At 43.6% G+C, this 72,089-nt stretch overlaps 1 protein-coding gene across 2 annotated transcripts; it reads left to right on the top strand.

Annotated features, from left to right (window-relative positions):
* Window positions 1-42,821: 42,821 nt before the first annotated feature.
* On the top strand, window positions 42,822-58,477 carry ppp1r3b (protein phosphatase 1, regulatory subunit 3B). 2 transcript variants are annotated; one of them, XM_063069078.1, is made up of 2 exons: window positions 42,822-42,955; window positions 53,233-58,477. In XM_063069078.1, the coding sequence occupies exons 1-2, from the start codon at window positions 42,942-42,944 to the stop codon at window positions 54,128-54,130; spliced, it is 912 nt and encodes a 303-aa protein (XP_062925148.1). In that variant the 5' UTR covers window positions 42,822-42,941; the 3' UTR covers window positions 54,131-58,477. The 2 variants fall into 2 exon arrangements, with proteins under 2 accessions (XP_062925148.1, XP_062925149.1); XM_063069079.1 differs by lacking the exon at window positions 42,822-42,955 and adding an exon at window positions 48,555-50,285.
* Window positions 58,478-72,089: the final 13,612 nt, after the last annotated feature.

Raw genomic sequence — 72,089 nt, 5'->3', positions numbered from 1 at the left:
ACTCTGAAATTTGTATTCTCCAGATAGCCATGAAACAAAGAACATGAAAGTCATTCAGAGAGAAACATCAAACTCCCTCCCATACAAAAAAAGAACAGCACCCCAATCATCAACACCCCCCAAACCCCCTTCCCCTCCCCAACGCCCCACACAAAATAGAACAGGAACATCAAACCCCCCCTAATAAACAACCCCTTTCCCACACAATAAACTAACAGAACATCAACCCCCAAACAGCCCCCCCACAAAACAAAAAGGACAAAGAACAGGTAATTAAAAAAACACAATATAAAAACCATGTCTAAAAAAGTCCACAAACACACTGGTCCAATCTATAAATGCAGAACCACGATTACATCCCACAATATCACCAACATTCATTGAAAGACAGGGACACCACATGAGGCAGAGGCCAAGTCACCAGCTACACAGCGATGGCCCATTGACAGACTCCTTCTCTGGCAGAGATCTAAAGGCAGGCAGTCAGCACTGAAACTCTCACTCACCTTCTGCATTTGCCTCGATAGCTCAGTTTTCCTCGAGACTTTAATTGGTGATTAAAGGACACTTTAAACAGTGAAACAGAGTTGAACATTGGCTCCCACCCCATCTCAAAGATTCTTCGCATCAAGACCATCTGAGTACACGTTCACTTCCTGGAACCTTCTCAGAGCCAGCCAAGTTCTGGATCAGTCAAGAGATCTCCAAGCTGTAAGTCACTGGCTCTAACAGTTCCAGAAACACCTATAAGGTGAAAAACAGCCATTAAAGGAGTAAAAAAGCTGTTTTCATTTGCTACCTGGAGGATATCAATTGAGGGGGCATTGTGTGCTGGTGCCATCTTGACCTGGATTCAGCCACGTATGCTGAAATGGTCTCCCCTTCTGTTAAATTCCACTTATGAAACCTAAAGTGTTCTGCAATCAACAATGGTTTTGGTTCTAAATATCCCTGCAATACTTTGACAATATCAGCAAAGCTCATTTCTGCTGGTTTGGTTGGAGCAAACTGTGTGTCTTTAAACCTAATGCACACATACATGAACCAATTACCCACTGTGTAAACAAATTCATCAATCTTTCCAATGTAGCCATCCATTTCTGATTTTTTGGGATTATTATTACTGGGTATTCACTCTTCATGAACCCGTGAATCCTTCTGTTTGCTGACTTGTTCAGTGCTCTCCACGTGCTGGGCTGCGAATTTTACTCAAAGCTCCTTGCTGCATTTTTCATATTTCAAGTATCTCACTGAGCTTTCTTGAGTTTGTTTTAAAAATACCTTGTTGCCAATGTTGTGGTTTGTAACTTCAAAACATGTAGATAACTCAAAAAAAGACACAGATGTCCGAAATGTGGGTCTGACTTCAAGTTTAATTTAAGCAAGGTGCGCACATATCATGTGTTAGTGTGATGACGTATGGAACTGTCTTATTTATACATATAAGATATAGGAGCAGAATTAGGCCATTTGGCCCATTGAGTCTGCTCCTTAAAATCCATAATGAATTATTTAAACAAACCAAAAAGCTTAATCAATCAAATATATCTACACGATTACTCAAATATTATTCAAATTTAATTCACAACAGTACATATCAACCTTTGCTTATATATGCCCTATGAGTTGGCCCCCACAGCCATCTGTGGCAATGAATTCCATAGATTCACCACCCTCTAGTTAAAATATGGAATGAAGATATTAGGATCATGTCTGGGAAATGCAAGGAAGCAGAGTAGGGAGACGAGAACGGATATAACTCAGAAGAGACCCTCAAGAGCAAATGACCAGAGGCAGCAGGTACTGATTGCTATTCAGATCAGTACTAATGATCAGATTGCAATGCCAAAAAACATGAAATGCTTTTGCAGGAGGAGGCACGATCAGTGAACGCATCTTCAAGTTCATATCGTACAAGTTGCACTATCAACCTCAGTAGTGTTCGAGGCAGCACCCCCCTCATCGGTCACTTTAATTTGCTAGCACCTATGACAGCACAGCACAGCACTTACAACCATACCAAAATGTCAGCCAAGTATTCGGAATGAGAATGCAATTTACACCTTGTTAACTCAATAGAACCACAAGTAGTGCCCTAGGGCCCATTCAGAGGATATCTTACAAAATCATTGAGACAGATTCATCGACATAAACAAAATTCCTGACAACACACATAAAAGTTGCTGGTGAACGCAGCAGGCCAGGCAGCATCCTATAGGAAGAGGGACAGTCGACGTTTTGGTCTGAGACCCTTAAGGTAACAGCAATTTTTATTGCTTGAAATTCCAGCATTTGCAGATCTCCTCGTGTTTGCGTTTTTAAACAAAATTCCTGAGCTGTCTCCTGGTGCTTTACTGTAACATATCCTCATCGAGTAAATTGTATTGCAAGGCTTAGTGACAGAGCTGATTGAAAACCTGACACGTGCTTCCCATCACTGTCCCTTCAAACTGATAAATAGTGCATTGTATCACCGAATTTCAGTGGTTTCTTTCTTCTGCCAGCTCAAACACAGTCAAGGTGGAATGCATGATGGATGTTAAGGCCACAGAAAATCGAGGTGGCTTTCAGAATGTGCTCACATCAATATAATTCAGCAAAATATACAGCCCTTTAGCAAACCTCAATGTATTTTCCATATGTCATTATGAGTCAGACACCACAACGTCCTATTTAAAGACTGAGATTCTAGAAATATCAATTCAGATGAATGCTATGGAATATAAATTCTTTCCAGGCATGATGCAAAACCACAGTGGATGTATATTTGTCCTTGCAGCAGAACTGATACATTAGTTACAGAAAACCATGAGAAATGAAAACGGAGAAGGGAACAGCAAACGTCTGGCAGCTTGTGGTGAGAAGGGAAGAATCAGCATGAGAAACAGATTCAGGTCTATTATCATCGACGGGTGTCACAAAATGTGTTTTTTTGCGGCAGCAGTGCTGTGCAATACATGAAAAATAATTACTGTAGGTAACAATATGAAATATCAAAATAAATAAGGCAAAAAGAGAGCAAATTGGTGAGGTAGTGCTCGTGCTTTCATGGACCATGCAGAAGTCTGATGGTGGAGCAGGACAAGTTGTTGCTGATCGCAGTAATAACATGAGGGTGATGAGTGCCCGTAATAATGTATGTCATCTTCTTGAGCCAACGCCTTTTTAAATTGAATCCGACAAGGCTTGTATGTTGAAATGTGCGCGAGTTACTTCACACCATGGATGATGGCCAAGTAGGTGCAGCTGCAGTTGTGTCAAATACATGGGCAAAAAATGAAATGGATCACGCTTGCACTGAGAACATGGCTACATTAAAGAATCAAAACTTCACATGTCGTGGTTTGCTAGAAAAATTACCTCAACTGTGACAACTCTCAATGTCGTAACTCACAGCCATTCAACTATGGCAGTACATTATCTGAGTATTTATATATGGTTCACTGGAACACTTTCCTTTTTCTTGTAGAAAATATATACGTGATAGGAATGATAATAGGCACCACAATTACTGGCACTTGCCTGGTGTGTCCAGCTGCACGTAATGAAGAATTCCAATCAATCCATAGATGTTGTTCAGTCCAAGTAAATTCTTATTTCTCTCCATCCATGTCTCTCTGGCAAAACAGAGTGAGAGGAAAGTGCTTCTCTGTACCAAGCAAGCCTCAGTACTATGCTGCAAACCACAAGCTGTCACTTACATTAAAGGTAGGAATCTACAAGGAAATAGCCACATACAAGAACCACAATCACATTGTAAATTGGCAGTGCTAGACCTTTCTAAGGTTGCATTTGTGGCTGCAGCAGCTGGAAAAGCCCCCAAAGATTTCAGATCAAGACCATGAAAGAACCGATCTTAAATAAGGTTGTGAGGAGAGGATTATCTTAGCGCCCCTTGATGTATATGGCTTCTGGTAGGAACTCTTGCACCTTCCTCCCATCTTCTGTCAGCTTGTCCTATTCTACGTGCTCTCTCTTCATTCACCAGGTTAAGCTCATTTCCCAAAGGAAGCCTCAAAATTTCATCCCCTCTCAGGAGTCAAGCATCACAAGCTAAATCTGCAGGACATACCTAGGGATAATTACAAATATCGACATTTTCCTAAAACTCATTAAATTACATCAGCAGGCAGAGCAAATACAACAACTGAGCGCTGAACCATCCCCACTACCTTTCATTACCACAGCTGGAGGCTCTTCCGCTCCATTTAAACAACTGGAAATATGTTTCACAACCCATTTCTCATTTTTGATCTTTATGTGCCAATCAGGTTCCTAAAAAAAAGCTGCACCATTTTCTTTGACCTAGATTAGGAAAAATAGAGATGAATTTGGTAAAGTGGTGAAGCCCAATGATTAATAAAATAGAATGGCTGCTGCTTAAATGTAAACTATGTTGATTTTGGCCAACAGTATCTCCTATCTATCTCCTTTACCATAGCATTGGAGAGGGAGAGGAACAGACAAGTTAGGAAAGCATTTAATTGGAGTAAGGGAAAATATGAGGCTATCAGGCAGGAACTTGGAAGCATAAATTGAGAACAGATGTTCTCAGGGAAATGTACGGAACAAATGTGGCAAATGTTCAGGGGATATTTGTGGGCAGTTCTGCATAGGTATGTTCCAATGATACAGGAACCGTGATACCGTATACAAAGGCTGTTGTAAATCTAGTCAAGAAGAAAAGAAGAACTTATGAAATGTTCAAAAAACTAGGTAATGATAGAGATCTAAAAGATTAAAAGGCTAGCAGGAAGGAGTTTAAGGAAGAAATTAGGTGAGTCAGAAGAGGCCATGAGAGGGCCTTGGCGGACAGGATTAAGGAAAACTCCAAGGCATTCTACAAGTATGTGAAGAGCAAGAGGATAAGACATAAGAGAATAGGACCAATCAAGTGTGACAATGGAAAAGTGTACATGGAACCAGAGGAGATAGCAGAGGTATTTAATGAGTAGTTTGCTTCAGTATTCACTACGGAAAAGGATCTTGGCGATTGTAGGGATGACTTACAGTGGACTGAAAAGCTTGAGCATACAGATATTAAGAAAGAGGATGTGCTGGAGCTTTTAGAAAGCATCAAGTTGGATAAGTCACTGAGACCAGATGAGATGTTTCCCAGGCTACTGTGGGAGTAGAGGGAGGAGATTGCTGAGCCTCTGGCGATGATCTTTGCATCATCAATGGAGACAGGAGAGGTTCCGGAGGATTGGAGGGTTGCGGATGTTTTTCCTTTATTCAAGAAAGGGAGTAGAGATAGCCCGGGAAATTATAGACCAGTGAGTCTTACTTCAGTAGTTGGTATGTTGATGGAGAAGATCCTGAGAGGCAGGATTTATGAACATTTGGAGAGGTATAATATGATTAGGAATAGTCAGCATGGCTTTGTCATGGGCCGGTCGTGCCTTATGAGCCTGATTGAATTTATTGAGGATGTGACTGAACACATTGATGAAGGTAGAGCCGTAGATGTAGTGTATGTGGATTTCAGCAAGGCATTTGACAAGGTACCCCATGCAAGGCTTATTGAGAAAGTAAGGAGGCATGGGATCCAAGGAGATATTGCTCTGTGGATTCAGAACTGGCTTGCCCACAGAAGGAAAAGAGTAGTTGTAGACGGGTCATATTCTGCATGGAGGTCGGTCACCAGTGGTGTGCCTCAGGGATCTGTTCTGGGACCCCTGCTCTTTGTGATTTTTATAAGTGACCTGGATGAGGAAGTGGAGAGATGGGTTGGCAAATTTGCTGATGACACAAAGGTTGGGGGTGTTGTGGATAGTGTGGAGGGCTGTCAGAGGTTACAACAGGCATTGATAGGATGCAAAACTGGGCTGAGAAGTGGCAGATGGAGTTCAACCCAGATAAGTGTGAGGTGGTTCATTTTGGTCGGTCAAATATGATGGCAGAATATAGTATTAATGGTAAAACTCTTGGCAGTGTGGAGGATCTTGGGGTCCGAGTCCATAGGACACTCAAAGCTGCTGCGCAGGTTGACTCTGTGGTTAAGAAAGCATATGGTGCATCAGCCTTCATCAGCCATGGGATTGAGTTTAGGAGCCAAGAGGTAACGTTACAGCTATATAGGACCCTGGCCAGACCCCACTTGGAGTACTGTGCTCAGTTCTGGTTGCCCCACTACAGAAAGGATGTGGAAACCATAGAAAGGGTGCAGAGGAGATTTCCAAGGATGTTGCCTGGATTGGGGAGTATGCCTTATGAGAAAAGGTTGAGTGAACTTGGCCTTTTTTCCTTGGAGCAATGGAGGATGAGAGGCAACCTGATAGAGGTGTATAAGATGATGAGAGGCATTGATCGTGTGGATAGTCAGAGGCTTTTCCCCAGGGCTGAAATGGCTAACACGAGAGGGCACAGTTTTAAGGTGCTTGGAAATAGGTACAGAGGAGATGTCAGGGGTATGTTTTTTACGCGGAGAGTGGTGAGTGCGTGGAATGGGCTGCCGGTGGCAGTGGTGGAGGCGGATATGATAAGGTCTTTTAAGAGACTCTTGGATGGGGCTTAGAAAAATAGAGAGCTATGGGTAACCCGAGGTAATTTCTATGGTAAGCACATGCTCTGCATAGCTTTATGGGCTGAAAGGCCCGTATTGTGCTGTAGGTTTTCTATGTTTCTATGTTTCTAGCAGTATATAATGGACAATATTATACCAGCTGCCAGATAAACGGATCTCCTATTTCACTTCTATCAGTCAATGGGGAGGTTGATAAAGAGAAACCAAACCAAACCAAACACATGCCTGTTATACTACTCCCAAAGACACAACAATTGCCAGCAGTCACAATGCTTACAGTATGACACTTTGGGACTTTGAAAGTCTGCGACTGAAATGTGTAGTAAATATAAACATTTTGCAGTCTACTTTAAAGAGGTCAACTATTCATTATGAATTACTGACGGACCTTTGAAAGGCAAGGTTTAGGTGACTGCCACATCTTACTCTCAACCATTAGCACCTGATCAATATTTTGTTTAAGAATAACATAGTTTCTCCTGTCAAACAAGCAAACAAATACAAACATAAAGAAAACTTACAGTACTGTGCAAAAGTCTTAAGCATGTACAAAAGTTTGGACACCCCGGTCAAAATTTCTGTTACTGTGAATAGCTAAGCAAGTAAAAAACGAACTGATTTCCAAAAGGCATAAAGTTAAAGATGACACACTTCTTTAATATTTTAAGCAAGAAAACTTTTTTATTTCCATCTTTTACAGTTTCAAAATAACAAAAATGGAAAAGGGCCCAAAGCAAAAGTTTGGGCACCCTTATGATCAGTACGTAGTAACACCCCCTCTGGCAAGTATCACAGCTTGTAAACACTTTCTGTAGCCATCTAAGAGCCTTTCAATTCTTGTTTGGGGGATTTTCGCCTATTCTTCCTGGCAAAAGCCTTCTAGTTCTGTGAGATTCTTGGGTCGTCTTGCACGCACTGCTCTTTTGAGGTCTATCTACAGATTTTTGATGATGTTTAGGTCAGAGGACTGTGAGGGCCATGGCAAAACCTTCAGCTTGTGCCTCTTGAGGTAGTCCATTGTGGATTTTGAGGTGTGCTTAGGATCATTATCCTGTTGTAGAAGCCATCCTCTTTTCATCTTTGGCTTTTTTACAGACGGTGTGATGTTTGCTTCCAGAATTTGCTGGTATTTAATTGAATTCATTCTTCCCTCTACCAGTAAATGTTCCCTGTGCCACTGGCTGCAACACAAGCCCAAAGCATGATCGATCCACCCCTGTGCTTAACAGTTGGAGAGGGATTCTTTTCATGAAATTCTGCACCCTTTTTTCTCCAAACATACCTTTGCTCATTCAGGCCAAAATGTTCTATTTTAACTTCATCAGTCCACAGGACTTGTTTCCAAAATGCATCAGGCTTGTTTAGATGTTCCTTTGAACCTTTTGAATAGAACTTTTTGGCCGCATCTGTGAATGAATTAATGGTTCTTACATGGCCCTCATCACTCATCTCAAAACCCACAGAACTGGAGTAGAAGCATTCCATCCTCAATCCACTGAGACTGCTTAAAAAGAAGTGATGGAAAGCTTTGAAAAGTTTTCACGTTGCCGTAGATTAGGAAAAAAATATCTGTAGATTGAGATCACAGACCCGGAATATAACTCGGGGTCTTAAGTGGTAACCCCAAAAAATGTTATCCACTGAAATAAATCTGTCTAATTATGTGATTTGGATTTGAGTGGTTTGAAATTGGATCACCTCATGCCATGGTGTCATATGTGGCATGATTTTAGTGAGAAATGAATGTAATGAAAACTTGGGAGCACGTGAGAAACAGGAAGTCGATGGTATTTGCTCTGGGTTTCTGTATTTACAGCATGCTAAGGTACAGAGGTAAGAGGTACAGTGGTCTCCAATGGCATGACACGCACATCTAGCTACCACTTATGTAATTTTCAGCACTGCATTTGTTTCCCATGCCGTCCATAAGGCAATAACACATAAGACATAGCATCCGTAAGGAAATAATGCTGGAGCAGGTCCTAGAGATGGTGCAAGGAATCCAGTTCATTCATCTGAAGGCAGGTACTGTTCCACCTTCCTGTCGGGCCCCATATTTAATCCCTGCCTCAAACTCATGACTGTTCCCAGACCCACTTCCCCACCTACAGATCATCACGGAACCCTAACCTTGATCACATGCCGGGCACCAACCACTCACAACCATTCACTGCATGTCTAACCTCTCCATCTGGCCACAATCACACCCCCTAATTTCAATGCCCACCACTACTACAAGTTCCCCTTCACAATCCTTTCACAGGATTCCCAATAGCTGGTTCATGCATGAACCTCTCCTTGTATCAATAAACACGATTCCCCCTTTAGTATATCCAACTCACCAGCTCAAGCTCAGCCTTGCCTCAGAATCTCTTCTTCCATTCCTCTTCTCCTCTCTATTCCAGTCTTCGTGCTTCTCCACGCTCAGTCCTGATTCAGGGTTTCCACCCAGAACATGGACAACTTCTTCCCTCCTTCAGATGCTGGCTGGCCTACTGAGTTTCTCCAGCACATTGTTGCTCCAGATACCAGCATCTGTAAAGTCTTCTGTCTCCTCGGTCTCTGTCTCCTGGGGTCCAATTACACCAGATCCCAGCCCTGATCCTGGATGCTCTGGGTTTCCTAGCATGTAGCACAATAGCTTGAATCTCTGAATGGAAGGCCCATCAGCAAAATGGTCATTGACAAACCACAATCCAACTCATGCCTTCAGTTTCTGGCACAACTATTTCCATCATGCCTCTCTGGATCAATGAAATAATCAGGGCAAAATACAGGGCAATTTTAACCACTCCAGAAGCAGCATACTATGGCAATTTTAATTGCTGCATAGACAGGATACTGGGGAATTTTAACCACTCCAAAGGTAGGATACTGGGGCAATTTTAACTGCTCTATAGGCAGGATACTGGGGCATTTTTAACCACTCCATAGACAGGATACTGGGGTATTTTAACCACTCCATAGGCAGGATACTGGGGCAATTTAACCACTCCATAGCCAATAGACAATAGACAATAGGTGCAGGAGTAGGCCATTCAGTCCTTCAAGCCAGCATCACCATTCACTGTGATCATGGCTGATCATCCACAATCAGTATCCAGTTCCTGCCTTATCCCCATAACCTTTGATTCCATTATCTTTAAGAGCTCTATCCATCTCTTTCTTGAAAGCATCCAGAGACTTGGCCTCCACGGCCTTCTGGGGCAGAGCATTCCATACATCCACCACTCTCTGGGTGAAAAAGTTTTTCCTCAACTCCGTTCTAAATGGCCTACCCCTTATTCTTAAACTGTGGCATCTGGTTCTGGACTCACCCATCAGCGTGTTCAATCCCTTAATAATCTTATATGTTTCAATAAGATCCCCTCTCAGCCTTCCAAATTCCAGAGTATACAAGTCCAGTCGCTCCAATTTTTCGACATATGACAGTCCCGCCATCCTGGGAATTAACCTTGTGAACCTACGCTGCACTCCCTCAGTAGCAAGAATGTGTCCTTCCTCAAATTTGGAGACCAAAACTGCACACAGTACTCCAGGTGTGGTCTCACCAGGGCCCTGAACGGCTGCAGAAGGACCTCTTTGCTCTTATACTCAATTCCCCTTGTTATGAAGGCCAACATGCCATTAGCTTTCTACACAGCCCGCTGTACCTGCATGCTTGCTTTCAGTGACTGATGTACAAGAACACCTAGATCTTGTTGTACTTCCCCTTTTCCTAACTTGACTCCATTTAGATAATAATCTGCCTTCCTGTTCTTACCACCAAAGTGGATAATCTCACATTTATCCACATTAAACTGCATCTGCCATGCATCTGCCCACTCACCCAGCCTGTCCAAGTCACCCTGCATTCTCATAACATCTTCCTCACATTTCACACTGCCACCCAGCTTTGTATCATCGGCAAATTTGCTAATGTTACCTTTAATTCCTCCATCTAAATCATTAATATATATTGTAAACAGCTGTGGTCCCAGCACTGAACCCTGTGGTACCCCACTTGTCACCACCTGCCATTCCGAAAGGGACCCGTTAATCGCTACTCTTTGTTTTCTGTCAGCCAGCCAATTTTCAATCCATGTCAGTACTCTGCCCCCAATACCATGTGCCCTAATTTTGCCCACTAATCTCCTGTGTGGGACTTTATCAAAGGCTTTCTGAAAGTCCAGGTACACTACATCCACTGGCTCTCTCTTGTCCATTTTCATAGTTACATCCTCAAAAAATTCCAGAAGATTAGTCAAGCACGATTTCCCCTTCGTAAATCCATGCTGACTCGGACATAGGCAGGATACTGGGCATTTTAACCACTCCATAGGCAGGATACTGGGGCATTTTAACTTCTCCATAGGCAGGATACCGGGGCATTTTAGCCATTCCATAGGCAGGATACTGGGGCATTTTTAACCATATAATTTCCAGGATACTGGAACAATTTTAAACACTCCCTAACAAGATGCTGGGACATTTTAACCACACAATTACCAGGATACTGGGACAATTTTAACTACTCTAATGACAGCGTACTCAGGCAATCTTGTCCAGTCCATTGCCAGGATACGGGCATTCCATTGACCAGGTAGTGGGACCATCTTAGCCAATCTATTGGCAGAATACTGTCACAACCACGGATTCAGCAGCGCAGAAGATACGGCAACTGCACTCATGAATATGCACATGTCAGCTAATTATTATTTAATTGTGATAGTATTTAACTCCATTCGTTCCGTTGTAGTGCTTGTCGAGACTTCGCTGAATGCATTCCACCTTGCCTGCCTGAGAAATTGGACTGTCGAGTCAACTGACTCTGGAGACCTGTGGTGTTCGTTTAATTCTCAGTTCTTCTTTTCAGCCACAGTGTAAGCTTCATTTTCCATTTCAGTGTTTTAATCAACGGCCCTATTGGGCCTAGCGTTTATTGTTTTTGTTTCCCTTTAACACTGTTCGCATTAAAGTCTGTGAACTATCGACCCGCGTCAGGACCCCTCACTCCACACTTGGGCCGTGTCCGAACCTGGTGACAAATACTGGGTCAATTTTAGCCACTCCACTGACAGGATTCTGGGAGAAATGTAATGACTCCATTGGCGTGGCACCTGGGGCATTTAACCCACTCTACTGGCAGATGACTGGGACATTCTTAACTACTCTGTTGGCAGTAAACTGAGGTATTTTAATCACTCCCTGAGCAGGATACAAGGACAATTTAACCTCTCCGCAGGCACGGTACTGTGACAACTTTAGCCACGCTACCGGCAGGATACTGGGAAAATCTTAACCATTTCATTGGCAGGGTACTGGGACAATTTTAACCTCTCCGTAGACAGGGTCTGTCTGTCTAGGTACCACATCCGATGCGGATTTTGGTGACCCTCGTTTTCCGTATACTGTAGATATACTATATCCCTCGTTTTTTGGTTGACTTTCATTTCCTTGATGTGTAGCCACCTGGCTATGCTTTTGATGTACATAAGCCGAGGTCTTCCTCTAGGTTTACTCCCCTCAATCTTTCCAGAGAGTATGAGTTTTTCTAGTTCATCTTTCCGCATGATGTGTGCTAGGAATCTGAGTTGTCTTTCTCTTATTGTTGGTATGAGTGATCGAACTGCTTGGGCTCTTCTGAGAACTTCATTTGATGTGTGTGTGGTCCATGATATTTTTAACATTCTCCTATAGAACCCTAATTCAGCTGCTTCTGGTCTCTTTTCCATTGCTGGAGAAATGGTCCAGCATTCACTTCCATAAGTCAGGATAGAATAAATGTAGCACTGCAGTATTCTGTTTTTAGTGTACATGCTCATCCTTTTGTCTATTAATATGGTCTTCATTTTTTGGAAAGCTTCTTTCACCATTGCTATTCTGTATTTGATATCTGTGTTGCACCTGCCATCACTTGTTATTAGGCTGCCCAGATACCTGAATTTGTTGACTTGTTTGATGTTTGTATTTCCCATCTTGATCACACTTCGTGGGATATTTGTCTTTCTGGAGATGACCATGCTTTCTGTCTTCTTAGTGTTGATTGAGAGGCCTCTGCGATTACTTTCTGCTACCACTATAGTGAGTAGTTCTTGAAGTTTTGTTTCTGAGTCAGCAATTAGTACAATGTCACCAGCATATCTGATGGTATTTATATTATGGCCTCCAACTGTGAATCCTTTGATGTCTTTGATGCTTCTCAAGATATTTTCACTATACAGGTTGAATAAGTCTGGCGAAAAGACACAACCTTGCCTGACCCCTCTCATGATATTCACATACTCACTCACTTCTCCTTCTATCCTGATGGATGCTGTCTGGTCCCAGTATAAGTTTCTTAAGAAACGTACATCTTTCCCATCTATGTCAAGATCTTGAAGCATTTCCAGAAGATCTTGCTGTCTGACAGTGTCAAAAGCTTTTGTATAGTCGATGAGGCATAGGTAGATGTCTTATTGTACCTGGATGGCTCGTTCACAGATCATCCGTAGCATGAAAATTGCATTTCTGGTTCCAGTGTTTTCCACAAAGCCACATTGTTCTTTACTGATTTCTGGTTTTATACAGCGTCTTGCTCTCATCATGATTACTCTGAGAATAATTTTTGCCACGTGGCTCATCAGGCTTATGTACGATGTAACTCACATTCTGTTGCTCCCTCTTTCTTTGGAAGTGTGATGAACACTGATTTACTTAACTCATCAGGTATCTCCCCATGATCATAGATTTCATTTGCTATTTCTGTTATTTTCTCTATTCCAAAATCTTCTAAGGCCAGTAACATTTCAACTGCGATGTTATCCGGACCAGATGTTCTGTTAAGTTTTGATTTATTTACGGCTGCTCGAATTTCTGATTTTAGAATGCTAGGTCCTTCAAGATTCTTCTTTATGTTCGGTTTTTCTCCTCTTTGGTCTTCAGAAAGTTCTTTTATATATTCTGTCCATCTGTTTAGGATTTCCTCTTTGTTCATAATTAAGCTGCCATCTTTTGCCTTGATGCATCCACTTGCTGAGCAAGGTAATTTCCCTGTTAGTTCTTTAATCTTATTGTGCATCAACTTTGTTCCAGGGTTATGGGTTTGTAGCATTTCTATCTCTGAGCATTTCTCATTTAGTCATCTGTCTTTAGCTTCTCTGCATTTTCTTTTCATTGTCTTATCAAGTTGTTTGTATTCTTCACTGTCTCTTAGTTTGATGGTCCGTTTTTGTTGCATCAAAAACAGGATACTGGGACAATTTTAACCTCTCCATAGACAGGGTACTGGGACAATTTTAACCTCTTCGCAGACAGGGTACTGGGACAAATTTAACCCACTCCATAGACAGGGTACTGGGACAAATTTAACCTCTTCGCAGACAGGGTACTGGGACAATTTTAACCTCTCCACAGACAGGGTACTGGGACAAATTTAACCCACTCCACAGACAGGGTACTGGGACAATTTTAACCTCTCCACAGACAGGGTACTGGGACAATTTTAACCTCTCCACAGATAGGGTACTGGGACAATTTTAACCTCTCCACAGACAGGGTACTGGGACAATTCTAACCACTGCACTGGCAGAATACTGGGACAATTTTAGCCTCTCCATTGGCAGGATATTATGACATATTTCCCACTGCACTGGCATGGTGATGTTGCTTTTTAACCACTCCATTGACAGGGTACTGAAACAATCTTAACTACTCTGTTGGGTGGATACTGGGACAATTTTGTCCACTGCACTGGAAGGAATCTAGGACAATTTTAACTACTGTGGCAGGGTACTGGGGTAATTTTAACCCATTCATTGGCATGGTAATGGGGCATTATTACCATTCCATTGCCAGGATTCTAGGACAATTTTACCACTCCATTTGCAGTGTACTGGTACAATCTTATCCACTCCACTGGCAGGATACAGGGACAATTTTAAACGCTCCACTCACAGGACACTGAGACAATCTCAACCTCTCTGTTGGCAGGATACACCGCTCCATAGGCAGGATACTCAGGCATTTTCACCACTTCATTGGCAGGGTGCAAGGACGATCTTCTCCATTCCACTGAAAGGGCACTAGGTTAATTTTAACTACTCCATTGACAAATTACGAGACAATTTAAACCACTCCATTGACTGAGCACTGAGGTAATTTTAACATTGGCAGGGTAGTGTGGCAATTTTAACCTCTCCGTTGGCAGGATACTGGGGCATTTTAACCTCTCCATTCCAGGATACAGGGACAATTTTAACCACTCCATGGATGGGGTACTGACACAATCTTAACTGCACTGTTGGCAGAATACTGGGACTTTTTAACAACTTCTCTGGCAGGTACTGGGACAATTAAGCCTCTCCATCGGCAGGATACTGAGATATTCTGAACCACTGCATTAGAATGGTGGTGGTGCTTTTTAACGACTCCATAAGCAGGATACTGGGACCACTAGCCACTCCACTGGCAGGATACTGGGACCACTAGCCACTCCACTGGCAGGATACTGGGACCACTAGCCACTCCACTGGCAGGATACTGGGGCAATTTAAACCACACCACTGGCAGGATGCTGGGACCACTAACCACTCCACTGGCAGGATACTGGGACCACTAACCATTCCACTGGCAGGATACTGGGACCACGAACCACTCCACTGGCAGGATACTGGGACCACTAACCATTCCACTGGAAGGATACTGGGACCACTAACCACTCCACTGGCAGGATACTGGGACCACTAACCACTCCACTGGCAGGATACTGGGACCACTAGCCACTCCACTGGCAGGATACTGGGACCACTATCCACTCCACTGGCAGGATACTGGGACCACTAGCCACTCCACTGGCAGGATGCTGGGACCACTATCCACTCCACTGGCAGGATACTGGGACCACTAGCCACTCCACTGGCAGGATACTGGGACCACTAACCACTCCACTGGCAGGATACTGGGACCACTAACCACTCCACTGGCAGGATACTGGGACGACTAACCACTCCACTGGCAGGATACTGGGACCACTAACCATTCCACTGGCAGGATACTGGGACCACTAGCCACTCCACTGGCAGGATGCTGGGACCACTAGCCACTCCACTGGCAGGATGCTGGGACCACTAGCCACACCACTGGCAGGATACTGGGACCACTAGCCACTCCACTGGCAGGATACTGGGACCACTAGCCACTCCACTGGCAGGATACTGGGACCACTAGCCACTCCACTGGCAGGATGCTGGGACCACTAGCCACTCCACTGGCAGGATGCTGGGACCACTAACCACTCCACTGGCAGGATACTTGGACCACTAGCCACTCCACTGGCAGGATGCTGGGACCACTAACCACTCCACTGGCAGGATGCTGGGACCACTAACCACTCCACTGGCAGGATGCTGGGACCACTAGCCACTCCACTGGCAGGATGCTGGGACCACTAGCCACTCCACTGGCAGGATGCTGGGACCACTAACCACTCCACTGGCAGGATACTGGGACCACTAACAACTCCACTGGCAGGATACTGGGAGGACTAACCACACCACTGGCAGGATACTGGGACCACTAACCACTCCACTGGCAGGATACTGGGACCACTAGTCACTCCACTGGCAGGATACTGGGACCACTAACCACTCTACTGCCAGGATACTGGGACCACTAACCACTCTACTGGCAGGATACTAGGACCACTAACCACTCCACTGGCAGGATACAGGGGCAATTTTAGCTACTCCATAGGTAGGATAGTGGGACATTTTAACCACACAATTACCAGAATACTGGGACAATTTTAACTACTCTAATGACAGCGTACTCAGACAATCTTGTCCAGTCCATTGCCAGGATACGGGCACTCCATTGACCAGGTAGTGGGACCATCTTAGTCAATCCATTGGCAGAATACTGTGACAACCACGGATTCAGCAGCACAGAAGATACGGCAATTGCGCTCGCGAATATGCACGTTCAGCTAATTATTATTTCATTGTGATAATATTTAACTCCATTCGTTCCGTTGTAGTGTTTGTCAAGACTTGGCTATAGACTCCATTGGCAGGGCACTGGGACAATTCTAACCACTCCACAGGCAGGGCACTGGGACAATTCTAACCACTCCACAGGCAGGGCACTGGGACAATTCTAACCACTCCATTAGCAGGGCACTGGGACAATTCTAACCACTCCAGTGACAGGGCACTGGGGCAATTCTAACAACTCCACAGACAGGGTACTGGGACAATTCTAACCACTCCATTAGCAGGGTACTGGGACAATTCTAACCACTCCATTGGCAGGGTACTGGGGCAATTCTAACAACTCCACAGACAGGGTACTGGGACAATTCTAACCACTCCATTAGCAGGGTACTGGGACAATTCTAACCACTCCAGTGACAGGGTACTGGGACAATTCTAACCACTCCATTGGGAGGGCACTGGGACAATTCTAACCACTACAGTGACAGGGTACTGGGACAATTCTAACCACTCCAGTGACAGGGTACTGGGACAATTCTAACCACTCCATTGGCAGGGTACTGGGACAATTCTAACCACTCCATCGGCAGGGTACTGGGACAATTCTAACCACTCCACAGGCAGGGTACTGGGACAATTCTAACCACTCCAGTGACAGGGTACTGGGACAATTCTAACCACTCCATTGGCAGGGTACTGGGACAATTCTAACCACTCCACAGGCAGGGTACTGGGACAATTCTAACCACTCCAGTGACAGGGTACTGGGACAATTCTAACCACTCCATTGGCAGGGTACTGGGACAATTCTAACCACTCCACAGGCAGGATACTGGGACAATTCTAACCACTCCATTGGCAGGGCACTGGGACAATTCTAACCACTCCACAGGCAGGGTACTGGGGCAATTCTAACCACTCCATTGGGAGGGTACTGGGGCAATTCTAACCACTCCATTGGCAGGGCACTGGGACAATTCTAACCACTCCATTAGCAGGGTACTGGGACAATTCTAACCACTCCAGTGACAGGGTACTGGGACAATTCTAACCACTCCACAGGCAGGGTACTGGGACAATTCTAACCACTCCAGTGACAGGGCACTGGGACAATTCTAACCACTCCATTGGCAGGGTACTGGGACAATTCTAACCACTCCAGTGACAGGGCACTGGGACAATTCTAACCACTCCAGTGACAGGGTACTGGGGCAATTCTAACCACTCCATTAGCAGGGCACTGGGACAATTCTAACCACTCCAGTGACAGGGTACTGGGGCAATTCTAACCACTCCATTGGGAGGGCACTGGGACAATTCTAACCACTTCACAGGCAGGATACTGGGACAATTCTAACCACTCCAGTGACAGGGTACTGGGGCAATTCTAACCACTCCATTGGGAGGGCACTGGGACAATTCTAACCAGTGACAGGGTACTGGGGCAATTCTAACCACTCCATTAGCAGGGCACTGGGACAATTCTAACCACTCCAGTGACAGGGTACTGGGGCAATTCTAACCACTCCATTGGGAGGGCACTGGGACAATTCTAACCACTTCACAGGCAGGGTACTGGGACAATTCTAACCACTCCAGTGACAGGGTACTGGGGCAATTCTAACCACTCCAGTGACAGGGTACTGGGACAAATCTAACCACTCCATTGGGAGGGCACTGGGACAATTCTAACCACTCCAGTGACAGGGTACTGGGGCAATTCTAACCACTCCATTAGCAGGGCACTGGGACAATTCTAACCACTTCATAGGCAGGGTACTGGGACAATTCTAACCACACCATTGGCAGGGTGCTGGGACAATTCTAACCACTGCATTGGCAGGGTACTGGGACAAATCTAACCACTCCATAGGCAGGATACTAGTTGATTAGGTCCAATGAATATTTTGCACTTACTTAATTTTGAGAATTTTTAACATGGTGCAGAGTTTAGAATATGCTACTTTCCCACCCCAAGGATTATTTTGAATTTTATCCCAACTTTTCCAAAGATTAGTCTTGAATTTATGCTTTTGGACTTCCTGTTTTACAGATAGTACAAGTGACCTTAGTCATAGAGGCAAGAGTAGGCGACAAGCCCTTCAGCCTGCTCAGTCCATGCTAACCACCAGGCACATCATTTGCATAACTCCTATGAAACTCCGTTCCCCTTCTGGGCAACTCTGGAAGTACAGCTTGTAAATCCCTCGCCAGCAGCCACTGGATTCCACGGAGATAAACCCACCTTTCTCCAGTTTCATTTGTCTAAGGCGTATACAACTTTGGTCCTGCCAAATCCATGGGACTGGGATGTCTCACCCATCCAAACCCCGGTCTGTATGATTCACTGCCTGCAATAGCCAGTTAGCACAAAATAACAGATTGCACACTGCATACAATTATGAAGGAGTATATTTGTGAATGTTAGCTTAGCCAAAAAGTTAGTAAAGAAAAGAAAGAAAAAAAACAAAAGGGGCCATTATAATTATTCAGTCAAATGTGGACAGGCTGGAGCTCAATTTTTCCAAAAGCTATATGCACCGATCCTCGGCAGACCTCTGTGCCTGGCTTCCATCGAATAGCATTTCCCCACCCAACCGAATCCTCCAACTGGTTCTCTCCAGTGTCTTCTCTCTTCAACTCCTGCCAAACAAAGACAAAGACCTACCACCTGTGTCAGTCACAAGGCCCTCCAGAACCTTCTCCCCATTCCACTCTCCTGATCGGATGGCCCACATTCCTAAGCATCCCTTATTTCCACCAGTAACCCAAACACGGCCTCTACAGAAAGACCATTACATGAAATACCTGCAACATTAGCAGTAAAACATTTACCAGGGCATTACACCTCTTTTATTATTTTCACATTGCCATCAATTCTCCCCAGGTTCTTCGACTACAGAGACTTACAGAGGCCAAATAACACTGGACAACATATTATTTTGAAAGTTTAGGATGGTGGTGAATATTGGTATTTCAATGTTCCAATAGGAGTTGCTTCCTCAGAATCAACTTTTTGTGGTTATGATAGACTGCTTGAAGCTGAACACAAATATAATTTCAGACTACTTGTATCATGTAGGAATTTGGAGAAACAGCCTTGAATGCCTTCCATGTGATTTTCTCCAGTCCCACTAGAAGTTCTTCGAATGGCCTGTCATTGATGAACTATTAAATTTGTGGACCAAAAAAATGCCTTCCTCAATCTTGGCATCAGTTATTCTGTCTTGAATTATGAATTGAAATAACAAATACGGGTTATTTTTTAATGGTGGGTGACAGGGAAATATCGTGGTGATTTTCATGATATGTAGCCCAAAATCAATAAGATACACCCAAAAGTATTCAGGAAGCAAAATCTTTGTTGTCCAGTGTAACCTGCCAACCCACAGGAAGAAGCCCCTGTGGTTAGAGGTAGAATGATCAAAAACCACATAGGGGACAGGATGGAGCCACCATTGCTGGAGATGTCACGGAGCAGCTCAACTAACTGTATCCATTAATCAGGCCCTTTGGAGTCCCAGAAAAAAGAGCCATTTCATTTCAAAGGGGATCAAAGGATTTGGATAGTGCAGGAAATTGGTATGAGGCAAAAAAATCAGCTATTCTACATTAATTGTTGGGAGCAGCTGTGAGGTAACAAGTGGGTACTCTTGCATCTACAGTATTTCCTAATGAGAATATGCCCAACTTTTAGTAGTCCTTCCCCCATTTACAAATCCCCTCCACCACTAATCGTTCAGATTACCTGAACCATATCTAAGTCAGGAAAATAATTCACCCTAACATGCTACTTTTGTTATTACAAGAGCTCTGTGGTTCTGTTCCAAGGTCAGACGAGGTGATATACTTGAGCTGGAAGCAAGGGTGATAGCCACTAACAGGAAATGATTCAAAATAACTCTGTGGTGAAACAACCTCATTCTTCTTGGGTATTTCAAAAACTTCCTGCATGTTGACTGAATCAAAAGATATGGGGTTATTTCAAAAAACTGGAACTGGAGCAATAGATCAGAGTGAAGAAACATAAAGAGCCAAATGGCCGACTCCTATTTCCAGTTCTTACACCTCTACCTGTCAAAAACACAGACAACAAAAGCCTTCAATAATTCTGATATGACCAGCTGCATGGCTAATATATGAATATCGTATCACACAGATGAGGCAGCTGAGACAGAGCACTTGCTGGACCAACTCACTTGTTGCAGTTTTTCACAAGCAAAAGCAAACAGCACATCCTTTCTGCAGATTAGTAAGGTTGCAGAATTGATAGCCATCTCCAAACTAACAATATTTGGAGTCAACCCAAGAGAATGTGGCATTTTACCGGTAGCCTCAATGGGGCGGTTAAAAATAACACTTCATGAAACCATAATATGATTATAATGCAAAGATTATTTGAAGTTCAAAGTAAATTGTATTATCAATGTACATGTATGTCACCGTATCCAACCCTGAGATTCATCTTCCTGTGGGCATACTCAGCAAATCTATGGAATAATAACTATAACAGAATCAATGAAAGACTACCTGTACTTCATTGATTCTGTTATAGTTATTATTCCATAGATTTGCTGAGTATGCCCACAGGAAGATGAGTTCAAGTGTATTAATTTTCATTGTTGGGACTATTGTGTTAAGAAATGAGAGGCAAGAGCAAAGTCCGTGTTTGAGCAAACTCTAAAGTGGCACCTTCGTTGCAGTTCATTTACTCTGTTAGGGTGCCTCGTTGTCTTACTCCTGAGTCTTTTTCTGCCTTGTGTAATTCCTGTCTAGTACTTTTAGTAGTTTAGAAATGAGCTTTTTATGACTACTCACTGGTATAGCTCAGGATACAAGGTTATACCTTGACTCTGCTCAGATTGACAATATTATTGCCTGATGTCAATCGTCTGCAATAATAGTGAAATATTTGAAATCATTTTCTCGTCCCTGTGTTGTTTCGGCAGCTTTATACATCCTTACCGCAGAAGGGAGACGATGAATGCTATCACTGGGACATTTGCCCTGATACCGCAGTCCTCTGTAAGAAATTAATTTTCCAGCTTTTGGAAAGATATGTACCTACATCCTTAACATAGAACACAGAAATCCACAGCGCATTACAGGCCCTTCAGCCCAAAATATTGTGCCGACTATGTAACCTACTCTAGAAACTGCCTGGAATTTCCCTTCTGCATAGTCCTCTATTTTTCTAAGCTCCATGTACCTACCTAAGAGTCTCTTAAAAGACCCTATTGTATTCACCTCTACCACCATTGCTGGCATTGCATTCCACGTACCCACCACTCTCTGTGTGAAAAACTTACTCCTGACATCCCCTTGATACCTACTTTCAATCACCTTAAAACTATGCCCCCTCATGTTAGCCATTTCAGTCCTGGGAAAAAGCCTCTGGCTATCCACACAATCAATGCCTCTCATCATTTTATACACCTCTATCAGGTCACCTCTGTCACTCCAAGGAGAAAAGGCCATGTTCACCCAACCTATTCTCATAAGGCATGCTCCCCAATCCAGGCAACATCCTTGTAAATCTCCTCTGCACCCTTTCTATAGTATCTACATCATTCGTGTAGTGAGGTGACCAGAACTGAGCACAGTACTCCAAGTGGGGTCTGAGTAGAGAAATATGCTGAAGCCTATTAAAGAGAGCCCTTTGGGAAAAGTGATCATAATGGTATTACAGTGGAATAAAGGGAATTACAGAGACATGAGAGAGGATTTGGCCAGAGTTGATTGGAAAAGAACACTGGCAGGGATGCTGGAAGAGCAGCAATGGCTAGAATTTCTGGAAGCAATTCAGAAGGCACAGGATATATACATCCCAAAGAGGAAGAAGTATTCTAAAGGCAAGATGACACAACCATGGCTAACAAGGGAGGCCAAAGCCAGCATAAAAGCCAAGTAGACATAGGACCTCTTTTGGGGCAGGAGTGACCTGTACAAAAAGGACAGGTTACACTTGAATCCCAGTAGGACCAATATCCTGGCAAGAAGGTTTGCTAAGGCTATTGGGGAGAGTTTAGACTAGGATTGCTGAGGGGTGGGAGCCAAACTGAAGAGACGGATGAAGAGGCAGTTGGCTCACAAATAGAGAAAGCTTGGAGACAGTGTGAGAGGGAGGATAGGCAGGTGATAGAGAAGGGACGCGCTCAGACTGATGGTTTGAGATGTGTCTATTTTAATGCGAGGAGGATTATGAACAAAGCAGATGAGCTTAGAGCGTGGATCAGTACTTGGAGCTGTGATGTTATGACCATTACAAAGACTTGGATGGGTCAGGGGTAGGAATGGTTACTTCAAGTGCCAGGCTTTAGATGTTTCACAAAGGACAGGGAGGGAGGCAAAAAAGGTGGGGGCATGGCACTGTTAATCAGAGATATGTCACGGCTGCAGAAAAGGAGGAAGACATGGAGGGATTGTCTACGGAGTCTCTGTGGATGGGAGTTAGGAACAGGAAAGGGTCAATAACTCTACTGGGTGTTTTTTATAGACCACCCAATAGTAACAGGGTCATCAAGGAGCAGATAGGGAAACAGATTCTGAAAAGGTGTAATAATAACAGGGTTGTCATGGTGGGAGATTTTAATTTGCCAAATATCAATTGGCATGTCCCTAGACCAAGGGGTTTAGATGGGGTGGAGTTTGTTAGGTGTGTTCTGGAAGGTTTCTTGACACAACATGTAGATAAGCCTACAAGACGAGAGGCTGTACTTCATCTGGTATTGGGAAATGAATCTGGTCAGGTGTCAGATCTCTCAGTGGGAGAGCATCTTGGAGATAGTGATCACAATGCCTTTACCTTTACCATAACATTGGAGAGGGATGGGAACAGACAAGTTAGGAAAATATTAATTGGAGTAAGGGGAAATATGAGGCTATCAGGCAGGAACTTGGAAGCATAAATTGGGAACAGATGTTCTCAGGGAAATGTACGAAACAAATGTGGCAAATGTTCAGGGGATACTTGCGTGGAGTTCTGCATAGGTACGTTCCAATGAGACAGGGAAAGGATGGTACGGTACAGGAACCATGATACTGTATACAAAGGCTGTTGTAAATCTAGTCAAGAAGAAAAGAAGAGCTTATGAAAGGTTCAAAAAAACTAGGTAATGATAGAGATCTAAAAGATTAAAAGGTTAGCAGGAAGGAGCTTAAGGAAGAAATTAGGAGAGCCAGAAGTGGCCATGAGAGGGCCTTGACGGACAGGATTAAAGAAAACCGCAAGGCATTCTACAAGTATGTGAAGAGCAAGAGAATAAGACGTGAGGGAATAGGACCAATCAAGTGTGACTGTGGAAAAGTGTGTATGGAACCGGAGGAGATGGCAAAGGTACTTAATGAATACTTTGCTTCAGTATTCACTATGGAAAAGGATCTTGGTGATTATAGGGATGACTTACAGTGGATTGGAAAGCTTGAGCATGTAGATATTAAGAAAGAGGTCGTGCTGGAGCTTTTGGAAAGCATCAAGTTGAATAAGTCACCGGAACTGGACGAGATGTACCCAGGCTACTGTGGGAGGCGAGGGAGAAAATTGCTGAGCCTCTGGCGATGATCTTTGCATCATCAATGGGGACGGGAGAGGTTCCGGATGATTGGAGGGTTGCGGATGTTGTTCCATTATTCAAGAAAGGGAGTAGGGATAGCCCAGGAAATTATAGACCAGTGAGTCTTACTTCAGTGGTTGGTAAGTTGATGGAGAAGATCCTGAGAGGCAGGATTTATGAACATTTGGAAAGGCATAATATGATTGGGAAAAGTCAGCATGGCTTTGTCAAAGGCAGGTCGTGCCTTACGAGCCTGATGGAATTTTTTGAGGATGTGACTAAACACATCCATGAAGGTAGAGCAGTATATGTAGTGTATATGGATTTCAGCAAGGCATTTGACAAGGTACCCCATGCAAGGCTTATTGAGAAAGGAAGGAGGCATGGGATCCAAGGGGACGTTGCTTTGTGGATCCAGAACTGGCTTGCCCACAGAAGGCAAAGAGTGGTTGTACACGGGTCATATTCTGCATGGAGTTCAGCGACTAGTGGTGTGCCTCAGGGATCTGTTCTGGGACCCCTAATCTTCTTGATTTTTATAAATGATCTGGATGAGGAAGTGGAGGGATGGGTTAGTAAATTTGCTGATGACACAAAGGTTGGGGGTGTTGTGGGTCATGTGGAGGGCTGTCAGAGGTTACAATGGACATTGATAGGATGCAAAACTGGGCTGAGAAGTGGCAGATGGAGTTCAACCCAGATAGGTGTGAGGTGGTTCATTTTGGTAGGTCAATTATGATATGAATATAGTATTAATGGTAAGACTCTTGGCAGTGTGGAGGATCAGAGGGATCTTTGGGTCCAAGTCCACAGGACACTCAAAGCTGCTGCGCAGGTTGACACTGTGTACGGTGCATTGGCCTTCATCAATCGTGGGATTAAGTTTAAGAGCTGAGAGGTAATGTTGCAGCTCTATAGGACCCTGTTCAGACCCCACTTGGAGTACTGTGCTCAGTTCTGGTCGTCTCACTTCAGGAAGGATGGGAAAACCATAGAAATGGTGCAGAGGAGATTTACAAGGATATTGCCTGGATTGGGGAGCGTGCCTTATGAGAACAGGTTGAGTGAACTTGGCCTTTTCTCCTTGGAGTGACAGAAGATGAGAGGTGACCTGATAGAGGTGTATAAGATGATGAGAGGCGTTGATCGTGTGGATAGTCAGGGGCTTTTTCCCAGGGCTGAAATGGCTAGCACGAGAGGGCACAGTTTTAAGGTGCTTGGAAGTAGGTACAGAGGAGACGTCAGGGGTAAGTTTTTTTTTACACAGAGAGTGGTGAGTGCGTGGAATGGGCTGCCGGCAACGGTGATGGAGGTGGATATGATAGGGTCTTCTAAGAGACTCCAGGACAGGTACATGGATCTCAGAAAAATAGAGGACTATGGGTAACCCTAGGTAATTTCTAAGGTATGGACATGTTTGGCACAGCTTCATGGGCCAAAGGGCCTGTATTGTGCTGTAAGTTTTCTATGTTTCTAGAGCAAAAATTAGTGGGAAGTTAGGGGACTGGGAACCTTTTAAAAACCAACAGAATGCAACTAAAAAGTCATTAAGAAGGTAAAGATTGAATACAAAAGTAAACTAGCCAATAATATTAAAGAGGATACCAAATATTCCTTCAGGTACATGAAGTGTAAAAGAGAGGCGAGAATGGATATCAGACCACTGGAAAACGATGCTGGAGAGGTAGTAATGGGGTAGCGGATGAATTGAATAAGTATTTTGCATCAGTCTTCACTGTGGAAGACATTAACAGTATGGTGGACGTTCCAGGTATCAGGGGTCATGAAGTATGTGAAGTTACCATTACTAGAGAGAAGGTCCTTGGGAAACTGAAAGATCTGAAGATAGGTAAGTCACTTGGACCAGTCAGCATACACCCCAGAGTTCTGAAAGAGGTGGCTGAAGAGATTGTGAAGGCATTAGTAACGATCTTTCAAGAGTCACTAGATTCTTGAAGACTGGAAAATTGCAAATGTCACTCCACTCTTGAAGAAGGGAGAGAGATAGATGAAAGGAAATTATAGGCCAGTTAACCTGACCTCAGTGGTTGGGAAGATGTTAGAGTTAATTGTTAAGGATGTGGTTTCGGGGTACTTGAAATCACATGATAAAATAGGCCGTGGTCAGTATGGTTTCCTCAAGGGAAGATTTTGCCTGACAAATCAGTTGGAATTCTTTGAAGAAATGACAAGCAGAATAGACAAAGGAGAAGCAATTGATGTCGTGTACTTGGATTTTCAGAAGGCCTTTGACAAAGTGCCACACATGAGGCTACCTAACAATTATTACAGGAAAGATTTTAGCATGGATAAAGCAGTGTCTGATTGGCAGGAGGCAAAGATTGAGAATGAAGGGGCCTTTGCTGGCCGGCTGCCAGTGATTAGTGGTGTTCACCTGGGGTTTGTGTTGGGTAGAATCTTTTTACAGTATATGTCAATGCTTTCGATGATAGAATTGATGGCTTTATTGCAAAGTTTGCAGATGATATGAAGTGAGGAGCAGGTAGTTTTGAGGAAATTGGGAGGCTACAGAAGGACTACAGAGGGGGAATTTCTTTAGCCAGAGAGTGGTGAATCTGTGGAATTCGTTGCCACAGGCAGCTGTGAAGGCCATATCTTTATGCATATTTATGGCAGAGGTTGATTGGTCGGGGGGGGGCAGGTGTGGTAGTGGTGGGGAAGGCAGGAGATTGGGGCTGAGAGGAAAATGAATCAGACATGATGAACTTATGGAACAGACTTGAAGAGCCAATGGTCTAATTCTGCTCCTATCTTATGGTCTTATGGTTATGGTCTTACAAATCCATAATGGAATAATAACAATCATACAATCAATGAAAGATCATGCCAGCTTGGGCGTTCAACCAGTGTGCAAGAGACAACAAACTGTGCAAATACAAAAATAAAGAACCAATAATAATAAAGAAATAAGCATCAAATATCAAGAACATGAGATGAAAAGTCACTGAAAGGGAGTCAATGGGGTGTGGGAACATTTCAATAATGGGGCAAGTGAAATTGAGTGGTTATCCCCCTTGGTTCAGGAGCCTGATGGTTGAGGGGTAGTAACTGTTCCTGAACCTGGTAGTGTGAGTCCTGAGGCTCCTGTGCCTTCTTCCTGATGGCAGCAGTGATCGCAATAAAATGGTCCAAAGAATCCTCACATTATAGAAAAGGTCGCAATAGCAGAACAGGCTATAGCTACTTTCAAAGCACAGATTTAAACAAGTTATGGCTATTCAAGAAAAAATTCCACCCAGTGGGTAATGAATCCTTGGAATTTCCTACCATGAAAGACTGTGGTGGTTTGGTTGCTGAATATATCCAAGACAGAGACTGATAATATCTTTATATAATAATGGATCAAGCGTATAGCATTAGTATAAGAAGGTGATGCTATGATAGAAGATCAGCCATGACTTTATCGAATCACAGGGTTTTCACAAAGTGCAGAATGGCCTCCCCCTGTTCTTCAGGTTTTTATGGGACAGACATGTGTCTCTACATTCATTATAGAAGATATGCGTTTCAGATAATTATTGGAACATCTCATTCCTTTACTCAATAGCAATACCTATGTCAGGCTGCTGTTTATTGGTTACAGCTGGTGCTCAACATTATCATCCCCTCAATACTAATCAACAAGCCTCAAAATCTGGGTCTCTACCTCCCTCTGCAGCTGATTCCTCGACTTCCTCATTGGGAGACCACAGTCAGTACAGATTGGTGACAATCAACACTGGCACACCTCAGGGAGGCATGCTTAGCCCACTGCTGTCGTCTCCCTGCACTCATAACTGTGTGGCTAGGTACAGCTCAAATGCCATCTATAAATGTGCTGTTGACTCCAGTGTTGTTGGCAGAATCTCAGATGGTGACAAGGAGGCAGACAGAGGCAAAGTAGATTGTCTAGTCCAATGGTGCTGCAACAACAACCTTGTGCACAATGTTAGCAAGACCAAAGAATTCACTGTAGAAATCAGGAAAAGAGAATTTGGGAGAACGCACACTGGTCCTCATTGAGAGATCAGCAGTGGGAAGGGTGAGTGGTCTCAAGTTCCTGGGCATCAGTACCTCAGAGAATCTATCCTGGCCAGACACATTGATGCAATCATGTAGAAGGCAGAGCAGTGACTATACTTCATTCGGAGTTTGAGGAGAATTGGTATGTCACCAAAGACTCTAGCAAATTTCTACATAGAGAACATTGGAACTGGTTGCATCATCGTCTGGTATGGAGATGCCAACGCACAGGCCGTAAGAGGCTGAAGAGTACTGTAGACTCAGCCAGCTCCGTCACAGGCACAAGCCTCCCCACCATTGAGGACATCTGTCAAAACTGCACCTCAAGAAAGTGGCATCAATCATGAAGGACCCTCACTGTCTGGGACAGGCCCTCTTCTCATTACTACCATCATGGAGGAGGTGCAGGAGCCTGAAAATGAACAATGTTTTAGGAACAGTTCCTTCCCATCTGCCATCTGAACGGTCCATGAAAACTAACTCATTATTTCTCTTTTGCATTATTTATTTTATTTTTATTGTAATTTATACTAATTTATTATGACTGCGCTGCACTGCTGCTACAAAACAATGAATTTCATGACAAGTCAGTGACAATAAACCTGATTCTGATTAATACTTACCCCCTCCCCTCACAATTTATACAAACCCCTGTTCTCATACCTAACTCGCCTTTTAAACCCTCTTCCACTTCAATTTCCACAAATTTGATTTCAAAGTTACATGTGGTGCAAACTTGCTCCTGTACCTTCCTCACACATCAGCCTGTTCAGATCCCTTTTTCATTTCAGGTAACCAAGAAATGCACCCCAGTCAGAAAATGGTGGGAGAAAACAGAAAAAAATGCATAGTGGCTCTGGTGTGCATATCTAAATAAATCATGAGTATGTAACATGTATTATATATGTAACATGTGTTATAATGTATACGTTATAATTTTATATGCAGTTCAAGCACGCATGGACGTTTTCTGAAGAGCTCCTTATTTCTAAGAATTTACAAAGGTTCTTGTTGATCATATTGCTGCCATACTGATTTATCCTTTTTCCTGAGGGATTCATTCAGAAGGAGACAACTTATCCTTCCCGTGGATTTTAGCCAATTTGCAGAGATCTTGTTATCTTCCGATTGCATAGAAGTGATGGCTGTGGGTAAACCAGGCCTTTAAAGCAAATAGGACTATCTGTCAGACCATAAGTTCTGTCCCTGACTTGAGCAAACACTATTTTCTAATATTAAGTGCACAAACGTTAACAGTGAGATTTGTCATCAATGTTGGCCTTTGTTGAGGGTGTTTCTTCAGTTATGAAAAGCTATCCATGTTTTCCCGGGCCTCCATGAAGCAATATCATTGGAAGGCAGTTCCGGACAGTATGGTCAGGTTGGTAGAAGGCATTTGCCTTGTAGATGTTGAATATCTGACTCATCTTTTGAATGATTCAGTGAATGGGTTAATGATAATTTGGAACTTGGCACATGAACCTGTGTGAACTCAAGTGTAGCCGAACCTTGGGATGATGTTGCTTCTGAAGTGATGGCCCTTTTGGTTGAATAGTTTCTAATTAGTCGATTGCAATATTTAAGAGCGATTTCGATAGGTACCTGGAGGAAGGTTATGGGCTGAACACAGGCAACTGAGTCGAGCAGGGAGGATGCGATGGTCAACATGGACCAGATGGGCCATAGGGCCTGTGTCCATACTGTATAACTTTGTGACAATATGGCCCAGTATCACACTTCCAGCCACAAGTTTCCCCCAGAATGGCAATGGAGGGCGTGAAAACCTCACAAAGCCAGGTTCTCATTCCTCTGGGAGGTTCCTGGTAAGAGATAATGAAATGGAACTGTTTGTCCTTTATATGTAGGGACCTTCTTTATTCATCCATGAATGGAAATCTGTAAGATATGGTCAATATCTCTGGCTCCATCTCAGGAAAAGTTGTTACAGAAATTTATTGCTGTGGCTATCTTGACAACAAATGTTTTGCTCCTGATATTGCAAGCATGCTTACAAAATGTGGTCAATTTTAGTAAGGATCATCTCAGTAAAACCTAGATATCCCTCACATTTATACTGGAGAAATGCTCCTGTGTTACCATGGGATGATAAGGTCTCCTACTTATTGTCCTCCTCAGTTTCCCAACATTCCGCTTTTCCTTATCCTCCCTCTCTTCATCATGCTGTGATTCAAGGGGCATGTGTTCATCAACCAATTTCTGACAACCATTCTTCTTACAAAAGCTTGAAGTCAGGAGAAAGTAATTCAACAACAGCTAAACTACTTCCTATATAATTTTGCAATTTGCCGAGACTCTAAACACAGTGGAGCAGCTCACAGGGCAATTGACAAAGGTGTAAGCCTGACTCAAATATTGTCTCTGCTGAGTTTTCACATTCTCTCTCTGTTTGTGAGTGTTCTGGCTTCCATCCACATCTCCAAGACACACAAACAGGTTGGTTAATTAACTCTTGTGAATTGGTCCTAGGTTATCACTGAGAGGTAGAATTTGGGGGCAATTAAAAGGAGTGTAGGGAGAAAGAAAACAATATAGGATTAATGTAAATGAGTGATTAATGATTCACATGGACTCTGGGGGATGCTAAGCTTATCTCCTGTGCTGTATCTCTCTATTACCAGGCTTCTGAAGACATATAGCAACAGCCAGACAAAATAAATTGGCAACAGACCAAGAAACAATTCATGCCCTTGCAGTCTAAATGTTTGTACTGTAGCTGAATCACATAAAAGAGGACTCTAACTGGAGTACTAAGTCCTAACGTTGTAGTTTCAATGCCAAGGAATGCCTAATGTGTATTCTGGGATTGATGTGCCTGCACTCAAGCCCCAATAAAGACAACTTCATGAACTGCTCCACATATACTGATGCTTTATGGGTTAGTCATAACTAAGGTGTGGCTGTGATATTATCTGTAAAATTAGATGAGCATCTTCAGTTCAATTGTAATTCCTGCAGATTAAAACAATGAAGCAGTAGTCCTCAGTTGGACTGGGAGCCATGGATGACTGATTCCTGCTGATAAGATATCATTGCGGCCTCTTGGTGTTTTTTTCTCCTCCCTTAATTGGCCATGTGTCACAAAAATATCACAGTTTTACAATCTCTATCTGAAAATGACTCAGGTATTCCTGTTCACGTCCTCTTTGTAACAGTCATATGCTTTCTCCAAGGAAATGACAATGTTGCTGTGGTTTCAGATTGAGATTCCCTGTACCAACCATTAAAATAATGACTTTAGATAGATCCTATCAACAGCAGCCTTGTGACATCCCAAGGGAATGTCACAAATGAAGGAACTAAGGCTGTTGGGAGATGCTAATGACAAAGATCATCTTGGGAGATCAGTGAGTGAACACAAATCAGTTGGACTGATGGTTTGTACCAAACATAGGGTTAAAATACATGCTTAAGTGGTAAGTACATAGAACTCTCTTTATATCTTTCTTTCGAGAATAATTTGATGTCATGGAAGAGTTCACAGGGTGGTTAATGGTCTGATAGACCTTAACATCACTAATTCTTCAATGTTTGTAACCACTGGATACCATCTGACAGGTGACAATCTTCAATCTCACAGGAAAATGACTGTAGTGAGACTGAACACTGACACTGATACCATGCAGTGTATGAATGCAGAATTTAGAAGCAGTTGTGGAGTTGAATCAGGAATTCTTCAGAACTACGGGCTTACAATGTTGCAGGTAGAAATGAACTGAAACAATAAGCAAGTGTTTTTATTTGACACGGTCAATGGGAACAGAAGATCTGTATTGTATAGCCTTTAGTGATCTTCATGACATCGTATGGAAGATTTTAATTTGACTATATGCTTATGCAGTCACTCAGTTCTTCATATATCTCGTACCAATATCTATTAATAGCGTAGAGGTGCCACTTTCTTCCTGCCTATCAAAAGACTTCTTGCTTTTTCCTAAACCAGGAACTTGCATTGACATCATCAGACTCTGAACCTTGGACTTGGCCTTTGAAGCCCATGCAAACCCAGCCTACTCAAACTATAAATGCCATAAAAACACAGAAATTAAAATTTTACTGCCCATAGATATCCAAAGAATATTAATTGTCCCCTTAAGAGAAGCAAGGGTTATTTGCAAGATGAAATATTTATACATTGCGATGCCAAGGAAGTTCATAACTTTCGAATTCTTTGGAAACCGTGTGCCTCGGGTGCCAATTATAGAATCATGGAATCTGACTTACCCAACTTTGAAGTATTCCTTCAACATCAAATCCGGATGTTTATGTTTATTGGATTTTATCGAGTATGCTCAGGTTGGCTTGATTTTCTTTTTGAAGCTGATTGGTGATGCTTCCGGACAGAGGAAGTGATGTCCTCAAACATGCATGGTCTTTATTTAGACTTGAAAATGACTCAGCAAGCTTCAGGCCTAGTTCCAGATGCCTGTAGTGACATAACGGACAGGGAATTCGGGACTCACAATTATCATTTATTTCCTTCCTAACATTGGAGTCTTATATACCCAGGTTGTGACTATCAATGGCTGATGTATCATTGAATTCCTCCGTTACTGTGGCGGAAAAGTTCAGCATTCACAATTAAAATGGATGACTCAATGTGACTTTAATAATGTTCCTATGTTCTGATTGGTTGTACCTATCTTCATTTGTTTCCACACATTTTTACGTGCCAGCAGCATATTGAGATGTCAGGAAATCTGTTTTTCTTTCAGGAAGATAATGGCATAACGCACATGTGAATAGCGTTATTCTGAAGAGTGATAACATCTGACGGGAGTTCCCCCAAAGCACCCCCACCACACACCAACACACACAAAATGCTGGTGGAACGCAGCAGGCCAGGCAGCATCAATAATAGGAAGAAGTACAGTCGACGTTTCGGGTCGAGACCCTTCATACCTTCCCGTCAACATCATGCATACGTACTGCACTGCGGGTCATATGTTCTCCGATGTTGCTCAGTAATTCCAGTTCTAGTCAGGTATTAACAATTCACAATGCTATTGGCTGTCAAAGGATTACGATTCATAGCACTCTACTTCCTGAGTCAATGTGATGTGGCTTTAAATATATCTTCAGACGGGTGAGTCTTGGGCTGGACGTCCTGCTCACTTAAGGAAGGTGAAGCGTCTCCCACAGCCTCTCCTTTCCACGTGTAGTGCTCGCCACAGGACCACTGTTTGGCTTGCTAAGCAGGGTCACTCGCTCATGGCCTCTCCTACACTCCTGTGCCCAGAGCAACGCCTTCATGTGGCGTTCCCGTTCTCACAATGCCATGGCGAGACAGAGTGCCCGGCGGTATGACTGGGTGGGCAGGCTGAGCTCATCAGCCTCGGCTGGCAGTCAGCCTAGGAGAAGGACACCCCCGATTCCAAACCCGGGTGGATGGGACTCGCCAGCTTTGCCACGCAGTCTGTCTAGGAGAAGGACAATTCTGATACTTAGACTACAGCCTTGCGGTCACCGCAGTCATCGCATCCCGCTGTGCCATCGTGGAACGTCCCCCGGCCTAAAGAGTGGAATCGGTCCGCACACACCGATCCTCACGATAAACCCACGCTGCGCAGGCGGGAAGAAAGTCCTACACCGACGGAGTTTTCCCTCCCGATCTTCGCAAGCGAAGAACCAGCCATCATATCTCCAGAGAGTTGAGCAGCGAAGGATTAATTTTAGCTCTCGAGGGGCTGTGCCTGAATAGGACGGAGCTGTGGCAATTTGGGATGGTGTGAATTTGGAACCTTAAGCAGCCTTAAATCAGCTAGTGGGCAGGCGGTAGGCAAACGCTGACATCTTGTCGGATTTCAGCAAAGTGGGTTTGTGAGAGGGATTTGGGAGGAGAAGTTAAAGAGTTTGGTTGGATGGGAATAGAATCAGAGCGAGGAAGGAATGGCCTTTGCTTGGCCCCAGAGTTTCACAACTCCAGCAAACAGCAAATTCCCACAAGCAGTAAGTTCAAATGAACGTATAATTTGTTAGAGTTCTATTGTTTGAATACTTGCCAGGGGCCCACTGCTCGAGTTTAAAACAGGTGTGGAGTAGGTGGGGCTCCGGTTCAACATTCCATGTGAAAACTGCAGACTCCAACACTCCCTCGACCGTCTGGGAATACCAATAAACCTCTATTGTCTGGAAGGGAATGTGAACCAACAACCCTCCGATTCTGAAGCAAGTGTGCTGCCCACTACAATACAGCTGACACCCCAAGCATTCTTGGTTTCACAAAGGAAAAGAGGAGGCATCCTGCAAACTCTCAAACTCACTGCTGGCTTTCTTTATTTTAACCTCTTTCTTCATTCAGATTCAGTGAATATATAGTCAGCATCCTGTGCAATTTGAAATATAAAGAGTTTTCCATAAGCCTAACCAAGGACACTAAATCCGGCATTTAGTTAGAGAAACATGTCTTTTTGATTTACAATATCTAGTTGCCACTGGCATTTATTACAGATCACAATTGCTCTTGAACTAATTTCACGAAGTACTTCAGTTGAGTCGGCAAGCCTGTGATCTTATCAGTAAAGGACAGATTAAATTATATTGTATTCAATTTTATATTGAGATGAAGTGATTGGCATAAATGTGTTGAAAGGATGGAGTATAAGAAAATGTCGGGGAAGGATGTATACAGGGTACATTGATAGAATCTGATAAAGAGAGGCACAGAGAGATTCCTCCAGAGTTGATTTGCAGAAATGCTGGACTGGATAGTTTGTTACTGCACCTAAAATGAAAAAGGTTAATTTAGGAGTTTATTCTTGGAAGAATTAATTTGACCTCATATTGTTTGTCAGTTGCTCATTCCTTTGGCCCATGTTCTGATCTAATGGGTCAGACAAATGTACTGCATAAACTGAAAAAAATACTGCTTGCAGTCACTGTTCTCTGGACTGAACATGCTGGAATGGTGAAAAAAAAAGTGTGCTTAGACTTGGTCGATTCTACCTGTTTTACACTGAGTGTGTCAACAACACAAATGGGTTTGATAAGCTCTGAGAAAGGTAATCTACTGAGTGCCCACTGTATTGAAAACCTTTGTCATGACAGATCCTATGTTCCCGTGCTGTGTTTAATATCATTGTGAAAGTGACCTTTCATTCTGCTGCACACTGCTGACCAGTAGTACGTGTGCACAATGTACCAAAGCATTGCAATTGATGTCAAAAGAAAGCAAATGTAAAGTTTATAGTATAATATCTGTTCGACAGCACGTCTTATTAGTTTACCTCTCCCACGTGAATTCCCCTTCAGCCTAGAATTTGGACCAGCATAAACACAACTGCTCCTGATTGTATCACTGTAGGGAATGTGGAAAGCGAAAAGAAAACAACCAACAAGCTAACATATTGAACAGTATGGCCTTGAAAGCTAGTCATTGGTTCACTTAACCGAGGAAGCTGGCCAATTCCCTTGAGCTAGAGACCTGAATGAGGAGGAAAGGCTGGCAAACATTTGTACTTTTCAACCTGGATAAGAGACATCACAAGAATGGTATTATACATCTGAAGTGGAAGATTAAAGATTTTGGAGAAACTTAAGTAAGAACATAAAGCTGTTGTGTCAATAAAAGCAGAGGAAGTTACAAATTTTCAGAGCATACCTCAAGGGCTTTTTTCCATGCAAAGAATGATTACGCTCAGATAGAGCTGTTGCTTGAAACTCCCTTTGAAGCAATTGGATGTTGCAAAGGAGAGTTGTTAGGCTACTTTGGATGGATAAATTAGGTTAGGCCAAGCAGTCAACCTCATCCAGAATGATACTGTGACACAAGCCTAGTCTTGTCACTTTCTTATGTTACTTGTGTTTCTGACTATCTTCTTCCTCCACATCCTCACCTCATTCACATATCCAACTTTTACTTATGGTTGTGACTGGTGCTTGTTATTCAATCTGCCACTGAAAAGAAAGATTAAGGAGAGGATAGAATGGGATTGCTCTGACATACTGCCCTTAGTACTTGACTTTCAACATTAGGCTCCAGTTAAATCACACCTTCTTGTCTAATCCATATTAGCCTTTAGGAGACCTACTGGGATGAAGTTTCAAAATCTGCACTGAAAATTACTTCTTTGTTTTTATTCATGAGCTGATTTTAGAGTTGTATACTTTGATAATAAATTAGCCTTTGATTGGCTTTGATTACCTAAGACTTCCCAGATTATTTTTTGCTTTATTGGTCTTGGGTTTTTAATTGTTTTTGCGTTTCCCTGCTAATTAGAAAAATAGAGGGCTGTGGATAAGCCTAGGTAGTTCTAAGGTAAGGACATGTATGCACAGCTTTGTGGACTGAAGGGCCTGTATTGTGCTGTAGGTTTTCTATGTTTCTATGATTACATGGCTGATGAGTATGTTGAGCAGTAGGTATGTACTGTATAGCAGAATAGACGTTTCATCACTATACTCCAGCTATCATGGGTGTGCTGGGTGAGCTGGCCTTTTCTTGCATGAACCTGATCTTTTTCTGATCTCTGGCCTTCAGGAAAGCATGTGGAATGAAAGTTAATTTTGGATGCATTGAAAAAGCTAGTAATAACTGATCAGTAGATTATTCATACACAGAGTGATACTCCCATTCAACCGGAAGTTTGGTTTCGCACAAGGAGGTTAATGCTTTGGTAAAAATTCTTTGTGATGCAGAGAAACTGTACAGCCCTTGCACCAGTTTCATTTAAGTACAACATATTGTGATACAATTTGGTTGATAGTAAATGCAGTGAGTATTTTTGGTAACTTCTTTCAAACACGTTACTATTTTTGTGATCTAGTAGATTTTGTAGTAGAAGATTGCTCTGCAATGCCATTAGGGTAGGGGTGTAAAGTGCCTTACATATGTTTAGAGCGAAGAGAATTCTTGATTTAGCTCTGCATGTTCAAAGTAATTCGGAATATTTCTGCTCCCACAATAGAACTGACCTTGGCAAGAGACAGGACAATGAAGTTGCAGGATTATGTTGTTCGCCTATTGTACTAAAGGTTTCATGTTATATTAATTATAACTATAACTCGAGGGGTTAATATTACTCTGCTTTTATTTTATTTTTATTGAAACAATTGTAATCTTCAGCATACAGTGGTATGCAAAAGTTTGGGCACCCCTGGTCAAAATTTCTGTTACTGTGAATAGCTAAGCGAGTAAAAGATCACCTGATTTCCAGAAGGCATAAAGTTAAATATGGCACATTTCTTTAATATTTTAAGCAAGATTACTTTTTTATTTCCATCTTTTACAGTTTCAAAATAACAAAAAAGGAAAAGTACCCAAAGCAAAAGTTTGGGCACCCTGCCTAACACCCCCTTTGGCAAGTATCACAGCTTGTAGACACTTTCTGTAGCCAGCTAAGAGTCTTTCAATTCTTGTTTGGGGGATTTTTGCCTATTCTTCCTTGCAAAAGGCTTCTAGCTCTGTGAGATTCTTGGGCCATCTTGCATGCACTGCTCTTTTGAGGTCTATCCACAGATTCTCGATGATGTTTAGGTCAGGGGACTGTGAGAGCCATGGCAAAACCTTCAGCTTGCACCTCTTGAGGTAGTCCATTGTGGATTTTGAGATGTGTTTAGGATCATTATCCTGTTGTAGAAGCCATCCTCTTTTCATCTTCAGCTTTTTTACAGACAGTGTGATGTTTGCTTCCAGAATTTGCTGGTATTTAATTGAATTCATTCTTCCTTCTACCAGTGAAATGTTCCCCATGCCACTGGCTGCAACACAAGTCCAAAGCATGATCGATCCACCCCTGTGCTTAACAGTTGGAGAAGGGTTCTTTTCATGAAATTCTGCACCCTTCTTTCTCCAAACATATCTTTGCTCATTGTGGCCAAAATGTTCTATTTTAACTTCATCGTCCACAGGACTTGTTTCCGAAATGCATCAGGCTTGCTTAGATGTTCCTTTGCAAACTTCTGATGCTGAATTTTGTGGTGAGGACACAGGAAAGGTTTTCTTCTGATGACTCTTCCATGAAGATCATATTTGTGCAGGTGTCACTGCACAGTAGAACAGTGCACCACCACTCCACAGTCTGCTAAATCTTCATGAAGGTCTTTTGCAGTCAAACAGGGGTTTTGATTTGCCTTTCTGGCAATCCTACGAGCAGTTCTCTCGGAAAGTTTTCTTGGTTTTCCAAATCTCAACTTGATCTCCACCATTCCTGTTAACTGCCATTTCTTAATTACATTACGAACTGAGGAAATGGCTACCTGAAAATGCTTTGCTATCTTCTTATAGCCTTCTCCTGCTTTGTGGGCATCATTTATTTTAATTTTCAGAGCGTTAGGCAGCTGCTTAGAGGAGCCCATGGCTGCTGATTGTTGGGACAAGGTTTGAGGAGTCAGGGTATTTATAAAGCTTTGAAATTTGCATCACCTGGCCTTTCCTAATGATGACTGTGAACAAGCCATAGCCCTAACAAGCTAATTAAGGTCTGAGACCTTGGTAAAAGTTATCTGAGAGCTCAAATCTCTTGGGGTGCCCAAACTTTTGCATGGTGCTCCTTTCCTTTTTTTCCACTCTAAATTTGTACAAAACAAAAATAATTAAAAATAATAATTGCTTAAAATGTTGAAAAGAACGTTTCATCTTTAACTTTATGACTTTTGGAGATCAGTTCATCTTCTACTCACTATTCACAGTAACAGAAATTTTGACCAGGGGTGCCCAAACTTTTGCATGCCACTGTATACCTGTTCCAACGGAGATACAGAAGTCAAGCTAAATCAGTGACTACTGATCTGTTCAACTAAGAATAAATGCTAAGAAATAATCTATTTAGTTATTTCAGTTAACCTAATTAAAGACATATCATTGAGAGTGACTTTCATTAGTTGGTGGCATGTAAAAAAAGTAATTATTTTTGTAAAAGAAAATCCAAGGATACATCATCCTTTCAAAAGCAGGAGATTAAAAGTTTCATATGATGGAATAGCAATTTTATGCAACAAAAGTGGAAGTATTCCTGGGACACAAAGTGGAGTTAGATTGAAGCAATGACAATAAACCTGTTAAATCTGAAATTATTGATATCTGTTAAACTTTTTTGTTTAAAATTATAATATCAAATTGTCTGAATTATCATTTTAATGGTGTGCTAAATTGTTATGAGTGACAAACAAGAGAAAATCAGCAGATGCTGGAAATGAAAGTTCTATGGAAAAGAGTACAGTCGATGTTTTGGACCGAGACACTTCTTCGGGACTGGAAAAAAAGAGATAAGAAGCCAGAGTAAGAAGATAGGGGAGGAGAGGAGGAGGTACAGGGGAAATGAAGGGAGGGAGAGGGGTGAAGTAAAGAGCTGGGAAGTCATTGTTGAAAGAGATAAAGGGCTGGAGAAGAGGGAATCTGACAGCAGAGGACAGAAGGCCGGGGAAGAAGGGGAAGGGGGAGGAGCACCAGAGGGAGGCAGTGGGCAGGTAAGGAGATAAGGAAGGAGAGGGAAATAGAAATGGTGAAGGAGAAGAGGCGGCATTTACTGGAAGTCCGAGAAATTGATGTTCATGTCATCAGGTTGGAGGCGACCCAGACGGAATATAAGGTGTTGCTCCTCCACCTTGAGTGCGGTCCCGTCGTGGCAGCAGAGGAGGCTGTGAATTGACATGTCGGAATGAGAATGGGAATGGGAGTTGAAATGGTTGGTTACCAGGAGAAACCGCTTTGTCTGGCGGTCGGAACAGTCTCCCAGTCTACATCGGGTCTCACCAATACCCAGGAGGCCGCACCGGGAGCACCGAACACAATAGATGACCCCAACAGACCCGCAAGTGAAATGTCGCCTCACCCGCTAAGACTGTTTGGGGCCCTGAATGGTGGTGAGGGAGGAGGTGTAACGGCGGTTCCACTTGCAAGGATAAGTGCCAGGAGGGAGATCAGTGGGGATGGACGAATGGACAAGGGATCGATCTCTGCGGAAAGTCGGGGTGGATGGGGAGGGGGGCAACGTGCTTGGTGGTGGGATCCCGTTGGAGATGCAGAAGTTATGGAGAATTATATGCTGGACGCGGAAGCTGGCGGGGTGGTAGGTGAGGACTAGAGGAACCCTGTCCCTGGTGTGGCGGCGGGTGGATGGGATGAGGGCAGAGGTGCATGAAATGGAAAAGATGCGGGTGAGGGCAGCGTTGATGGTGGAGGAAGAAAAGGCCCTTTCTTTGAAGAAGGAGGACTCGTTAGTTTTGGAATGAGTGGATTTGCAAAGGCTGAAGATCGTGAGCTAATTATTAAATGAATGAAGTTGTTAACTGTTTTTGAATGGTATCTTATCTTTAGGAACATAGTAACTGAGGTCCCAAAGTGCTTCATAACCAATTAAAAGCTTCTGAAATGTAACCACTGTGCTTATGTGGGCAATACTGCCAGTAACTCACACAGCCTGCTCTGAGATTTTGGTGTAACAAAACCTGATTGAATGACAAAAAAACGCCAAAGGGTTGAGGAATCTATTATGGTCTGATGGTCCTAAAAGACCCGAATGCAAATAAAAAATATTTTCTGAAAAACGAGACAGTAGGTTCTGGACAGTTTGAATAATTAACATCTCAGATACAATATTTCAATATCTTCTTCCCAACAGATGAAATTCATTCACATTTGAAAATAAGAGCCAATCTCTGAATGAGAACAAAAAAAGAGAATATTTACGGGAGAGCGGAAGCGGTCACACTTCACCGTGTGTAGTTCCAGAAAATTTCGTATAGCCATTTCACTGTAATGACAGCCTCTAGCATTTGTGCTGATTCACAAGCTGTAGGACCTGGAGACTGGATCGCTTCTCTGAGCGGTTAGAAACGTTGTCCTTTGAAAGAGCCGATACACCTCGGCCCTCACGTTGAATGGAAGTGACTCCCTTATTTACTGTTTCTTTGTACTATGATTCCTCAACTGGAACACGAGGGAATCTGCAGATGCTGGAAATTCAAGCAACACACACAAAATGCTGGTGAACACAGCAGGCCAGGCAGCATCTATAGAAAGAGGTACAGTCGACGTTTCGGGCCGAAACCCTTCGTCAGGACTAACTGAAAGAAGAGCTAGTAAGAGATTTGAAAGTGGGAGGGGTAGGGGGAGATCCAAAATGATAGGAGAAGGCAGGAAGGGGAGGGATGGAGCCAAGAGCTGGAAAGTTGATTGGCAAAAGGGATACAGGGATGGAGAAGGGAGAGGATCATGGGACGCGAGGCCTAGGGAGAAAGAAAGGTGGAGGGGAGCCTAGAGGAGGATGGAGAGCAGGCAAGGAGTGATTGTGAGAGGGACAGAGAGAGAAAAAAGGGCGGGGATAATAAATAAGGGATGGGGTAAGAAGGGGAGGTGGGGCATTAACGGAAATTAGAGAAGTCAATGTTCATGCCATCAGTTTGGAGGCTACCCAGACGGAATATAAGGTGTTGTTCCTCCAACCTGAGTGTGGCTTCATGTTGATCGTAGAGGAGGCCGTGGATAGACATATCAGAATGGGAATGGGATGTGGAATTAAAATGTGTGGCCACTGGGAGATCCTGCTTCCTCTGGCAGACAGAGCGTAGATATTCTCCCTTGTACATTCGTTCCCCCCTCATCCCCCCATCCCTCCCCACTGATCTCCCTCCCGGCACTTATCCGTGTAAGCGGAACAAGTGCTACACATGCCCTTACACTTCCTCCCTCACCACCATTCAGGGTCCCAAACAGTCCTTCCAGGTGAGGCGACACTTCACCTGTGAGTCGGCTGGGGTGATATACTGCGTCCGGTGCTCCCGATGTGGTCTTCTATATATTGGCGAGACCCGACACAGACAGGCAGACCGTTTCGCTGAATGTCTACACTCCGTCTGCCAAAGAAAGCAGGATCTCCCAGTGGCCATGCATTTTAATTCCAATTCCCAATCTCATTCTGATATGTCAATCCACGGCCTCCTCTACGGTCAAGATGAAGCCACACTCAGGTTGGAGGAACAACACCTTACATTCCGTCTGGGTAGCCTCCAACTTGATGGCATGAACATTGACTTCTCTAACTTCCGTTAATGCCCTTCCTCACCTTCTTACCCCACCCCTTTTTTATTTATTATTTTCCCCCTTCTCTCTCTCTGTTCCTGTCATAATCACTCCTTGTCTGCTCTCCATCTTCCTCTGGGCTCCCCTCCCCCTTCTTTCTCCCTAGGCCTCCCGTCCCATGATCCTCCCGCTTCTCCAGCCTTGTATCCCTTTTGCCAATCACCTGTCCAGCTCTCGGCTCCATTCCTCCCCTCCTGTCTTCTCCTATCATTTTGGATCTCCCCCTCCCCCTCCCACTTTCAAACCTCTTACTAGCTCTTCCAGTTAGTCCTGACGAAGGGTCTCGGCCCGAAACGTTGACTGTACCTCTTCCTATAGATGCTGCCTGGCCTGCTGCGTTCACCAGCAACTTTGATGTGTGTTCCTCAAGTGGTATCACTTTATAAGAGGTTACTTGATCATGATCGTGCGATCTTGCTGCGCAGAATTTAACTTCTGTTTTTTTTCTCTACGTTGCAATCGTACTTACCTTTGAAATAAAAACATATTTTATGATGTACTATAAATTCAAGTCTTTTCGTTTTGTTGGAGTGTGCCGGATTACTCCAGCATTTACTGAACTCGGCCGGTCATCTGCAGCGACACACAGGCTCTCCGTCGCTAAGCATAAACCGGGTGTTTGTCAAACAGCGGCCAGGATTCCTATTGGCGGAGTTTGCGGAAGCCCGCACGGTAATTGGCCGAGGAGACCCATGACGCTTTAGGTGAGGCGGAGTTGGTGTGCGGTAGCGATCCAGAGGAAGAGATCGAGGAGCCGGGGGAGCCGAGGGAGAGGGAATTTGGGCACTGGCAGCCTGAGCAGCCAGCCGTCTTCAGAGGCACGCTGGAGCTGCCGCCGTTACCCCGGCCCTATGAATTACAGCAGGTAAGTGCAAGAGGAGTTAGCCGGCGAGCAGAGTGAAGAGTTTAGGGTATTGCAGAAGGTAAATAACTCGCGGAAGTTCCTGCTAACAAATTGGATGGTCAATAATAGATCATCGGTGAAACTTAGAACCGGATGCATTTTGCAGAGGTGGTGGTAACTTCCAACATTATTTTGTTATATTTTACAAGATAGGTCATGTGAAACTAATTGCTTGTTGTTTTCTCCTGATTTTACGGAACTCCAGCCCCCGGCCCTGAGAAGGGTACGTGTGCTGATCTTTGAGGCTTTCTGCTGCCTGTTGGACTGGAGTTGAAGAAAGGGGAAGGGGAGGGGGGTGGGTGGCTTTCAAAGTAGGAGAAGATTGTAGCCGCTGGGCGCTTTAAGTAAGTTTTTCACCGCAAGAGTTCGGGGGACTGAAACGACAGAAATGCAAAAGCTTTACCATTTAGAACCTCCGGCGTATTTTAAAATAGAGGATCGGATCTCAGCTTCATTATCTAGTTGGGGTTAAACGACAATCGATGGCCGACTTTGACAATTCTTTTATATTTTTAACGTATATGTCGATTTCTGTGTCTTAATTCTCAAAGTTGAAAATAAATTTATTATCGAGGTACATATAGGTCACCATATACAACCCTGAGATTCCTTTTCTTGAGGGCATACTCAATATATCCATAATAGAATAATAACCATAATAGAATCAATGGAAGACCGCTCCAACTTGCGCGTTCAACCAGTGCACAAACGACAACAAATTGTACAAATGCAAAAATGAAGAAATAATATTAAATAGGTAATAAATATTGAGAACCTGGAATGAAAAGTCCTTTAAAGTGGGTCTATAGGTTGTGGGAGCTTTTCAGTAAAAGGAGTGAGTGAAATTATCTCCTTTGGTTCAAGAGCCTGATGGTTGAGGGGCTCTAATCGTTCCTGCTCCTGGTGGTGTGAGTCCTGAGGCTCATGTACATTCTTCCTGAAGGCAGCAGCGACACATCCTGGGTGGTGGATGCTGCTTTCCTGCGAAAGCGCTCCGTGTAGAGATGTGCCCAATAGTGGGGAAGGCTTTACCTATGATGGACTGGGCCGTATCCACACAAAATGCTGGAGGGGGTGGGGGTGGGGGAACAGGCAGCATCTATGGAAAGGGATGAACAGTCGATGATTTCTCGATCTTCCAGTAATTGACCCCGCCGCTTCACCATTCCTCATTCCTGTTCTCCCCTCCCCCCTCACCTTTTCCCTTGCCTGTCCATCAACCCCGCTGGTGCTCTCCCTCCCATTTTTTTTCCATGGCCTTCTATCCTCTCCGATCTCTTCTTTAGTCATTTATCTCTTTGGCTAGTCAACTTCCTATCTCTTTACTTCACCCCCGCCCCCGCCCTCCCGGTTTCACCTACCGCCTCCTACCTTGTATTTCTTCCTCCCCTCCCCCACATTCTTACTCCGACTTCCCAACTTTTTTTCTAGTCCTGAGAAGGGTCTCGGCCCAAAAAGTCCACTTTCCATGGCTGCTGCCTGACCTGCTGAGTTCCTCCAGCATCCGCAGATGTTCTCGTGTTTGTCGGCTGTATCCACTACTTTTGTAGGATTTCCGTTCAAGGACATAGATATTTCCATACCAGGAATTCAGATTCACAGTTGCCTAAACATATTGAAGAAAGAAAAATTGGCTCTTTCACATCTTTGTTCTGGAATGCTCGACAAATTCGACAATATTGCTGACGTGTCATTTGCCGTCCCAATCTTTGCAATTCATTTGTACACTGGAAGACCAATAAACTCTCCTAGGGCTTCCAGCCGGGTACGTGATGAACATGGCAGAGTTTGTGATTGAAACGTCGGTCAACAGTCGATATCTGTACCCGTGAGAAGAGTTTATTTGTCATATACGCCGGAAAAGCACAAGATACTTTTTTTTTAAATATGCTGGAGGAATTAAGAAAAGTCTGATAAGAGAGCGAAATAGGGTTGAGGATATTTAGTGCCCACCACACCGGATGCTTTTCTTTGACGGATGGACAAGGAATCTTCAGTGCCAACGTCGCATCTAAACGGCCTTGCACTGAAGTGTTAGGATGGATGATACTCCCCGATCTCCAGAGGAGATCCAGAGGCTTTTAGATCCGTGGAAAGTCTGACAATTGACTGACAGCTGGCACCTTACGACTTCTCTCCTGCGATTGGCAAGATTGTTCTACTTTTATCAATCCCAACTGATCAGAAGTGTGCAGCGGTCTAATTAATCAGGAATGAGTCCATGGTTTGCTGTAAAAGCTATTGAGCTGCCCCATTTTATTTTTGATAATATTTCTCTTGGAAATCTGAATTCTCATTGTTCACTTCCAAGCTGCTGGGGTCATGAGGGGGCGGGGGTGTTGCTCTAGAGCCGGCTGAATAAACAAATATTTCTCTTAAACTGAGGAATAAGGGTTTGCATGCTAAAATATGTCAGGTTAATGCTCATTGACGGACTGCAGTAATTTGAAACACAGGCTTAACTCCATCTAGGAGGGCATATTGAGCTTCACTGGCAAAATCCGGGAATGTATATTTTAGATTTTATTTATTGATTCGACATGGTGTCTGGTTGTAGCTCCCAGAATGCTTCAGTCGCTCCTTTATGATTTGAATTAACATAACCACCATAAAAAATTTTAAACTGTGATTCATCCAGAAAATTGGGGCGTAGCCATTTTTACCACCCATGTCCACCTCTGTCCAATGACTGGATAAACCTGCACTGTAAATTAACCTTTTACTTTAAATTAGATCATCAAAGCTAAGTAAAAATCCACAGCAATACCCACAAAATGCTGGAAAAACTCAGCAGGCCAGGCAGCATCAATGGAAATGAATAAACAGTCGATGTTTCAGGCTGAGACCCTGCCTCAGGACTGGGAAGGATGGGGAAGACACCAGAATAGAAAGGTTGGGGGGGGGTGGGTTGGAGAGGTAAAGGAGGCTAGCTGGAAGGTGGTAGATGAAGATAGGGGGGTGAAAAGGTCAAAGGCTAGAGAAGAAGGAATTTGTTCTGTTTAATTCCTCTTCATAGATTCTGCCTGGCCTGTTGAGTTCCTCCAGCGTTTTGTGTTGCTGCTCTGGGTTTCCAGCATCTGCAGACTTTCTTATGTTTATAAAGTAAAACACAAACTTCTAAACATTTAAAATTGGCAGTAATGCCCACGCCATGATATCAGCATTAGTTGATGGTAGATTTGACTGGCATTTTGACAGGTAAATTTATTTCTCTACATTTGCTTTTAATTTTTGTGTGAATGCTGTCAAACATGATTGGCTTTTGTGGTACCTGATTCAATGGGGCATTTTGAGAAAACTAGAAATGATAACTATGGAAAATAATTTATGTTGTGCCTTTTAGCATTGTCCCAAAGTGTCAAGGGAGAACTTAACCTGATGCTGAATTGACAAAGTGTTCATTAGGGCAGCTAACCTCTCCTTCCTGTAAGATGGTGACACATTTGGACATAGCGGCCTCTTGGGAGCCAAACAAAGGTCCTTTTTTAAAGTCTTTTTCTATGATCGCAGAGCAATGCTGGGCATTAAGGGCTGCTCACTGGCAGAGGTGCGGACCGTGTTCCTGCCTGCTACAGGAAGGCATCGGATCTGCTGCATGAACACGGCTTGCAGTATAACTGCGAGTGATTGTCTTGGATGTTTCCCTTACAATTGCAAGGCTCTGTTGGATATTAGTAATGTAAAATAATGCAAGTCCATTTCCCTTGTTTACTGTCAAGACAGATGGCAGGGAAGCCTCATGGTCTTGGTTTCGGTGAGAACTAAGCCTCAAGCCGTGGGCTTGCCTGCAGCAGCAATCCAGGAGAGGAGATGACAGCGGTGGTGTGGTGCGGCATCCATACTGGGCTGGTGGGGGCGGGGGGGGCGGAATGGCGGGATGTGGTCCCTTCTGATGGTGCTACTCTCCAGTGTTTGACCAGAGGGATGACAAACTGAATCACGTGCCTATGTTCTTCTGCGAACCGCTGAAAACTGCTTGTTCTTGTTTATAACACTAGCTACATCAATTTACAGGAGATGTCACTCAAGAGTCTTGGGCTGTATATATATTTTTGTGTGACTACATTGCTTACTTCCTATGATATATGTGCCTTGTGCTGTGTATGACTCTGTTTTGCAGCTTGGCCCCAGAGGAACACTGCCTCATTCAGATGTATTCATGTATGGTTGAATGACAATGAAACTTAAAGTTAACAACATCTTCGTTAGAGAGGTAGGCTTTAAAAATCTTAAAGGAGGAACAGGTGAAGAAATTAAGGAAGATTGTTCCGTACCTTGGGGACCGCATATAACAACACAAAGAAATAGGAGCAGGAGTAGGCAACGAGGCCCTTGAATCTGCTCTGCCTTTCAACATGAACATGACTTATCCATGGGAGCCCAATTCCTCTTCTGCTTCACTTCCCCTGAACCCTCGGTTTTCCAATCTGTTAATTATCTCCGCTTTAATCTGCCCCCCACCCCCACCTTCTGGAGAAGAGATCCAGGGAGAATTGGTGGGGTGAGGGGAGTTGAGACTAGACGTAGAGACGGCATTTTAAGATAGTGTTGGGGAGGGATCACACCATTGGTGGGCTTAAACAGGAGTGGGAATTTAAAATTGATGTATTGGTAAATCAAGAGTCAATGAAGGCCAGTAAATCTAGATGTGATGGGTGAAGTGACAATATAAGTCAGCGTAGGTGCAGCTGGGCTTTGGACGGATTAAAGTTTATGGATGGTGGAAGTGACTTATTGCACTCTAATGATAGGAGTATTCACGCAGTGTCACACCGATGCTTAGCTGTGTGGATGGAGCTGTGATTCTACTGATCTGTTCCTTTACTTTTTCTCCAGTTGGTCTATGTAGAGACGTTGCAGGAGAGCGATTGTTTCTGGAATTGTACTGTAATGCTCTCGGTTCTCAGGTTAAAGATTACTTTTGCACTGTATGCTGACGTTTCCAGATTCTTCTTTTCACTGTAGTGGCTCATTGTATTTGATTCTCAGTTTTGAAATCAGCCCTGGTTCATTGGTAACAGACCTCTCTCTATTAGAAGGCTCTAAATTTAAGTGCCAGCTCAGAAATTTGAGAATATAATCTGGGTGTACTTTGGGAACTAGATAGGTTTATTCTTGACTAGTTTTTTTTCCCTTCTCTTTAAAGCCAAGTTCAGGTTATCACATTGATACAGTGTATGCACACTCGCTTTCCCTGAGTCGTAAATCTAGATTATTAATTGATTTTCCCTTGACAAGTATTGGTTGAGACTGGAAATCTCCATAATAGATTTTTGTTGATAATGAAAGACCCTTTCATCAGTATGGTAACTAGTTCACTCAGCTGTCCATTTTTTTTTGATGTAACTTATCAAAGATTATAGTTTATACAAAGTTTATTACTACAGTTAATGGGTTAATGAGTTGGTGTTGTTACCTGCAAATTGCATCTGGTGTGCAGCAACACGCACCTTTTGAACAAATATTTTCATAAAACCCCTGGTGCGTTGGGAGAGGGGGAGCAAGATGGACTGGAAAGAGGGAGGGAAGGGAAGCCTGGTGTATTTGCACTGTTTTGACTGATGGAGTTTCATGGTTGACCACAGTTGTAAATGGGCTTTTGTTTATGTGGGGCAAGTTGCCTTAAATTTTATTTCATCTGGGGGATGGTAAGTTTCATAATATGTATGAACTTCTGAAAGTTTCTGTTCCTTCTGTGTATCCACTGCAGGTGGATTAAATTTCATTGGTATTCTAAAATTAGATAAAGCCTCATTGTAAAAACAGCTGTATATTACTATATACAACTAGAGTCTGTGAGCTACCCTGGCCATGGTTTTGAAGGGTAGCTCCATCAATTTGAAGTGCCCATCAAATTTGTAAACAGCAAAATAGTTCTTAAGTTAATTTGCTGGCTATTAGTGAGTTTATCTCAGTTTAGTATGAACACATGCCATTTATTCTTTGCTGCAACTAGATAGTATTAGGTGTCATTCTGAAATCTTTCTATGGGGGTTGGGTGCTTTCTTTTCTATAACCTACTGGTTTCTAAAACCAAGGAGTTATATGCACACTAACACAAAATTAGGGGATGTAAGAATTTTTATGTTGAAGAAGATAATATATAAATATATGATGATTCATCTTTGCCTCTATTTGTTTAACCTGCTTCAGCATTTAATGTTTATTGCTGATCCTTAACCAAGAATCCATATTGCCAGCATTATCATTGTATCTCATGTTCCTAATGTGTCAAAAATCTACTCCTGTCAGCTTTGAATTGATGCTGCAACCTGCATCAGTTGGTCTTTGGGGTGTAATGTCCAAAGATTCAACAATGCACTAAGAATTTCTCCTTTTTCTGAATTGTAAGAAGACAATCATTTCATCCCCACCACCCCTCCCACTCAGTCCATCAAACTTTGCTGTGTCTGCTAGATCATTTCTCATCTGAACTTCACAGACTGTAACCACCTTTCTTTCAAATATCTCCTCACAGAATCACCTCAGAGAATTTACATATCACTGTCTCCAAGGAAACCCGTCATTGGATATAGAGACAAAAGCTGCTCACAATACTCCTAATGCAATCTTGCCGAAGTGCTGTGTTGCAGCAAAGTCTCCAAGTTTTATATCGCATCTCCATCAGTAAACAAAAATGTCCCATGCTGTATATTTCCTTGCCATTCACGGACCTTTCTGTTAACATTCTGCACATACAAACATCTCAGACACACGAACATTTTTAAAAGTTATTTTTCTCTCCTGCCCACCAAAATGAATCAGCTCTCATTTTCTCAAGTATTTAATCAGTTTGCATCTTTTTATTGATCCTTTGTATCTTCCCAGCAATCAAGGCACTTTACAAGAATTCTATGTTACCACCTCAGTTGTAGAAATACTTAGAGTGATGATGGAAGCTTAAAGATTTGAGGGTTGCCATAGAAAATGGAAGTGGTTTGAGGAGAGATTTGCAGAGCATGGAGCACAGAGCTGAAGGCCATTAATAAAGCAACTAAAATTATGAATTGTGTGTGTTGCTTGGATTTCCAGCATCTGCAGGTTTTCTCTTGTTTAAAATTATGAGCTGAAGAAGTTGGAGATGGGAAGCTAATTGTAAACCAGGATAAGGACATTCTTCAAATGAAGGCCTTGACGTAGGTTGGAGGTGCTAATAGTTAATCAACTCAGTTTATGGAGGCTGCTCACATCAAAGTTGCTGGTGAACGCAGCAGGCCAGGCAGCATCTATAGGAAGAGGCGCAGTCGACGTTTCAGGCCGAGACCCTTCGTCAGGACTAACTGAAGGAAGAGTGAGTAAGGGATTTGAAAGCTGGAGGGGGAGGGGGAGATGCAAAAATGGAGGCTGCTAATGAGTGCATTGGTAAAGTTAAACTTGGAGATGATAAAATGAAGAGATTTAAGTAGCATATGTGCAGAGATGAACAATGAAGCGGGTGGTTTTGTGATGCTATTATGTGGTCAGACATGGTGACAAGTAATGCGCAGAGGCTGAGATTAGCCTGTCTGCTGGTTTTTGCATTTGCTCAAGTACTGGAGTGCACTTCAGTCTAAATTGTTAATTTCCAGCCAATGAGAAATAATGAACCATACTGCTGGTGTAAGTTTCCTAACTCCCACTACTGCTTGGCCCTGCCCCTAAAATCAAGAACATTTTTGGTTTTGTTTTTGTTTTGCTGAGCTTGTTTGAAGTAGCAACTGAATCACAATTGATATCTTTTATTTTTGCACAAGTCGCGCCCATTGTGGTTGTGATGCTTGTCCTCCGAGGCATTTTTTAATCCCATTGTCCGTACTTGGGAACATGGCAAAGATTGGGATAGGAGGAGGAACATTTTAAGAGATTTGGACTTCAGTTTAGTTCTTTGAAACAGCATTCCTTCAGAACAGCACTTGAAAGTCACTGTAGGTGTTTGGGTTTGAGTCTGGAACAGGACTTGAATTGCTAACCTTCTGGCTGTAATGAGCAGTCACAGCTGAGTGGGGTAGTGAACAATAGAACTGACTGTTCATTACTCTCACTCCCAGAATGTCAGGTCTAGTGTCCAAACTATCATCAGTTTACTGCCAATGACTTGTTTGACTCAAATATCTTGGAATGAAAGTGCATTCTAGTCAGCAGTTAGTGGAGTGTAGTTCAACCACTGGAAATGTTTGGTTGGTCAGAGTTTGTGATCTTGTGTCGATGATGCAGTCATTTTAAAAAAATTTCCTCATCCCCCATTGATTTCCGCTGATAACGTCCAAACCCAGCAAACAGAAACCCTGGGTACGGAATGGAAGACTTAAATAGGTCTATGTGCTTTGGTTTGCATGTCATCCAGCAACAAAATTGTGTTAGATTTGAACTACATGTCATTTTGTGCCATGAAGTCACATGTCACAGAAAGAGACCATGCTGATTATCAAATGCTGATTTACCAACACGGTCCAGAGCCTTTCTTCCTTTCTTTATCATCTTCTTATTAATTTTTTTAAAAGGTACATATATACAAATGAGAATTATCTCAAATATCTATATCCAACAATACATATAAAGGTAAAATAAACATGATCAAGATCATACATAGTATTAATCTAATATATAATAAAAAATAAGATCAATTCTCTTATCATTACATAAAAAGAAAAAAAGATGATGCAACTTTTATAATTTATATATATATATCCCACTATTCTCTATAAACAAAAACAAAAAGAGGGAAAAAAGGGGACTGGGCAGCCCATACTGAGAGTGAAAGCAATGGTCCAGAGCCTTTTATGGCTTGACAATTCGAGTGCTCATCTTGATACTTAAAATCATAAGAGTACCTGCCTCTCCAAAAAAATATGTATTCCAAATTCCAACCACCCTCTGGGTGGAAAAGTAAGTTCTTTGTCAGATTTAAATCTCCGGCTCTTTCCCTTGTACGCTGTCTGGTTTCAGCCACCTCTGCTATTGGGAATGTTTCCTTCTGTTTACTCTGTGTACGCCTGTCATGATTTTGTATTTCTCTATCAAAGAAGTTCCCAACCATTTCTATGCGGTGGACTCCTACCATTAACCGCGGGGTCTGTGAACCCCAGGGTGGGAACCCCTGCTCTCTGGGGGGGGGGGGCCCACTTTAAGGAAAACAAACCCGTCCACCCAGTCTGCCCACAGCTGAGATCCTGCATACCAGCCAACATCCTGGTGGAACTTCTCTGCTCACTCCTCAGTCCAGTCAGTCACACAGAGTGGTGACTGTGTGCAGTGTTCCAGGTGTGGCCCGGCTCTTTATTCGTGCTGTGCGTTGTGAAATCTTGCCATGCTCTGGTTGTACCAGTATGCTATTAAATAGAACATAACTCTGCTGAGTGTTAAGTATGTTTGCTAGCTTGTTTAACACAGTCACTGCTGGAGAAAATCTTTTCCATGCTTTCCATACCTGTTGGACTGTTGTGTACAGTTCCTTGTGACCTGCTCATCCTTAAAACACACTTCTATAAACTCTAGCTCAATGATCCCACCTCACTCTGCCTTTGCTGACTGCTTGTCCCCAAATCATGTCCTCTTCGTTCTTCCACCTAACCTCTGTAATCCCTTTATACCTCTAACTCTAATCTTCCGTCACGTCACCGTCACTCTCTGGGGTGCCACAGATAGTGATGTGCTGCTTCACAGTACTGGAGGTGTGGGTTCAATTCTAACTGTCCAGACGGACTTTGTGTGTTCCCCCTATTACCGCATGGGTTTCCACTGGACGATGCTGGGTGGGTGAGTGGGAATTTGGGGGGTTTTGATCAGAAAGTGTAGAGAATCTTCTTTTTTTTTTAAAAAGAAAGGTACTAATGTAGGATTTGGGTAAATGGGTAAGTGGGGACTCTGCTGGATCAAACTGCCAAAGTACTTCTGTGCTTTGTGGCTGTGCCTTTGGTAGCAGAGTAGGCTATATCTGCTGTCCGGAACCCCTCAGCCCTCTGTCTCATAACACCTCCCCGTGCCTTCAAAATCTGAATTCTTTCCTCAGTCTCTCAGCGTTCATTTTCTCAGTTAAACACGATGAGACTTGTCTTTCTTACTACAGGTAGCATATCAATATGTTGAACAAAATGGAGAGAAAAACAACAGCAGTTACTGAGTGTTCCATCTGTGGAAAAAAATTACTGTGCTACTTAGCCTGGTAAATGGCTAGGGGAAAAAGTCATCCTCAGTTATGTCTTGGATGTAACAACTAACTCCTTTGCCCCAGTTTAATGCTGTTTCTTTCTTTCCTCCAGCTTGCTTGAGATCTTGACTCCTACCTCTACCATGCCAATTGACTTCACTATGCAGTTCTACCTTCCTTCTCAATTCAAGCAACTGAACTACACTCGAAAGAGAACACTGAAAGTAGCCCAACCACTTCGGCCATGCATCCAACTTCATCTTGGTGAAGATGCACCAGCCAGTAAGCACAGAACCAAGGAGCAGAAACGTGTTTCCTTTGCTGACAGCAAGGGCTTACCTTTGACTGCAGTTAAGTTCTTTGATTTGCACAGTTTAGAGTTGTCTGTCAACGTTGACGAGCTGATCAGTAGTTTAGTAGATCTAAAGACAGCAGATGAAAACAGCCTGCTCTTGGACTTTGCACAGCCCACTTCTGATTTCCTGGACTTCAAGAACCGTTTGGAAGCTGACTTTGTTTGCCTTGAAAATTGCCTGTTACAGGAGGGTAAGATTATGGGGACTATCAAAGTGAAAAACATTGCTTTTGAGAAGTCTTTGAAAGTTAGGATAACATTTGACACCTGGAAGACATTTCAGGACCATGATTGCTGCTATGTCCAAGATTCTTATGGTGGCTCTGATAGAGACACTTTCATGTTCACGGTGTGCTTGCCAGAATACATTGCGCCACATGAAAGAATAGAGTTTGCCATCTGCTATGAATGTGGAGGGAAGACCTTTTGGGATAATAACAAAGGGGAAAATTACAGGTTGATCCGATCGGAACTGAAGCACACTCCGGAGATGGGCAAAACGAATCAGTCACTGGATGCCTTGTTAACAGGTTCCAACCAAATGTCAGGTTATGGAATTGAGTTTGATCGCTTTGGTGGACTCAAATGCTCCTATGGTGTCTTCCCTGAATGGCCCAGCTACACTGGTTATGACAAGATTGGACCATATTACTGAGCAAATTACTTGGTTTTAAATTTGGTTTTCAATGGGCATATGCTGGGTTATAGTGAGGCAGGTGCAGGTTATAACCATTAACATGTTTTGCCAGCATGTCCGAACCTTGCTCATTTAATAAATCTGTTGTGTCAGTATGCAAACGTATGCTGCAAATCAGAATGAGTGCCTTCTGAAGATTACAGAATAGTGCTGCACCGCCTCGAATTCCAAGCACCAAACTTCTGGATTCTGTGTGGCAAGTTTATAATTTATCTGTGACGCTGATCAATTCAAGGATTCCCTTCAATTACTTCTGAAATGTCCCAGTCTTCTTGACTCTTCCGAACAGCTTCAAAGTATTTGTGCAATTTTGAATACTTGGAATAAAGTTGTGGTTATTGTAATGGAGCTGTCACATCTGAAGCTGTGCTGGTCACTACAAGCATGCCTAGATGTCTAAGCTACTGATCTTTCTCAGTTATTTGTTTTGCAAAGTAATAAAACTTGCCTTGTTTTAAACTGCTTACAGGTTTGGTTTTTGAGCAAAGATCCTGTTATAAGTCTAGTGGCCGCTTATTTTTGTAAATGCAATCCACTGCAGAGTTGTGTTCAGTCTAGTCAATGGAATACTGGTTTGATCAGTTTTAACTATCTGGAAGGTAAAGGTTGAACAGATTCATAACTGTGTAGAAATTTTGCAATGGCTGATCACATTAGATATTTCTTTCACATTATTCACAGAAATAATTTGAACTTTTTTAAAAATCCTGCACATTATAGGGGAGGATTTTATAAAGAAATATTTTATTGATTGCTGTTTGTGTTTTGTTTTAATTAGTGGCTTATCCTGAAATTGTTAGTTGCCCTCCTGATCTGGAAGGGAGCTTGCAATATGTACTGAGCACCAGTGACTGCTTTTGTTGTGTATCATTCAGACTACTTGCTAAACCTGAGCCTATGTAACTCTCTGAATTATTATGAGCAAGCAAGAATATGCATCATTGTGATGACCTGAAGGGGCGGGTTAAAATGCAGCTCCTTTGCACCCGTAAAATTTCATGCCCAAGCGACTGTGTAGCAAACACGTGAGAAGAATGTTCTGAGACACAGGAAGATGAACATTGTAGCTTCTGAAGGGTGCTGTCCCTGACAACCACTTCCATCACTAGCCCCCAACACCAAGCATCGGTATGGCGTTTGGGGAACTGCTGCCTTTGCCCAGTCATGTCACTGAGAAAGCTGTCCAAGAACTCCAGCTAGTGCATCTCGGGGAGCCTGCAGCAGGTCCTTGAGCTGGAATCCTCTGTGGTGAAGGATCTCATGGAAAGGCCTAGATAGTGAATATGGAGAGGACATTTTCATTAGTAGGAGAGTCTAGCTTCCAAAGCCACAGCCTCAATAAAAGGGTGAGCCTTTAAAACTATGATGAGGAAGAATTTCTTTAGTCAAAGGGTGGGGAATCTATGGAATTTATTGTCACAGATGGCTGTGGAGGACAAGTCATTGGGTGTATTCAAGGTAGAGATTGATAGGTTCTTGATTGGCAAGGGAGTTGATGGTTACAGGGAGAAGGCAAGAAAATAAGGTCTTAAAAGAATACACAAGGCCTTCCTTCATATTAAATGGCAGAGCAGATTTGATGGGCTTGGTGGCCTAATTCTGCTCCTATATTTTATGGTCTTATAGTATCAGCACTTTATTTATCTTTTGGCTTCATTGCACATTGACACAAATGATGAATTTCACTGTGTTCTTCGATGGACAAGTGACCAATACAGCTAATTAAGCTAACCTTTGAACCTCCTCAGTTCAGCACTGTTCAATGACTCTACTGCCCATTTTGCATCCAAACAAGACCAGCTTTTTGACTTTTACCTTGCAGCATCAGCTCTTTGCCACCCAATCTCCTTCCACCCAACCACAGGCCTTCCCTCTAGGTCTTCTCCCCTTTTCTGTGAACTATAACTATTTTCTCCTCCAGCCTTGATAGGTCATTGATCTGAATCACTAACCATTCCTCGTTCTGCAGATACCACTTGACCTCACAGAGGATTTCCAGCGTTTTGTTTTCAAAACATATCTGTCCCCAATTCCACAGCTTCTGAAGCTTGTAAAATGCAATATGATTTCAATCCAATTTAGTGCTGCGATTATCCGTGACAGTTCATGGCTTCTTACGGTGCATATTAACACAGTTTCGTCATCCTTTGCCTCCTAAAAGCTCAAAGCACTTAGGTAGATGTTGGAACGACAACAGGATAGTTTGAATTCTTTCTTTAGGTGTGACATTGCAGGCATTCAGCTAGTGCTTCAGAGAATATGTTACACAAGGCTTTCCTTATTTCCTAAAGATGCAAAATGCTTGCTTTGGCTGAGAATTTCAGAAATTATGACCTTGTTATCTTTTCCAGCAATGTCATAAAATCTTAGAGTTATAACATCGCAAAAGAGGCCAAAAGGTTCTTGCCAGGTTGAGTAGAGTAACAATTTCATTCTTCACTCCTTCCCACTGCTCTAATTGTTCTCAAGTTCGCCATTGATTCCACTTCCTTCATCTCTTCAGTTCTTGTTTTCACATTCCCACTTGCATCTTACCCCAAGGTGTTAAATCCATACCCCTAGTTGTGGATCCTTACGCTAACTTGTAACTTGTAAATCAGTCACATGGTTAAATTCCTTCTTGCCCATTTTCGCTCCGAGAATAACAACCCTAGCTTCTCCAGTTGAATCCAATAGCAGAAATTTCTCAACCCTCGAACCATTCTTTCCTATGCCTTCTCAGAGATTGTTATATCCTTCGGAAAGAATAATTGATGGCAATATTGAAGTTGTGGTCAGTCCTAGTGGTTGCACAAGTTTCACATCATGTATCTACCATTGTATACTTCAATCGACCCCAGGATGCTATATGCACTTCCACTTAAACAGATTTATGTAAATATCCTCAATGCTACACTCTTCACCTGTAGATCTCAATTCTGACCCTCGGCCCCAATACAATTTTATTTTGAAAGTTGTTGTAGATCATTGTTGGATAATCTTGCCTCTGCAGAGTTGGTACTTGCAGTGAAATCTAACTGTGGCTATGGTGGGCAGAGAAGTTTTCAAACTCCATTTTGGCATATGGGTTTGGTCAATCTGTCACCCAGGAGAGACTTGTATTCATTATTTACCCTCCTCATAATTTAAAAAGAGATGATTTAAGAAGGCTCAGCTTTGAAGAAAAATCTAATATTAAAACTTCTGCAGATAAAAGAGACTGATACTTTTTGTTTAGTAAGTTACAGGAGACATGAGCCAAGTTGCAAAATGAATACAATCCAGTTAATTGTTGAGTTGGTCCAAGGGGGCAGAATGGCCTCTGATATCCATGGGAAATGTACTTTGTGGCTGTTGTACAATTTCTGATGACCACTGGCCTATGAACGATATTGTCTTTGTACTTTATACAATAAAAATTGTCTTCAAGTCAAATTCTTCACTTGTATCTTTTTCTGACTCAAAATTACCTTTTAAACCTGGCTTCCTAACTGGCTGAGCAAATTTCATTTTGAAGTTACTGCATTAAATGTACAGGGATTTGGGAGAAGAAAGATGGCAGGTAGATGAAGACTATAATCAAGAGAAAGCTGATGCAAGTGTGGATATTTGCTTCCTGTGCCAGGGAGCTTTTAAACACAGCAGTTGCCACTTATAAGGGTCAAACAATTTAAGTTAAACTTAGCACTAAATTCAATAAATAGCACTCTTGGGTCACTGCACCTGTCTTATTGCTGAAGAAATGCAGTATAAGACGTTGTGTTATTATTAGCTTTTTCTTTAAAAAAAACACAATGCTGGCTAAATTATTTAGTGCAGACCAGATGGAGACAATCATTTAGTATATCAACGACTGATCTATTAATAGGTTGGGAAGTTTATGTAATCAGGGAAGTCAGCTTCACAGCATTAATTGTGCGTGCTTGGGATCTGTCTTCAAGAAGCTTTGAGACCAATTGTGTTAAAAGTTATCTGAAAGAATATGATGTGTCATCACCCATGTGGCAAAGGCACTGTAAATAAAGAGGGAAGTTCAGGATTAGGAATGGGGGAAGGAACATTAAGCATAGAAGAACACCAGGTTAAGGAGTCCATTCCTCTGCCTTCAATTTCTGTGACAGACGACTGGTTCATCTGCATTTTTGTTATGTCTTTTTAGATTATAGAAATTGCACCTGTGTTTTGGAAATCCTTTGTTTTACAAATGGTTTGTAATTTAGAAATCTTTTGTAAGATGGAGTTCCTCTGAGTTTTAAATGTGTTTTAGGAATGCTGTTTGGTTTTAAAAGTGTATCACTAAAAATAAATGAACTGTCTTTTAAACTATGCTGTTAGCTGGGTGTATTTTGTACTTGTTGGGGATGGAGGGGGGTGGTTCCCACCACACCCACAGTGGGTATTGGCAGCTGAAGTCTCTGTGGAGGATAAATGGGAAGTGAATTTGTCTTTGAAGATTGGGTAGTTACAGTATAATCTCCATTTAGTGAGGGCATCCGTAGTGCTCTGTATCAGATAGGGCTTATGATCTTCATTTGAGTTTAGAATTTCGGTCAGCAAACCCAATACTACTACACTCGAACCCAGCCTATGACTCCAGTAATAAAACACATTTGATCTAGCATGTTATGTAAAACGTTTGATTGTTAGCATAATATTGCAAACTATTTACTTCCTGTTTGCTTGTGCATGAATTGCGTCTTTCTGAAACTATTAGAATTATGCCCCTCTCTCACGGGACAAAATTTGTAAAATGTTTAAACTTTAGCAGCTGCTGAAAGGAGTTGGATTATATGTTATGGCAAGGTAATACAGCTGCTGTATTTTCCCTTTTGATACAATTCTGATTCTCCTCTGGTGTCCTCCTGCACCTCATCTTTAGTACAAACACCATTAAGCTTACCCATTGCCACAGTCATCGAGACTTGGCCAGTGCCGTATATCACTTCCTAAATTTGATCTTCCTTGTTGTGCTGCCTGGATTTGGAAACTTGAGTACCTTCAACAAGATAGAGGTAATGTGTTTAAAACTAATCCAGGTATCCCTCTCCTTTGGTCCCAGTGAACCCAGCCCCTTCAAAACTAAACATCAGTCTCTGAGATTTGTGCTTCAGTCACAGATCAGCATAGAACAGGGGTTCCCAACCACCTTTCTGCCAAGGACCAATACCATTAAGCAAGTGGTCCATGGAACCCAGACTGGGAATCCCAGCATAGAGCATAAAATAGTATAGTACAAGAACAGGCCCTTTGGCCTACAATGTTGTGCCAAACTAATGAAATTAACCATCAAACTAATCCCTCCTACTTATAGATTTTCCTTTGCCTTTCCAATTTATTTCCTGCACATTCATGTTCCTAACAGCCTCTCGAACACTTCCATTTTATTTGCCTCCACCACCACCCCAGCCAGTGAATTCCTGGCACCCACCATTCTCTGTCTATCTGCTTTTTTAAAAAATGTCCTGCACTTCTCCTTTGAGCTTGCCACCCCCACCCCCACCCCCACCGTGCATGCAGTCTTGCATGAAACATGTCAATTCTGGGGTTGCAGAGGAAGGTAACGGCTGTATATGCCTCTCACTCTTGTAAACCTATCAGATCTCCCCTCAGTCAAAGGTGCTCCAAAAATCACTACTCAAGTTTGTCCAACTGCTTCTTGTAGCACATGACCTCCAATCCAGGCACCATCCTGTAAAAACTCCTGTATACCTTCTCTAAAACCTCCACATCCTTCCTATAATGGGGCAACCAGAACTGAATGCAATAGTCCAGATGTGACCTAACTAGTTTCATAAAGCTCCAACATAACTTCTGGACTCTTAAACTCAATTCCTTGCCTAATAAGGGAAGATTGCATCTGCTGCTTTTACCACTTTGTCAAACTGTGTAGCCAGTTCCAAGGCACTTTGGACTTGGACCCAAAGTTCCTCTGCACCTCAACACCATGAAGGGTGTCATCGTTAATGTTGTTCTGTCCCGAATTGCAACACTTCACGTTTGGCCAGATTAAACCCCATCTGCCATTTCTGCCCATACCTGTATCTATCCTGCTGTATCCTTTGGCAGTCTTCAATGCCATCCACAACACCACCAATCTTCATATTGTCTGTAAATTTCTTAACACACCCACTTTAAGTTTTCATCTACATTATTCACATGTGTCACAAACAGAAGAGGTCCCAGTGTGGATCCCTGCACAACACTAGTGACAGATCTCCAGTCAGGGTAAGTCCCATTGGTCATTGCCCTGTGTGTTATATGGACAAGGCCATTCTGGATCCAAATGGATCCCGTGCATCATGGTCATCTGAATTCAAAGCTGAAAGTAAGTTTATTAGCCTTGTACATCTGTCACTATATACAACCCTGAGATTCATTTTCTTTTTGGCTATTCACAGCAAATACAGGCTGAGTACTCTTTATCCAAAATGCTTGGGGCCAGAAGTTTCAGATTTCGGACTTTATTTTGAGATAGCTTGTGATCATCACCATTCCCGACACTGAATTTATGTGTTACCGGTAAGCAGGCTTTGCCTTCCACTTGTTCATCACACTTACAGTGTGTACTGAACAGTGCAAAGTATTACACACCATTAATGTAATGAAAATATAATGTGTAACAAAAGCACCACAGCAGCATCGGGAGAAAACCTGAATCAGCTGATGAACATAACACGATGGCAGGTTTAAGTGTCTGCCTCTGATGCTGTGATTTGATTAAAAGGTTACAGCACACTGTATTTAATAGGTTTGTATAAGGTGTGAAAACAATCAGCATTCTAGGCTTGTTCTGCTGTTACACTTTCATCAGTGACTATGTTCGCAAGTTTATCAATGAATTGCTCTGCAGCTTTGTGATCAGACGCTTTCTCTTTAAAACTTCTAAGATATTTAAAAATTTAATGCCATGCCTTTTCTTAAATTTCTGCAACCAGCCTGTTGAATATTCATAACTGCCTTCAATTCTCAAACTGTCATGACAGATCTTGGCTTGTTTCATGACCAGAATACTGGTAAACAGCATGTGTTCACTCTGCTGAGAAATCAACTCTTTCAATACATATCAAGATCTTTGTTTTTCACTTCATGTGTTGTATTTCAATTCTTCAATGAACTGCTGTTCATTACATGTGTGAAGTCACTTATAAGAACTGTCTGTGATGTTTAGATACCTACGTATTGCCTGGGAACCTTCCTACACCTTGTGGAATTTTCCATTTGTGTCATCATGTCAACGCTCAAAAATCTCTTGGATTTCAGAGGTTTTCAGATAAATGGGTACTCAACCTGTACAAGAAATACAATGGAAACAACAGGACAACCAACCAACCAATGTGCAAAAGACAATAAACTGTCTAAATACAAAGAGAAAGTGAAAACAATATAGATAAACAATACATCGAGAATATGAGATGAACAGTCTGTGAAAGTGAGTCCCCAGGTTGTGGGAACAGTTCAGTGACGGGTGAGTGACTGGTTCGAGTGCCCTGATGGATGAGGTAATAACTGTCCCTAAACCTGGTGCTGAGGGTCCTTGGGATCCTGTGCCACCTTCCTGGTGGCAGCCGTGAGAAGCAAGCATAGCCTGGATGGTGGGGGTCCTTGAAGATGAAAGCTCCTCTCCTGCGACAGCACTTTGCGTAGATGTGCTCAATGGCGGGGAGGGCTTTACCCGTGATGGACTGGGCAAAACCTACTACTTTTTATAGGAATTTGTGTTCAAGGGCATTGATGTTTCCCTACCGGGCCTCGACGCAACCAGTCAATATTGTTACGAGAATACACATAAAATTAAGATGTTTGCTGGCCTGGGCTAGCATCAGTGGCATCAGCAGTTGGTCTGCCACCTGCCCTCAGGGGAAGGAGAGATAAGGAACAATGGAGCAGCGTCTGGAGATGTGTAATGAAGGGATGTGGGAGGGAGAGCTGTCTGGAGCGGCTCCCCCCTTTGAACCCTGAACTGTTTGAAGTGATGGACAGGCGATACCCCAGCAGGGGGATAAAAAGGGGACAGGTTCGCTAAGACAGACACACACGCCACCCGAGGTAACGAGACCCTGGAAGCGGTGCGCTTCTCACGAGTGGGTGAGAAGTACCAGACAACGACAAGGGTGGAAAGGTACGATCAGCGGGAACCCGGTGTGTGTCCGCCCTTGCCTGGGTGCCGGGTTCACTGCAGAGGATCGACCGCATCTGGAGGAGGGGTCACAGTCGGTGACCTCAGGTGACATCACCAAGGACCTGCCCAAAAGCTGCTTGTGAGCCATATCGCCGGTCTGTGAGTGAAGCAGTGTTCTGAATGATCAGTTGTTCCTATTCTGTCTCTCTTCCCCCACCTTGTCCATCGCCATGACAACGATTACTGCGAACTGAACTACAAACTGGACTGAACTTTGAGTCATTTTGAAATTGGTCATTTACCCCTAGACAACGATAGAGCTTGATTGATGCTGTATTCTTAATTCTGTGCACATGTGTGTTTATCATCACTGAACTGTTGCATTTATTATCCTTTCGATTACTGTGTTGCTTGTTTCTTTAATAAAACTTTCTTAGTTCTAGTACTCCAGACTCCAACTGAGTGATCCATTTCTGCTGGTTTGGCAACCCAGTTACGGGGTACGTAACATAAGTGGGGTTCTCGTCCGCGATTTTGAACGCTAAATTTGGGACGGAGTAAATTGATTGGGTTAAAATTCCCGAAAGAAAGAAAAGACAAACAGCAGAAATGGAGGTTGAGGAATTTATAAAGGCGCCGACCTTGGAGGCATTAGAGGATGCCAGGAAATCGGAATTGATAGCTGTGGCCAAACGGGTGAATCTTGCTAAGGTGAAGTCGACAATGAGGAGAGAGGAGATACACAGAGCTATTGTAGAGCACTATGTATCTAAAGGTGTGTTTCCCCAAGGTGAGCTGGGGGAGGTGTCTATTGAAAAACCTGCTGGAGACGCGGTACAGGTACAGCTTGAAAAACTGAGACTCGAGCACGAGTTCCGGGTACGGCAGTTAGAACACGAAGAGAAGCAGTTAGAAAGGCAGGAGAAAGAGAGAGAGAGGGACAGACAGTTGGAGAGAGAGGAGAAACAGAGGGAAAGGGAATTTGAGCTGGAGAAGTTAAAGATAAGGGCCGAGCAGGGGCTCGTGCCGAACCAAGGTGGAGGGTTCCGGGCGACCCAGGAGGTTAGGCTGGTTCCCCCATTTGACGATACCGATGTGGATCGGTACTTTCTCCATTTCGAAAAAGTGGCCATAAGTCAGGACTGGCCAAGGGATAAGTGGGTTGTTTTACTTCAGAGTGTACTGAAAGGGAAAGCCCAACAAGCTTACTCCGCTTTATCCGCGGAAGATGCCCAGAAGTATGAGGTGGTGAAGGAGGCCATCCTCAGGATTTATGAGTTGGTCCCGGAGGCATACCGGCAGAGGTTCCGGAATGCGAGGAAGCGGTGGGACCGCACGTATTTGGAGTTTGCTCGCGAGATGCAAACATATTGTGAGCGTTGGTGCGCCTCGAAAGGGGTAGAGGGGGATTATGACAGACTGCTGCAGCTGATTCTGATTGAGCAGTTTAAAGGTTGTGTCCCTGAGGGTATGAGACCCTACCTCGATGAGAAAGTGGCAGCCACGCTAGCCGCAACTGCTAAGTTAGCGGATGAGTATGCGTTGACGCATAAAATGAAGGTTGCCCCGAGTAAAGGCTACCAGAAGGGTAGTCAGGACGGCGGGGAGAGTCCGCCGGAAAAGTCAGAAAGTAAGCCGGGGACTAGTGAAAAGGATAAGGTAGACCGGGAGCAGTCTGGTAGGAAGTCTCCTGGGGTCGTCTGTTATAATTGTGGGAAAGTCGGACACTTTGCGTCCAGGTGCTTTGCCCCAAGGAAGGAGACGGGGAAAGGAAAAGCGGAAATTTTGAATGGCTGTATCGAGTTGTTAAGCGAACCGCTAGGGAAGGACAGGTCTGAAAAAGTCCAGGAAGGGCGCGAGAAGTTTATCTCGGCCGGATTGGTGTCAGTGAAAAAGAGGTTAAAACCAGTTCCAGTGCGGATCTGGAGAGACACGGGAGCGTGTCAGTCACTAATACTGAAGAGTGTATTAGAGTTTAGCTCAGAGACCCAGACTGGGGAGGTCAAGGTCAAAGGTATTGGGGAAGGGACAGAGTCAGTCCCTTTGCACCAGATACATTTACAGAGCAACCTGGTCTCTGGACTAGTCACGATCGGGGTGAGGCCCGAATTACCGATGAAAGACGTGGAAGTCTTGCTCGGTAATGACATCGCCGGAGGAATCGTGTTCCCAGTCGTGAGATTGACGGGTCAGCCTGCCAGCATGGAGGCCCCGCCCGCGATGGTGAATTTGGCTGAAACATTTCTGCCAACCTTGTATGAGACAGGGTGTAGTGAGATAAGAGGTAGTGAGGGAGCTGGGACGGACGTAGCAGTAGCCAGGAAAGAATTTGTGCAGACGCAGGAGCGAGACGAGGGGCTGATGGTTTTTGCCGAGACCGCTCTCTCTGACACAGCCTTGACAAGCTATTGTGCGGAGGAGGAAGTGCTAAGGAAGAAAGGGAAATCAAGTACAGCATCCGCAGATGAGGAGTGGGGGGTGGTGCAAAAGAGTTATGGGGATGAGGTTTTTAACATGGCCCACGAGGTACCCCCCGGTGGACATTTTGCGGTGCTGGAGGAAACAGTTGGTGGAATCATGAAAGAGAGTTACCGGCTGCCCAGGGGGAAGAATGTTATTGATCATGACCGACGCGAACTGAGACGGTCACCGGCTTTTGATATGCTAACAAACCTAGTCGGTGTTAGCGTGGAAATCAATGAAGCTAGGGGCCCCTTGATAAGAGAAAAAAACCATTTTGAAAAGATTAGGATGGGATCGGTCAGATGGGAGAAGGCTATTGTTTTGGCCAGGTCTACTGATAAGGTTTCTCCCTTAATCCCCGAAGGAGTAATTAAACGACTCGCACCCATGTGTTTGATTGTCCCGAGGAAATGCAAAGAACTGGGACGTTGGGTTATGTCTGTTACAATAGGGCAGCCAAGTAAACAACACCCATATTTTTTGAGTAATTCAGTGACTAAAGGGCTGATGAACACAGGGGTGTGTATTGGCAATTTAATACGGCTGTCTGAAGCCAGTTTGATAGTGAACCTTGAAAAAAATGAATTCGGCCACACGAGAGTCACTTACCTGGGAATTGTGGTGACACAGGGGCAGCTGGCAGTGATGCAAGCTACAGTGCAGGCTATCGCTGACCTCCCAACCCCGACAGACAAGAGGGCCCTCAGAAGGCTCTTGGAGATGGTGGGGTACTGCAGGAAGTTTTGCAATAACTCTGCGGTCAATACCCGTCCCCCTCCTACTAAGCCCTTGCGAGAGAAAATTGAGTCGGAATGGGACGACCCTTGTTATTGTGGTCCGGGACAAAACCAAATGAGAGGTTACATTGGTCGCAATTCATCAGTGTTTTTGGCCACTATGAAGTTTGCTGAGTTGGAGCCTGGTCTAAGGGATTATTAATAACACGTGTAAAAGGAACAGAAAATGTGATGACTGTCTGTCAAGGTGTTGACAGCTTCAAATTCTCTGTATTAGCTAAATAACTGTTAACGATGTATATTGTGTATGTATCAGATAATGTAGTCATGTTTGTAATTTTTACCTCCCGGTAAAAATCCTTAAAGGGGGGAAGTGTTACGAGAATACACATAAAATTAAGATGTTTGCTGGCCTGGGCTAGCATCAGTGGCATCAGCAGTTGGTCTGCCACCTGCCCTCAGGGGAAGGAGAGATAAGGAACAATGGAGCAGCGTCTGGAGATGTGTAATGAAGGGATGTGGGAGGGAGAGCTGTCTGGAGCGGCTCCCCCCTTTGAACCCTGAACTGTTTGAAGTGATGGACAGGCGATACCCCAGCAGGGGGATAAAAAGGGGACAGGTTCGCTAAGACAGACACACACGCCACCCGAGGTAACGAGACCCTGGAAGCGGTGCGCTTCTCACGAGTGGGTGAGAAGTACCAGACAACGACAAGGGTGGAAAGGTACGATCAGCGGGAACCCGGTGTGTGTCCGCCCTTGCCTGGGTGCCGGGTTCACTGCAGAGGATCGACCGCATCTGGAGGAGGGGTCACAGTCGGTGACCTCAGGTGACATCACCAAGGACCTGCCCAAAAGCTGCTTGTGAGCCATATCGCCGGTCTGTGAGTGAAGCAGTGTTCTGAATGATCAGTTGTTCCTATTCTGTCTCTCTTCCCCCACCTTGTCCATCGCCATGACAACGATTACTGCGAACTGAACTACAAACTGGACTGAACTTTGAGTCATTTTGAAATTGGTCATTTACCCCTAGACAACGATAGAGCTTGATTGATGCTGTTATCTTAATTCTGTGCACATGTGTGTTTATCATCACTGAACTGTTGCATTTATTATCCTTTCGATTACTGTGTTGCTTGTTTCTTTAATAAAACTTTCTTAGTTCTAGTACTCCAGACTCCAACTGAGTGATCCATTTCTGCTGGTTTGGCAACCCAGTTACGGGGTACGTAACAATATACTCTGCACCGCACATCTCTAGAAGTTTGTCGATGTATTCGATGTCTTGTCGAATCTTGGCAAACTTCTGAGGAAGTAGAGGCGCTGTCGTTCTTTCTTTGTAATGGCACTTAAGAGCTGGACCCAGGACAGATCCTCTGAAATGATAATACTGAAGAATTTAAAGTTGCTGACTCTCTCCACCCCTGATCCCCTGATGAGGACTCGATCATAGACCTCCAATTTCCTCTTCCTGAAGTCTATAATCAGCTCCTTAGTCTTGCAGACATTGAGAGAGAAGTTGTCGTTGCGACTCCACAGATTGTCAATCTCCTTCTATAAACTGATTGCTAATCTACTAATGTGCTAATTATCCATGAGGAACCTTGTAAAGCACCTTACTAAAATCCATGTAGACAATATTCACAGCTCAACAATGTTAAGGGTCTCACTAATAACGGTATACAATTCCCGTACATTTGATCTTCCAAATTGCATCTCTTCACATTTTGGCCCGGTTAAACTCCATCTATCATTTCTCTGCTCATATCTGCAACTGATCTATATCCTGCTGTTGCCTTTGGCAGTTCTCAATGCCATCCACAGCACCACCAATTTTCACATTGCTTGCAAACTTGTGAACCCACCCATTTGCTGTAAGTTTTCATCCACATCATTCATATGTGTCACAAACAGCAGAGGTCCCAGTATGGATTCCTGCACAACACTAGTCACAGATCTCCAGCCAAGATAAGTCCCATTGGTCACTGTCCTCTGTGTTCTATGGGCAAGGCAATTCTGGATCTAAATGGCCCATTTACTATCATCCCATGCATCATAATCATCTTAATTATCCACGAGCTACCTGGTAAAACACCTGACTAAAATTCATGTAAACTATATCCACATTTCTACCTTCATCAATCACCTTTGTCATTTCCTCAACAAAAAACTTCGTCAAGTTAGTAAGACTCAACTTTCCCTGTACAGAGCCATATCATTAATTAGACACAAACACGAAGAAATCTGCAGATGCTGGAATTTCAAGCAACACACATAAAAGTTGCTGGTGAACGCAGCAGGCCAGGCAAAATCTCTAGGAAGAGGTACAGTCGACGTTTCGGGCCGAGACCCTTCGTCAGGACTAACTGAAGCAACAAGAGGCAGAGTCAGTACCTGGGATCCTCAGAAGGTCCAAATTGAGAGGCTCGAAAATTAATCCTAAAGCCAACTGGAGTAAGTTGGCGACGGAGGCACGTTCCAAGAAAGGATATATGGCTGTGATAGAGAGTCTGAATCAAAATGTGGTCGAAAAGTTGAAGAGCCGAAGAAATTACAGATGGGGAGCAGTGAGAGATGGTGCTTGAAATTCCAGCATCTGCAGATTTCCTCGTGTTTGCGTTTTTAAATTCACTACTGCGAAGCCTCTTCCGGTGATGCCTGCACTGAAGAAGTTTAAATCTTCTCTTCGACGGGAGTTCAGTGAAACCATCTCTCACTGCTCCCCATCTGTAATTTCTTTGGCTTTTCAACTTTTCGACCACATTTTGACTCAGACTTGCTATCACAGCCATATATCCTTTCTTGGAACGTGCCTCTGCCGCCAACTTACTCCAGTCGGCTTTAGGATTCGTTTTCAAGCCTCTCAGTTTGGACCTTCTGAGGATCCCAGGTACTGACTCTGCCTCTCGTTGCTTCAGTTAGTCCTGACGAAGGGTCTCGGCCCGAAATGTCGACTGTACCTCTTCCTAGAGATGTTGCCTGGCCTGCTGCGTTCAACAGCAACTTTTATGGGTGTTGCTCATTAATTAGACCTTGGTTTTCCAAATGCTCATAAATTGAGTCCCAGTCCCATTGTCAACTGTGGTATGGCTGACATCCTATAATGGGTTGCAAAATGCTGTCAGGCAGCATCACAACATCACACCCCTTCCTGAAGAGTTTAATGCATTCTATGCATATTTTGACTAGAAGAACATGAGTATGTTGCTACCCGCCCTCCAGTGCACCTGAATGAACCCACAGAAAGCATCAGGCCTGGGTGCTAACCCTGGCTGTGTCCACAGATCCTGTTTGGATCAGCTAGCAGGGGGATATGCAGAAGTTTTCAACTTCTCCCTGCAGGCTGTGGGTCCGTCCTGCTTTAGTAAGATAACTATTATCTCAGTACCTAAGAAAAATAAGATAATGTGCGTTAATGACAAGTGCCCAGTAGTTCTGACATGAAGTGCCTCGGGAGGCTGGTCGTGGCATGTGTCAACTCCAGCCTCCCAGACAGCTCCCCCACTGCAATTTGCCTACCACTGAAACGGGTCTACCTGGCCCTATACTCTTCCCAGGAGCATCCAGACAGTAAAAACATCCATAACAGACTATTTTTATTGGCTGCAGCCCTGCCTTCAGTACGACCATTCCAAGCAAACTCATCACCAAACCCCCTATCTGGGAGTCAACATCTGTAACTGGATCCTTGAGTTCCTGGCCATCAGACCACAAACAGCAAGGGTAGGCAACAAGACCTGTGCCACGATTCTTCCCAACACTGGTGCTCCACAAGGCTGCATCCTCTACTCCCTGTACACTGATGGCTGTGTGGCCTGATTTCTGCTCTACCTCCATCCACAGGTTGGTGATGATACCCCTGTGGTGGGCCATATTACAAATAATGATGGGTTGTGGAGTGTAGGAAGGGAACAGAGAGCGCAGAGACATGGTGTCATGACATTAACCTTCCCCTCAATGTCAAAGAACTGGTCAATAACTTCAAGAAGGGGGAAAGTGCATCAATGTGCCAAGGTTGAGAGCTTCAAGCCCCTGGTAATGAATGGCACCAATAGCCTGCCCTGGTCAATCATGTTGATGTCACGGCTACGAAAACTCAACAACCCCTCTGCTTCCTCGGGAGACTAAAGAAATTTGGCATGGCCCTCTCGACCCTTGCCAATTTTTATCAATGCTCCATATAAAAGCATTCTATATGGGTGTCTAACAGCTCGGTACAGCAACTGCTCTGCATCGGACCACAACAAAACTGCAGAGGGCTGTGGACACAGCTCAGCACGTGAAGGAAACCAGTCCCTCCTTTATGGACTCGGTGTTGCTCCTCACTAAAGCAGCCAGCAAAATCAAACACCCCTCCCACCCCAGATATTCTCTCTTCACCCCTCTCCCATCAGGTAGAGGATACAAAAGCCTGAAAGCATGTGCTTCTGTCCCATTGTTATTAGACCCTTGAATGGACCTTTGTACAATAAGATGGATTCTTAACCATTCAATCTGCCTTCTTACTTACCTGTGCTGTAATTTCTCTGTAGCTTTTACACTTTCTTTTTGACTAAATTCACAACCTCTCTCGATGTCTAAGATTCCCTTACCTTACCATCCTTCTCCTTCTCTCCTACTAGAACAAGACCTATCCTTTACTTTGTACATTGGTCTTTAAATACCCTCCACACGTGGACTTGCCCAAAAACAATTAACTCTCCCTGCCTAACACTCTCATAATTCACCCTGTTCCAATTTAATATCCATATTTATCCTTACCTTTCGCTATCTGAAAACTGTTGTGGTCACTGTTCCCTGAAGTGTTCTCCCAGTGAAAGGCCAGTCACCTCATCCCCTTCCCTCCTTGGACCATTTACCCATTGGTTTAAGAAATATTCTTGGATGGAGCTAGCAAATTCTACTCCACCTAAACTGCTAAATTAGAATGAGAATTTTGTTTTGCAAAGTATTAAATACAGGTAGGAAACGCAAACACGAGGAAATCTACAGATGCTGGAAATTCAAGCAACAGACATCAAAGTTGCTGGTGAACGCAGCAGGCCAGGCAGCATCTCTAGGAAGAGGTATAGTCGACGTTTCGGGCCGAGACCCTTTGTCAGGACTAATTGAAAGAAGAGATAGTAAGAGATTTGAAAGTGCGAGGGGGAGGGGGAGATCCAAAATGATAGGAGAAGACAGGAGGGGGAGTGATGGAGCCAAGAGCTGGACAGGTGATTGGCAAAAGGGATTCGAGAGGATCATGGGACAGGAGGCCCAGGGAGAAGAAAAAGGGTGGGGGGAACCCAGAGGATGGGCAAGGGGTATAGTCAGAGGGACAGAGAGAGAAAAAGGAGGGAGAGAGAGAAAGAATGTGTGTATATAAATAAATAACAGATGGGGTACGAGGGGGAGGTGGGGCATTAGCGGAAGTTTCAGAAGTCAATGTTCATGCCATCAGGTTGGAGGCTACCCAGACGGAATATAAGGTGTTATTCCTCCAACCTGAGTGTGGCTTCATCTTTACAGTAGAGGAGGCCATGGATAGACATGTCAGAATGTGTGGCCACTGGGAGATCCTGCTTTCTCTGGCGGACAGAGCATAGGTGTTTAACAAAATGATCTCCCAGTCTGCATCAGGTCTCGCCAATATATAGAAGGCCACATTGGGAGCATCGGGCGCAGTATATCACCCCAGCTGACGCACAGGTGAAGTGTCGCCTCACCTGGAAGGACTGTTTGGGGCCCTGAATGGTGGTAAGGGAGGAAGTGTAAGGGCATGTGTAGCACTTGTTCCACTTACAAGGATAAGTGCCAGGAGGGAGATCGGTGGGGAGGGATGGGGGGGCACAAATGGACAAGGGAGTCGCGTAGGGAGTGATCCCTGCGGAAAGCAGAAAGAGGGGGGAGGGAAAGATGTGTTTAGTGGTGGGATCCCGTTGGAGATAGCGGAAGTTACGGAGAATAGTACGTTGGACCCGGAGGCTGGTGGGGTGGCAGGTGAGGACAAGGGGAACCCTATTCCTAGTGGGGTGGCTACTTCTCACTATACCCCTTGCCCATCCCCTGGGTTTCCCCCCTCCCTTTTCCTTCTCCCTGGGCCTCCTGTCTCATGATCCTCTCATGTCCCTTTTGCCAATCACCTGTCCAGCTCTTGGCTCCATCCCTCCCCCTCCTGTCTTCTCCTATCATTTCGGATCTCCCCCTCCCCCTGCCACTTTCAAATCTCTTACTAGCTCTTCCTTCAGTTAGTCCTGACGAAGGGTCTTGGCCTGAAATGTCGACTGTATCTCTTCCTAGAGATGCTGCCTGGCCTGCTGCATTCACCAGCAACTTCTATGTGTGTTGCTTGGGTAGGAAACTATAGTAAGGAGAACTGTATGTAACACTAAGCTAGAATTTTAATTTTAAAATTACAGCAAGCAAAGTTGGTCCTGGCATCGTCACAAAATGAAAACTTGCAAGATCTGTTGACCAAATGGAAAGATGAATTGTTGACTAACAGCCAGTTGAAAAATGTCTGCCTTTCAGAAGCATTCACCTCCCTATCCTACTTTCTGCTTGAGCTCTTCCTGACAATTCCCTTTTTTTTAATCAAAGGCTAAGGAGGGTTGAGGGCATCAGGCTCTGGAAAACAAAAC

The sequence above is a fragment of the Mobula hypostoma genome, chromosome 16 (assembly GCF_963921235.1).
Source record: "Mobula hypostoma chromosome 16, sMobHyp1.1, whole genome shotgun sequence".
Lineage (NCBI taxonomy): Eukaryota > Metazoa > Chordata > Chondrichthyes > Myliobatiformes > Myliobatidae > Mobula > Mobula hypostoma.
The sequence above is the reverse complement of the archived record's forward strand: the minus strand, read 5'-3'. Positions and strand labels throughout refer to the sequence as shown.